This window comes from Eublepharis macularius, chromosome 13 (genome assembly GCF_028583425.1).
Source record: "Eublepharis macularius isolate TG4126 chromosome 13, MPM_Emac_v1.0, whole genome shotgun sequence".
Lineage (NCBI taxonomy): Eukaryota > Metazoa > Chordata > Lepidosauria > Squamata > Eublepharidae > Eublepharis > Eublepharis macularius.
The window spans coordinates 41419355-41491180 of record NC_072802.1 but is presented as its reverse complement, the minus strand read 5'-3'; the positions used below and the strand labels follow the sequence as shown (position 1 = coordinate 41491180).

The 71826-nt window shown below is 41.6% G+C and overlaps 2 protein-coding genes and 2 non-coding genes across 7 annotated transcripts; all 4 read right to left on the bottom strand.

The window, feature by feature from the left end:
• Positions 1-14491: 14491 nt before the first annotated feature.
• PABIR2 (PABIR family member 2) lies at positions 14492-27624 on the bottom strand. Of its 2 annotated transcripts, none has more exons than XM_054996870.1 (10): positions 27201-27624; positions 25937-26015; positions 23978-24034; positions 23288-23331; positions 23154-23208; positions 22855-22956; positions 21775-21863; positions 20301-20365; positions 18915-19011; positions 14492-17117 (listed from the first exon to the last, which is right to left on the bottom strand). In XM_054996870.1, the coding sequence occupies exons 1-10, from the start codon at positions 27305-27307 to the stop codon at positions 16967-16969; spliced, it is 846 nt and encodes a 281-aa protein (XP_054852845.1). In that variant the 5' UTR covers positions 27308-27624; the 3' UTR covers positions 14492-16966. The 2 variants fall into 2 exon arrangements, with proteins under 2 accessions (XP_054852845.1, XP_054852846.1); XM_054996871.1 differs by having other exon boundaries at positions 20301-20362.
• LOC129341795 (small nucleolar RNA U109) lies at positions 19255-19388 on the bottom strand. Its single transcript, XR_008598170.1, has one exon. It is a non-coding gene; the product is annotated as a small nucleolar RNA U109 (small nucleolar RNA).
• On the bottom strand, positions 24330-24463 carry LOC129341796 (small nucleolar RNA U109). The gene has a single exon (XR_008598171.1). It is a non-coding gene; the product is annotated as a small nucleolar RNA U109 (small nucleolar RNA).
• Positions 27625-51692: 24068 nt separating the features above from the next.
• On the bottom strand, positions 51693-64912 carry MOSPD1 (motile sperm domain containing 1). 3 transcript variants are annotated; one of them, XM_054996476.1, is made up of 6 exons: positions 64853-64912; positions 56567-56825; positions 56330-56405; positions 54651-54871; positions 52997-53158; positions 51693-52744 (listed from the first exon to the last, which is right to left on the bottom strand). In XM_054996476.1, the coding sequence occupies exons 2-6, from the start codon at positions 56718-56720 to the stop codon at positions 52713-52715; spliced, it is 645 nt and encodes a 214-aa protein (XP_054852451.1). In that variant the 5' UTR covers positions 56721-56825; positions 64853-64912; the 3' UTR covers positions 51693-52712. The 3 variants fall into 3 exon arrangements, with proteins under 3 accessions (XP_054852451.1, XP_054852450.1, XP_054852452.1); XM_054996475.1 differs by lacking the exon at positions 64853-64912 and adding an exon at positions 64741-64839; XM_054996477.1 differs by lacking the exon at positions 64853-64912 and adding an exon at positions 61434-61456.
• Positions 64913-71826: the final 6914 nt, after the last annotated feature.

Below are 71826 nucleotides of genomic sequence, written 5' to 3'. Positions count from 1 at the left end.
ACTTTCCCACCTGAGAGGAATGAACAGATCAGTATCTGCAGGGCTTTTTTTCTGGGAAAAGAGGTGGTGGAACTCAGTGGGTTGCCCTCAGATAAAATGGTCACATGGCCCGTGGCCCCACCCTATGATCTCCAGACAGAGGGGAGTTTAGATTGTCCTCTGCGCCACCAAGCGCCGCAGAGGGCAATCTAAACTCCCCTCTGTCTGGAGATCAGGGGGCGGGGCCACGGCCATGTGACGATTTTCAAGAGGTTCCGGAACTCCATTCCACCGCATTCCTGCTGAAAAAAAGCCCTGGGTATCTGTGTTTAGATGTGTAGAAACAAAAATTCTGAGTTTAGGAGAGAGGCAGCACCTATTAGCAATTTTGCCAAAGGTAGAACTTTCTTTGGTGCAAGAGGCTCTTCTCCTTTATCAGGGAAAGCCTCCATGCGCTAGGAGAAACAGCCATTAGTGGAACAAATCCACAGAATCCAACAAAGCAACAGCACAATCTGTGAGCTGGATGAAAGTACCTTGGGGGGACAGGTTCTCTTATTGGGGAATTTAATTTAAAGGCAAAAGTTCTGCTGCCTCATACAAGTTTCTCGGACCTCACGTACATTCAACATAAGTGTATTTGACAATAAACCAGGTATTAGACAGCCGCCTTTTCTTTCTCCAGCGCACTGTAATCCAAAGGGAACTAAGCCCAGTGGCTGCTGGCCCATGGATCTTAATTATCTATTTATTTACATTATTTATTGCCCACTTTTCTCATTGAGACACAAGGCAGATTTCAGAGTGTGTCAATACAGTCGATAGGATGAGACCTCAAATAAGCAATGTGATAGGACTAGGATTATAGCAATCTGAAATAAAGCCTAAGTATTAGACATAATCTGATACACAACACAGAAAATGGGAAGCATGGAGCCGATAACAATGCCCTTTTTACTCAGCTCCATCTGTAAATTATTTTTCTTGGTTAAACAAGAGAGAGATTATTTTTCGTTCAACCAGCTGCATCTGGCATGAGTTGCTATAGCTTTCTTCCTTGGTTTTAAATTTTAGGATGTTGTAACACAGCAACAGATTTTCAACTTATTATCCCCCAAGAGGTAACCTATTCAGTGGCTCAGTTAGAATGCTATGATCTTACTGCAACTTTGTCGAGCAGTTTCTGGCTGTGGCCTGCCCAGTCCACTAAGGTGTAGTCAAGCCGTGCACCCATTTGCAGGTTTTCTTGGTGGCTGTCCCAGTTTTAAGGACTAGCTTCCCCTGAAGAGCAGATGAAGGCTGCTCTTCAGCTACTTCGGTAGCACTCCAAAGGAGTTGTAAACCTGAACTTGGAAACATGACATTACATGATGATTAAATAATGTGCGTTTGAATTGATATTGAGCGTTTTAACTGTGCTGTCCACCTTGGCTCTCTATTGTTGGGAGAAAGGCAGTTCTATAGATAACTTTAAATAATAAAATAAATACTTCCCCTAGAGACGGCATGGCAAAGGAGGCAAAATTGTTTGAAACCTTGGTGCTAAAAAGGCATTATGAGTGGAATATGAGGTATATTGAAAGTATGGAGCAATAATCAAATCTGCATCAATCTAAAATCAGCCAGGTTGTTCTTCGTGTGTCTTCCCTTGTCCAAACGCCAAAGGATCTAAATCATGACCGAATTTTACTTGTATACGGGCCATTCTGGTTTTTTATTCCTACTTTGCTTGAGAAAGCAGTTGGTTGTCAGACGTTGTCTTATGAGGATTTTTTTTAAAAAAGATTTTTATGCTGCTCTTTTTTGAGGTAGAATAGCTGGTTGCTCCCCCACTCCCAGTTTACCCTAACAACCCACCTGTGAGGTAGGTTAAGCTACAAGACAGCAATCGGACCAAAATCAGCTGTTCAGCTTTGCAGCACACCAGGAATTGGCACCCAGGCCTCCCCTGTCCTAGTCTGACACTAACCGCTGCACCACACTGGCGTTCTCTCTCTGGCACTTCAGAGGGTGTTGTCTGAATTTCCCATAATTTTAACCGAGCTGGTTGTTTTGTTTTGTAAATAAGTGAGATGAGGGCAGCCTCAAACGAGCACTTGCATAATAGGAGACTCAATTCAGTTTTGGCTATCTTTAGTTTGTGGTTAGCGGCTGGCTGTTCAGCCTGGGTTACCAAGGCCTGAAAGAAACATGGAAACCCGTCTTATTTGTTCAGGCCCCTTTGCCATGCTGAGATGTATGTCTCTCTGGAGAAAATTAAAACAAGTTTAAAACAGAAAGGAGAAAGCTGAAGAAATCATGGAGTGTCAGTACAAATCTTGTGTTAAGCACCTACCTGAATCTCAAACCAATTTACCTATGGATTTCTGCCTGCAATAATACTGCAAAAATCAGGAAACCTGCTGTTTTTTTAAAAAAGCAAGCCTCCTATACATGCTTATTGCATTCTCTAATTGTGAAACCCAGTTTATTGGAGGCATTGCACTGTTTTTATTTCACTGTCCTCTAATTGTGTAATCCAGTTTTATTACATTGTTATATGTATTATATACATATTTATGAGATTGTTTTCTAATTCTGTAATCCACCCTGAGTCTCAACTAAAAAGAAGGATGATAAATGATGTAAATACTGCAGTTGCACAAATTTATGATCAAGATATTGGCACTATTGCCTGCACAACGCTGCCTCGCCCATGGTGCTCCCAGCCCATGGCTCCTTGCCTGGCACGTAGCCTTCTTTTTTTCAGTGCAAGTTTAAACTTTGTTTGCTCAGGCTTTTGCTTAAGTTGCTGATTATTAATTTGTCATATATGCTGCTAGGTACTGCAAGAAGTTTCAAATGAGAGCTTATGTCATTTTAATATACTTTGATTATTTCTGTGATTTTGGCTAAGCTGCTGTAACCATTTTGGTGGGGGGGGGGAGATATAAACCTTTTAAATAAAATAAATACCTAAATGCACAATTTGTCACAATATTTTCACTACAGATGAATGATACTCTAACCCTCTAAAAGTGGGAGGCAGGGAAAGAAATTAAGCTTGTCCGTCCTTTTAAATAGAAATTTGAAACATTTGGCTAATTTGTCAGCCCACTTCAAAGCTGTGATTCTATACCATTGCTTAGGTATGCCGAAGGCCATGTTTCATCCTCATCAAACACCTGCAATGGATTCAATATCTAGTATAAGCTTCTCGTATTATAAAGCACTCTAGAAGATGGTCCCTCTCTTTCTGGCCTTATTTGCCTCCTCCCTTGAAAGGCTGCTTTCTTCTTAAATGCACCTGTCCTGTCTTCCTGGCTGCCCTTCTGCCCCCACCCCAGATTCCATTGCCACTTCTTTCTTCCTTTTCAATTCCTCCTCAAAACCCTTTCCCATTCATTTCTTGGTTTAAGACTTCAGCCCCTTTCTGAAACAACCTTAATTTTCATTTACTGCTGTAAGTATTGTTATGATCAACGTTTATATTTTAACTACTGATGACAGAGCATATTTTTTGCTTGCTCCATCATGATTTCTTCCCCTTTGCTTTTGTTTTTCCTGCCCCTCCCTCCAGATTATCTATTCTGTTTAGAAATTACATCACACACATTACAAATCCTTTTCAGAATTAGGCATACAGTAGAAAGAAACCACTAGAGGGAGATGGAGGGCAGACAAATTACCCTGTCCAATTCAGTCCTGCTGCCAGCGAGCACGTAACTCCAATCTTACTGTCCCACACATAACATTATGAACTTCCCCTGAAGGGGAGAATCCTGAACAAACAGACCTGTGTCTCCAGCAAGGGAGAGAGGGAAGGCATGGCTGGAAAATGCATGAATCATATTTGGGTTTGACATCCAAGATAAAACTGCTGACACAGGAAAGCTGTACGCCTTAGTTCCTGTGCTGCGGTAGCTCCCTATTTAGAAACATGCCTGCTGTGGGTAACTCTGTATGGGGACAATTTCTGGACAGAGCGACCTGGAGAATATGGCTCATTTCCTGTGCTATACAGACAACAGACTTTACCTGGTTGTAACACCCTGAGCAAAAAGTGCTCAATTAGAGGTGTGTTTATAATGCTCTAAGAAATACCCAGCTTTATGAGAGAGAGAATATTGAAGGAATACTGCACACTGCAGGGATCCATGGAATGAACCAATCCTAGCAGGCCCACTGGGCGGTAGTGTGCATTCTTCTTCTGCTCAAGGGACCCTGCTATGTAGCATTCCCTCCTCGCCCTGTGCCACACATTTTATAGCGTTTCTTCTGTTATGGAATGCAAGGTAACGGGCAGGAGTTTGCCAGGAGGTCTCCCATACCTGCTTAGCATCTTTAAGGTTGGTATAACACATATCCCTCAGTCTGGGGCCTATAGCAACCACAACAATGATGGAATACACTAGTTGAGTGTGATGGGTGATCAGAACCAGCTCCAGCCATGAGGCACTTCAGGCCTCAGTGAACAGGGCAAACCCTCCAAAGGGAACACAATCCTCCCACTTCCTTGTACTGATTGCATGTATTCACCATCACTACCACCCTGTAAACAAACCGGATCAGGTTTGTTTTTTTTTTTTAAAAAAATCCAGATGTCACCTTTGCCAAAAACCAAAACAGTACATGCATGGCCTCAGACTTCTCAGGAAGAATCGACTGAGCTGCATTTTGGGGTTGGACAGTGAACTGTGTTCATCAAAAGAAATAAATCAAGTGAAGATAAAGAGTGCTCTTGTCTCCCTTCAGCAAATAGAGGCACTTGGATGTGAAAGACTCCAGCCTGCCTAGGCGGTGAGTAGGAGAGCCCGGCTTCATATAGGAATCACAAGCCACAGGAAGAGGAGTTGCAGGCCTTTATCTGGCATCCCTTGAGAGACGTGTCTGCTCTGCAGTTCCCAGAGCCAGGATCAAAGTCAGAGCCGTAGCCTTTGCTTCCACAAAGAGGGAATGGCGCCGCTGCTAACCAGGCCCCGAGGAAAGGCCAAGGAGTAATTTCTCGAGTGAGAAACAGAGGCACAGCTGTGCAGGGATCAGCTCTGTGGAATTGTTCATTAGCATAGCTTGCATAGCATAGGAACTGCTACAGAACAGGAAGTTCTTAGTTCTGATCTCACTTCTGCCATAAACTTACTAGGTGGCTTAAAGTAAAACAAGCCATTCACTCTCAGCCTCTTCTTCTCTCACCAGCACACACGAGGATAATTGTAGCAGTGACTGAGCTTACAGAACAGTTATAAAGATTACAAGATTCTCAAAAGCCCTCTTTTCAAACATTTATACTCTACCCACATTATGCTTTTGAGGATATATGTAATTTTTTAATCTAGATGTCTTTCCTCTCCACAGGGCTGAGGGTTGCCACATGGTTTACTGGCTGTGCTCCTGTACCTTCAACATCAGATTGAGATTTAGCCTTTCCAGAGCCAATCAATCAAAAAGTTTCACATTTCTGTTTAAATATGACTTTTTAAAAAATGAACAGATAACAAGGTGCACATTTTATAAAAAGCAGGAGCTGGTTTGAATGGAGAAAGAGAGCAGTAAGAGGAGGGACCCTAGTGCTGCTGGTCTGTGCACCCCACCCATCCCACCCCCTGCAGTGAAAGTGTTAAGAGTGTGAAGCTTACTTGGAAGTCAACTTCCACCCCAGGGGATACTCCTCCAATGAACGATAGTTGGTTGAGACTACTCGCTGTTGATAAAAAGGCACTTTCGCATAAGTTTCAGCATCATTCATCTTATTACTCTACCTGCTTCCTCCATTCATCAGCAATGCAAAGGATTCTGGAGTTTTACATCCCTGATTACAATCACAAATAAAAGAAAAAGATCTAGGCAACGGTAGTGTAATTCTGTACTAAGGAAAGCTGAACTGAGTGAGAAGGGACACACAGGTTTTGAAGCTCACCCAAACTGGGTCAAACCATTGGTTTTTCCAGCCTAGTGCTGACCACAGTCTCTTGTGGAAGTCCTGCTATGTAACTAGCCTATAAAGAGAAATGTCAGGGACTAAGCCTGAAACCTGCTTTATGCAAAGCATACACTGTACCATTGAATGGTTCCCTACTTCTCCTACAAAAGCCAACATAGCAGTTCTGCTGGACAAAAGGAGGGCCTAATACTAAAAAATTTGCTTACCCATTTGTTTTTGTGATGTTGCACAACCTTCCCTAACCTGAAGTTCAAAGATGGGGGAAGTATTTTAAGGCACCTCTTAAGCTTTCAGGCCAGGACCAGGGGCTAGTGGCATTCCAGAGCTCAAATTCTGGTTGTCATGATGCAGCCAAGGAGATAAACTAGGCAGGATTAGCTTTAGGATCATAACAAAGATCTATCACCATATGCCAAAACAACCAAGCAAGAATAACAGGGCACAGGCTCTTGTTTTTCTCTTGTTTTCTACAGTAAGACCCCCTCTCCATACTTAGGGCCAAACTAGAATGTGAATGGAGGGGTTCTAGATATCTATATACATGCTCACCAGCTTGTGTTCTAAGCAGAGTGTGTAAGACCTATAACATAGATGCAGAGGAGTTAGCCGTGTTAGTTCCTTCTTCAGTAGTAGCAAAATCAAACAGTCCAGTAGCACCTTTAAAACTAACCAACTTTATTGTAGCATAAGCTTTCGAGAATCAGAGTTCTCTTCGTCAGATGCATGGAGGGCAAGAAGAAACTGGTCAGATATATAGGTGGAGAGGGGAGGGAGGAGTAGATGCAAACAGTAGCTTCTGATATAGAGATCAGTTTGTTTCTGTTAAGGAAGTCAGTTACTTCTGATAATGAGATAACCATTCATAGTCTCTATTCAATCCCAGCCTGACTGAGTCAAATTTACATACGAATTCCAATTCAGCAGCTTCCCGTTGGATTTTGTTTTTGTAAGGTTTCTGTTGAACTACAGTGACCTTTAAGTCCTTGATGGAATGTCATGGTAGTTTGAAGTGTCCAATGTACATTGGACAAACCAGCCAACCTCTGCGCAAAAGAATAAATGGACACAAATCTGACATTAAAAATGGCAACATCCAGAAACCAGTGGGAGAACACTTCAGTTCAACAGAAACCTTTCAAAAACAAAATTCAACTGGAAGCTGCTGAATTGGAATTCATATGTAAATTTGACTCAGTCAAGCTGGGATTGAATAGAGACTATGAATGGTTATCTCATTATCAGAAGTAACTGACATCCTTAACAGAAGCAAACTGATCTCCACCTACTGTTTTGCATCTACTCCTCCCTCCCCTCTCCACCTATATATCTGACCAGTTTCTTCTTGCCCTCCATGCATCTGACGAAGAGAACTGTGATTCTCGAAAGCTTATGCTACAATAAAGTTGGTTAGTCTTAAAGGTGCTACTGGACTCTTTTTGATAAGCCCTATAAGGCACAGAGGTAAGGAGAGCAAAACACCACCCAGCTCCCATCCTGCTGCAGTCTTATTGTTTTCATTCCTTTTCATCTGGCAGTTTACTTCTGTATTGGAGCTAGGCTGGGGGAAAATGCTTAAAGCAACAGGATGTAGCAGCACATTCCTTTAAATGATCAACTGTGTAGCATCTAATTTTCATTTCCTTCTTCATCAGGCTAATTACGTTTCTTATTGTACCTCCACATCCTCTCTTATTTTTTTGCAACACCCCTCCTGCTTTCTAACTGGGACAAAAAGTCGCAGAGATCCCCATTCCTTCTCATATCTGACAAAGGGAGCTTGTCTCTCAAAAGCTTATTCGCTGGAAACACTTGTTGGTCTTTAAAGGAGCTACTGGATTCAAACTTTAACAGAAGGCACTCTCATTCCCCTGCTTTGCATGCAAACATATGGAGACCCGTAAAAATCTAAGTGAATGCAAACCTCTCCCCATCATATCTTGGTTGACATTTATAGAGACTGGTTAGTTCAACATTTCTCTATAAGGCACACATTGTTTTTCAAATATTTATGTTAGTCTGCCTTTCCCACTCAGACTCAAGACAGATTACACAGCACAAGTCAACACCATCAACAGCTGGGACATTCAATAAAGAAAGCCACGGAGTATGCAAATACAAATTTGCAGATTTGAAAACTAACAGAAATATGACATAGATCCAGAAATTAGCCATGTTAGTCTGTAGTAGCAAAATCGAAGAGTCCAGTGGCACCTTTAAGACTAACCAACTTTACTGTAGCATAAGCTTTCGAGAATCAGTTCTCTTCATCAGATGCGTGGAGGGTAAGAAGAAATACAATACACACCTGAAAGTGCTGCAGAAATTATCTAGTAAGAACACACTCTAACAGTCAGTGCACAGTAGTATAAGCTACAGTCCCTATCTCTTTACCAAGGCATCACTTTGAACCACTTCCTTATAGTGCAGCCCTCCTAATGTAAAAGCCTTCCTGTTTTCAGCAGTTTGCAGAAAGCCAGGAGGGCAAAAGCCCTTCTTAATAGGCCATTTCATAAGGGCCACAACAGAGAATGTGTATGGACAACTGTTGATTTTGTTCATTTACAGAGTGGCACCTGCAGAGGTCCTGTTCAGATGAGTGAAGTTGACATGGTGGAGCATAGGGAGCAGGGCATCCCACAGATACAAGGGACCAAGGCCACAAAGAACTTTGTATGCAATAGCCAAGATCTTGAATTGAGCCTGATAACTGACAGGTAGCCAATGGAGTGGTGCAGAATGGGAGTAATATGCATACTCTACCTAGTTCCTAATAACCAAGCTGCAGCATTCTGTACCAGTTGGAGCCCCCAAGGTGACTTCCAGGGAGACCTATGTGGGGTGCATTGTAGTAGTCTGGCCTTGATGCTACTGTGTCATGTATCCACATGACCAAATTGGCCAAGTCAAGGTAGGGGTCATTTTCTGGGCTAGACTGAATTGGTAGGCCTTTTTTGTAGCGTCATTAACTTGCTTCTCTAGCTACAATGATGGAACCAGTATAACTTCTAGGCTCTTAACCAAGTTCGCAAGGGTCAAGTGAACCTCACTGAAACTGGGCTGCACGATATCCTTCAAGATCTCCACCTTCCCAACATGTCTTGTCTGGGTTCAATTTCAATTTGTTTGGTTTCAGCCATTTGAACACAGCTGTCAAGCAGTGAGTGACTCTACAGGATCTCTACTGTATCACTGTGGATAGCAAGATGTCGAACTAGGAGTCATTTGTATATTGATGATATTCATTCTAGTTTCCCCAGTGAATAATTTCTATAAAGGTAAGAACAATTAATTTCAGGGGGAAACTCTCAAAATAAAGTACTAGCTTTCAAAAGTTATAGCTTACCCAGCCCTAAGTTTTGTGTTGTGTAATGCAGAACAAAGGAACAAATTAAAATTTGGGGCATAACTCCACACAAAGCTAACTGATGGTAAACAAAAATGGAACCTCTGCAACTTGCTGGAGGGATTGAGAGTGACAGCATATTCCCTCTCCCGTGATGGCTTTACTCAAGAGTGGGACAGGTTGCATTCCCCTTGACTGAACAGGTATGTAGTTGGAGGTACTCTTTGGCCTGGGCTTACTGCTGCATAAGTAGGTGGCTGCCCTGGCCACGAGTGCCTTTTACCAGCTTCCAGTAGTTAGCCAGCTGTGGCCTTTCTTGGGCTGAAAAGCTCTAGATGCTCTGATGCATGTGTACATTGGTTATACCTAGATTGTTTACTGAAATGCACTTTACATGGGGCTGCCCTTAGAAAGTGTTTGGAAACTACAATGGATGCAGCATGCTGCAGGCAATTTGCGTGGGTTGTAAGGACAGTATCACTCCTGATCTATTTACAGGCACAATTCAAAGTGGTGCTGTTGACCTTTAAAGCCCTATATGACAACACCCCCTTCATTCCCCCCACTCTGAGGCAGATTTTCCTGCTAAAATCTAAGTTTGCTCGCTGTAATTGAGCAGGCTCAAGTAACATGTCTCTGTTTATAGCTTAAAGTTCTTTTTGTCCCATCCTGTGAAAGTAGTATTTTTGGCTTTTTAGCCCAGCCCAGAAACTTGATAAGGAAGAAGTAGGAACCCTCTTCTTTATATGAAATAGCTCTAGAAGCTGAGTAACTCTCAAAAGAAACAGCAACTTTATTGAACAGGCAGGGATGGAATATGGTCAGTCAGAATGAAATTGCTCAGGTAAAATTTGTTGGTAGAACAGAACACTTCAAAAATAATAGGCAAAATAGTCTTCTTGCAGCTTAGTTTCAATGTTTATAATCCTGTTGAGAGAGAGATGTTTTGTTTAATACTTTGGTTAAAGCAACAATATTTCTTCACAGATTTCCTTTTACAACTCAGGTGTCCTGACGTTAGTTCAACATTGTTTTCTGTTTACAACAGATCTGGGGCACTCCTTAGAGCCCAAACCCCCTTTCTAGACATTGGGCAGGAATTCTTCATAAGACATAATCCTGTTCACTTTGCTGAATGGGAATCTCCACTTACTACCCACTCACTCTGCCCCCTCCCCCCCATTCTATCTTGGCTGAGTAAACGGGTCCAATTTGTGCTGGCTTTTATACTTGGATTTATCAACTGAAAGTCCTCCTTAAGAAAATGTTGTCACAGTTAGGGCAAACATTTTTTTCCTCACTTCAGAAGACTACCAGTCTGACTCTCCTTGTCAGACTTCACACACTCAATTGAACTCAAAATCCTAACTGAACTGAAAAATCCTGTCAGCACCATCATTCTGAGAGAGGGGGGAAGCAGCCTGTCAATCTCTCCTTCCAGGCAGTTATTAACTTCTTCCCGTTCACTTTCTGGGTGCTGCACTATGGAAACTTTTCATAAAGTGAATTCCACCACACCCTACTAAGCTTGGGACCAGCATACCTGAAGGACCACTTACTCCCTTACAAACTTATCTATGGTTATCTTCAAAGCACTGCTTCAGATACCCCTACCTTGTGAGATTACATGGGTAGCAACATGGGAGAGGGCCCCTCTTGGTCGGAGTACCAAAACTCCAGAACTCTCTTCCCAGGGAGACTCATCTGCCCCCTTCTGTTGTTGTCATCAGTCAGCAGGTGAAGATTTTTTTTTCCATCTGGCATTCCTTCAGTGTTCCCCCCTTCCTGCCCTGTTTTTATTTGTATGTGCATTTTAGCCTTGGCTTCAGTTGTTTTATTTATAATGGTGTGTCTTTGATTTTAAGACATGTTTTTATTATGTTTTGAATCAGCGAGTCACCTTGTTGGCCCTGATGAAGGCAAACGTTCTGGGGAAGAAATTGAAAAGGATTATCAGATATTTATGTAAGAGACGTATATTACCATCCAAAATGTAACCATTAAAGTGAGTAAAGAATAGATGTAAAATCCACCAATATTTTAAACAACTGTTAAAACAAGCAGCATAAAATAGACATAAAAGTGGGGAGAAAATAGGGCTAAGGAGGTAAAATTCAATTAAAAGCCTGGATGAACGACTGCTTTGGCTTGGTGCCTAAAAGCTAAAAATGAAGGTGCCAGATGAGCTGCAAGAGAGAGGGTGTTCCACGGGTAGGCACCATCATTGAGAAGTCTCCATCTTTAGCTGCCAATCACCTCATTTTTATAGAAAGGGGGATCCAGGAGTAGCGCTTGAGACATAATTGGCAATCCAGTACAGTCTCTAGGAGTCTGGGTTATGTCTATTTCATGTTCTAGATGCAACAACATAAAATACTATTCATAGAGAACCAACAGCATCCAAATCAATGATAACTAAGCCCTGGAAAACCATTTTTTTTAAAAAAAATTGGCCAACTCATCCCCACCCCCAAATATAGTTCTGGAATGTTTGTAATCCATTCCATATGGTAAAGGAAGTGTTGGAACATACTAAATTATAGCTTTTTTCTCCATCCCCTCCCTCTTTAACTATTATACTGCTATATACGTATGAAGAGAATTTTCTTCAAATTTACAAAAGGGGAAATAATTTTAATTATAATTGACAGACATACACTGGCTTGGATCCTATGACTCCTTCCCATTAAGACTTCCTTTGATGGAAAAAGCCTCTTCCTCGTTGGGAAGGTTTTGATGTATAAGGGAGCAGGCTTTGCGGCTGCTGATGGGATCTGAAATAGGAGTAGCCAGGTAGCAGTTGGGCTATGTAGGTCCACAGAAAGTTGGCAATAACCGAGCCAATTCCACTGGCTGACTGATTTGGCCACTTTCCTGAGGCAAGCTGAAGCTCTTGATAAATCCTGTCCTAGGCATTAATGAATAATTCTTATGTAGGGTAAAAGCTTTGTAATCTAGCAGATCATCCAGAATACACAGTAAACTGGCATCACTCAGAGCAAGCTCCTTACAATCAGCCACCACACCATGCATCTTTGGGCACATGTACATGCCCCTCTCACCTCTCCTCTTGGTCAACTTGATGGCTCTGGCCATGGGTGGGCTTGTGACAGTGCTGCCAGCTGGCATCATCCCCAGGTTCTGTCTGCATCAAGCTGTCAAGAGGCAGCTCTACTTCTTGTCTGCCTGTTGCCTATGGCAGCTTCATGGCTCAGGGGGAAGGGTCCCCCAGGAGTACAGTCATGACATCTCCAACGGGATGGGATTTAGTCCTTTATATGAAGTGTATTTTGCACTTACCTGGAACAATATGGTCTCTGGGTTCTCAAGTCAATGTTATTTCTCCAGACACCCCCATTTACTACTTCTGTATTTAAAAAACAAGAAAATATACTTAAAAGCTAAATTCTACCAAGACCAGAGTAAACAAATTAAGTGTGCACATTTCCCATTATTTATTCTGTCATGAAAAAGGTGCTATTAGAGATGTAAAATTTCAGGAAATTATAAAGCCATGGTAAAACCCTGATTTTCCTTTGGGGGTGCAGGGGCTGGAAAAAATAGGGAAACTGAAATAAATGTATTGAATAAATGTTGAATGTATTTCCCCACCATACCTAAGTGTATTTTTCTGCCTTGACATAAAAGGTATCATTTATAACTAACATAAAATTGTACTATTTTTAGAATTTATTTTATATATTTTATATATTTTAATATATTTTAATATATTTTTAGAATTTAAAAGCACAAAAGCCCTAATTTTCAGAATGCAAAATTGCAATGTACCCAATATTTGAGACAGCTGAGAACAGCTGAAACCTACGCTACCTTAGCACATGTATCTTAATTTTTACCACCTGAGAAATAAAAAAATAGAAGGGTAAGTTAGAAAACAAATTTTGTAGTTAAAAAAATAAAGTATATTGTTTAGACAAAGTCTCAGTCAGTACAGCATATTTGGATATCAACTTAGCTCACTGAAAACATAACAAATATTGCTGCTATTATTCATGTTTAACCGTTGTATATGTCTAGAGTATATATAGGAATCATCTAATGCTAAATTGCCTTGCGTAAAAATTTCATGATATACCTTTTGAGTAAAATCTTGTCTTAAAAAGCATTTCACTTATTCCAAAAGACAGATTTTCATTGATTTTTTTTCAGTGCTGCAACAAGTTTTCCAATTTTCCCATTACAAAAATTGAAAAAAAAAGTCTTGGTATAACAAGTTTTCCAATTTTTTCTAGGCTTTCACAGGTTATGCAGTGCCTGGAAGCCACAACTGCGTTATTGACCACTGCCTGCACAGGTCTGCCTTGTTTAGAAACCACATCCAGAAAACCTTGGCTGAGGTGATGTTTGTACTCTACTATTGCAAGTCCTGGCCTGGATAGCCCAGGAAAGCCTGATCTCATCAGATCTCAGAATCTAAGCAGGGTCAGCCTTGGTTAGTAATGAGATAGGAGACCTCCTACAAAGACCAGATCTGTAGAGGCAGGCAATAGCAAACCACCTGTTAGTCTCTTGACATGAAAACCCCACTAGGGGTTGCCATAAGTCAACTTTGACTTGAGGGCAGGATTTAATTTCAGTTTTGGATTAGAATGCAGAAGCTGCTTGAAAAGAGGGAATACTTTACCAAGCCACTACCTTTCTTGCTCTCCACAGCTTAATTTTTGCCTGATTTTGATGGACCAAAGGACTGATTCAGTATAAGATAGCTTCATGTGTTCCAAATAGAAAGTTAGTGCTGAAAGTCGGCATTCTACTTAATAGTAAGCTTGGGTTTAGCTTCCCACATCTAAACACTATACTCAAACCACCACACAGCATGGATGCAGTTAATAAGTTTTTCCTACAAGACAATCCCCTACAGTCATGGTTTTTCACTCCATTGTCCTCCTGGTCTTAAAAAAAATCAACATTACACCTGCAGAAAATTTACTTTGATAGTGAGCAAATTGGAGACCAAAGACATTGTTCAGTTGGATGAAGAGGTTGCTCTATGCATTATATGCCTTCCTGCAACCACAGAAGTGAAGTTAATGGAGGAGGCATGCAACAGAGCCAACTTGAGTCTGCTCTGCCACCACTTTAGCCAGTGGTGACTCTTTGATCAGCATGCTGTATGATACATGCAACCCCCACCCCACGGTACACATTCGTGACATATTCTGGGACCAGAATAACCAAATTCAAATTCCTGGCTAGAGACAGATTACAGATCTTCAAAGACTGGAAAAGGCAAAAGAGTTTGAGACACAAATAACACTGTAATAAAAAACAAGTGAACAAAACTAGGTTGCTGTGTGTTTTGCTTTATGAATCTTGCACATTTTAAAGTGTACAAAGGCCAAAGTTTTACACAAGACTCCACACTTCTAAAAAACAGACAGTGGTTTTGAATAGGTCACTCAAACAGGTCAATGGGAAAAATAAAAGCAAAAGCTTTCCCACTACAAGGAAGCATGCAAAAAGTTTTATTCTACTGCCACCTGTCAAGTGGATTTCGGTGTCACAGTTCTTAAGTGCATGGAGAAGGGTTTACAAATTGAACTTCATCACAGAGTTATTTTGCAAACATAACATAAAAACAGACTTTACGTAGCTAAAGAAAGCAAAGAAAAACAAGGCAAAGACAAAAAAAATCCCTCTTAAGTTAAAGCAGTCTAAGCAGCAGCCATTATGCAAGAAACAGCACTGAGCATATCCAAATACAATTCACACGCTGATCAACCACCTTTTTTTTAAAAAATGGCACCACTGGGTGATAATTTACAATATGCACATTTATTGGAGATAGGGGGAGCTCTCCACAGGTGAGTATAGAAATACAGATAACAGAAGTACCACTGGCCAAAGTATGGTACTTATTACAACTGCAAAAAAACAAAAACAACCTACACTTAAAAGCAAATGCTATGTATGAAAAACAAAGCTTCCCCCTGCCTCTGTTTTTTTCCACCAGAATACACTAGATCTCTCCCCCGTCCCCTACTTAGCCAGGCAAGTATTGCCACACATGGTGTGCTTTACAGCTTAGCACACCCTTACTTCAATTTCAGTGCTAGAATCTTTAAAACAAAGAAAATCCTAAATTGTACTTTGACAACAAGAGCATGTGAATTACTTACAAACATTCAGAACTGGAAGAGTACATTTCTGGCAGACAGTGTCGCCTATTAAATACAGACCAGCCAGCACTCACAGAACATAAAAAAGGTTTTCAATCATAAAAAAATACTATAATTCATCACCAGACTTTTTTACAGTTATAAATAATAAATAGCATAACACAGTAGATTACAAATGGAGCTCTCTTTGTTTAAGCCCAGTTTGCTCTTTCAATAAGAAGTCATTTGCTGCACCCCCACACTAAAGCAGGGTATTGCAGGTTTACTTCTCATAGCTTACATACAAGTTCTTTAAAAGTCCAACTATATGCCGAGCCAGCATCCAAACAAAAGCATAAAAAAGCCTTTCCCCTAAAATTAATACTTGCTTATGGGCCTGCCATTCCCAAAACAGACCCAAAGGTCGCTCCAATGATACAGAAGGCAATACAGTCACAGAACTCCTAGAACTGCTCACAGAACTCCCTATCCCATTGGATCAAGCATCTCAAGAAGCAACTGAGGAAAAACAGCAGTGGGCTATAGCACCTGATACAAGTACTCTTTTCAAGACAAAAAACTCAAACGAAAAGTTCTTCCCCCCACCCAACCTCTCTGGTTTACATTCCTCCATTTTGTAACCACATCCCCCTAAGGCACGAACATGTCTCAACACCACAGGAGACACCTAGGGCCCAGCCAATTCACAACAGCAACCTTAAGCCCTTGTGGCAGCTCCCACTGTTCTGTCATGCATCCTCAAGGCCAAAAAGGCTTCCTCAACTACTGGCTGTAATTCACATAACCTTTAAGTAGTCTGGGTCAGAGAATTCTGCAGGAGAGTTAACTAGCTGTGTACAGGCAGTTTATTTCTCTTCTTCCCATTGTGAGTATCAAGAAGCTATAACAACATTTTGCAATTAAAAAATAAAGCATTACTGGCTCCTAGCACCGTAAGAGCAACTGAACCAAAGCCTAAAGGACAGTCTGAAACCCCTTTCCTTTCTTTGGGAAAGATGACAAGGGAGGTTGCAACAAGAAAAGGAGGGACAATTTTATATTTTGATTTGATTATTTTTAGGGTGGGGGAAAGCATAGTCCAAAATATGCCCAATCAGGAGAAGTACTCTATTCTTCCTAAACAAATATCAAGAGCAATCTAGTTTATTTAAAAAAATTAAAAAGTATCTCAAACAAAGATTACATAACAACTCTGTAACCACTATTCTTACCTCCAGAACAAGTAATCATGATAGCAACAGTGGATAGTTTTTCCCTCTACAGTTATAATGCTAATACAACAAAGGTGTTTGCTTGGGATTTTTTTTAAAGTGTATGCAGTTTCCTTGAAAGCAAGTTAGTACAATCTGGGAAATATCTGTAAAAATAAAATTTTAAAAAATCAGCAAACCCAGTCATCAGTAGCATATGTCCATTGAGAAGGATAATCAAAATCACTTCAAGAAGATACCGTGGAATAAGGTTATGTTAATATTCCCACTATTTAAATCCTCTGGTCCTCAAGGATTTAACTGCATGGGTTTTTCTGTACGTACGTACAGTATGGTAACAGCACAGGCAGATATTGACTGATGACTGGATAAGTCACTTGGGTGAAAGGTCATCCATTAAGATGAATGAAGAACATGAGTTTGAACATGCGACTGGAGATTCTGTAGTAGTGCTGCCTTTGGCCAGAGAATCGGATGATGAGCTGACGCTGCTTGTGCTCCCATCCAGAATATCTGAAGACAAGCTGGGGATAAATAAGGAAAGCCACGTGCTTCATCAGCATTCAAAGAAACTTAATGCATGCAACATTTTTTAAAAAATCACTAGAAATTTGCAGTCAAATTTGATTCACATTTGTACTGTCTTAGGAGTTGCCAAATAGTTCTGCCATGTTTAAGTATTTGAATGGTCCAATTTTTTTTTTTTTTTTTTACAAACCCAGTTAACTGACTGTTTATCTAGTATGACACAGCAGACAGAGTGTTGGACTCTGCCATGGAAGCTTGCTGAGTGACTTTGGGCCTGTCATACCCTCTCAGCTTAACCTACCTCAAAGGATTGTTATGAGGATCATATGGAGGAGAACAATGTGAGCCACTTTGGGTCCCCATTGGGGAGAAAGGCAGGGTATAAATAAAATAAACAACTACATAATGGCCAAGATTTAAATGCTTTTAAGATGATTTAAAAATCAACAACAGGCGTGCTAATCACAAAAACCAATGCTAACTTGTTGTTAAAGTTACAATGAGTTAAAGTTTAGTACTCCCATACGTTAAGCTGGTTCCCACAATTCTCTTTTGCCAAGTCTTTCTTCTATAGAGATAAAGTTCCTCCAACCTTCTGTTGCAAAGACTTTCATTGGACCCCTCCCCCATACTGGAGAAAAACATGAAACCGTATCCACGGGGGCGGCGAGTCATAGGACCTAAAGCAAAGTTAACAGCAACCATTTAAAAAAGTGCATTTGGAGATGCCTGCAATTATAGCAGGTGGCCAACAGGAGAAGTTCTGCGGTGCTATTAAGTTTGCCCCTGACTAACGCCGGACTCAGTTGCAAGCAGCAGCCCCCACTCCTCTCCTTGCTAACAAAGGACACCATAATAAAATTAAAAAGTGTTGCTCCTGCAAAGAAAACTGGATAATTTTTGATCATGGTCAAATCACAGGCAGCCAAGTGACTTGCTAGCTACAGATCACATGACTGCTCTAGGGTCTCCCTGTACATCCTTATTCCCTGCTCCAAAGATTTTCCCACCCACAACTGTTACACAACCCCTCCAGTTTTCAGTGTAGATGTGAGGATTTTTCCAATCAAACTAACTTTTCTTTTTTACAGAACTACAGCTCTAAAGATTCTTAGTGTCAACAGTTTATAGTGTTTACTATCACTCCATAGCATCTCAGCAAATTATTGCCAAAGGTTTCAACACAAAACCCTTGACTGAATGAGAATAAAGCCATTGTTTTACACAACAATTTCAACTTCTCAATGGGTACTTTGAAACTGGAATAAACATAGTTGAGGTCTTGTGCTGGGCAACAGAAAAGAAGCTCAGTATGACCTGTGTAAATTAGGGTTGTCAGCTCCAGGACGGGAAATTCCTGGAGATTTGGGACATCAGCAGGACAGAGTGCCATAGACTCCACCCTCCAAAGCAGCCATTTTCTCCAAGGGAACTGATCTCTGTGACTGGAGATGAGTTGTAATTCCTAGAAATCTCCAGGCACCATCTTGAGGTTGGCGATCCTATACATTAAGTGGAGCACACTGTTGTTTAAGCTCAGATTCAGGCTCCTCCTCTTAAGGTCAAGCAGAAAGATCCCTAGTGTCATAACGAGACACAGGAGAACCATAAAACACAAAAACAGAGTACTGACGGGGCACATGATAATCAAAAGACCTTAGCCTTGAACACAGCAACAAACAAATTGTAGTATTCAACATTCTATAATATTGCAAGTCATTTCTAGGACAGAGTGAAGAAACAGCAACATCTGTTTTGGTAGTTCATGATGGCCTTATTTATATTACTTTTACCAGGAACTGAGGTCTGTCAAATGTGTCACGTCAGGAGAAAGCATGTTGGTGGTTCCTTGGAAGAGTCTCTTTGGCTGGCTTTCAGTTTCCATCTCACCTACAGAAATTAAATCAATCCTGTTAGATGTGAGAAAGAGCCTTCTTGTGTCTTGGGAGATGTAACATATTAGTACAACACAATCTACATATCCAGTAGGTTTTTTTTTTTATAACCCTACCAATGTATTGCAACTTCAAAAACAAATCAATTTTGAGGATGGGGTCATTCTATTTTATGGCCACACTGGGATCATCCAAGAACTATAGAATATAATATGTACTCATTTCAGTAGGTCCACTTTAATGTATGAGAAACATACTACCACTCAGCCTCTACTCCAAGGCTGGCGGCCCTGACAACTCATTATTTTTATAGCATTGAAGGAATGTTCATTCTCCATGGAAGAAAGAAGAACAACAGCTTCCATCATGCAGAGGTCCCAAGGGATGCATTATTCGTTGTATCAAGTATGGGAAGCACGTAAATATCAGCCTTTGCTTAAAAATTCCACAATAAAGCTCTCTTTTGCCACCTGTAAACTGGGATTACTCAAGGAACAAGCGAGAAAACATGCCAGAGATGGCATAAATGACTCTTCCACTTCAATTTTATCCTCACAGCAAACTTGTTAGGCTGGGAAAGAGGGGCTGCCCCAAGGTCATTCATGTCTAATCTCAAATTGATTTTGATTAATCATTTAAAAATATTTATATCCTGCTGTGCCTCTTCTAAATCAAAGTAGCTAACAAACCAATTACAGCTGCAAGGCAACAGGACTAAAACAATACAGAAATACAAACGCAACCAAAACTGGCAGAACAGCATACCTTCCTTAGTGTATCAGCAAACTACTAATTCGGATGTATTTAAAAAGGGCTGGACAAAAATCACAAAATCAAGATAGCCACAGATAATAAACATGATGGCTAAGTAAAAACCCTCATGCTTCAAGGCAGCTTGCCTTTCAACATCAACTGTGGAGGGCGACAGAACGCTGTTGGGTTCAGGCCCTGCTTATGGGTTTCCAAGACATGTTTGGTTGACCACTGTGGAAACCAGGATGCTGGTATAGATGGATCCTCAGTCTGATCCAGAAGGTCTGATCCTCAGTCTGATCCAGAAGATCCAAGTTGTAACAGTCCTGCCATCACTGCTGTGCAACAACCGTTAGAAGGGGTCTAAAAAAACCCTATAGCAAAAAGGAGCAGATATATCTGCCAAAAAGATTAAGAAAACTGACACCAACTGGATCCAGCCAGATGTATCTCACAATCAGCAAATGCTACCGCAAAGGGGATGTTGCCAAGCATCAGCTCTACAATCTGGAAAGCATCTCTGACACATACCTTTCCTTTTAATGGGACCAAGAACACTGGGCCGGATGCAGTTGATTGGACTCTGGCTTCTCCTGCTAAAATAAACTGAATTAGTATATTCTGGGGATGCAAAGTCTCCAAGGTCAAAAGGAAGAATGTGCTTGAATACTGTATAGGATTTTAAAGCAAATTAGGTTTTTTAAAAGTCCCAAAGGAATTTCAATGAAAAGTCTGGTAGAATGCATTCCATTGTGAAAAGTGGTTTTGGTAGCAATTCAAAGTGTGCCAGTATTATGGTCTTAAACTTTATAGTAATACCATTATCTTTTTAAAAACACCTTTGATAATAATGCCCCTGAAGGGAAGCTTCAGGTCTCTATTTGAATTGGTTGTTGCAAAGTTTGGAACTCAGACATGCAATAGGTACTTGAATACAGTTATCCTGTGAATTAACAGTCCATTTCAAAGAAACAAAGCCATAATAAGAGCCTTTTCTTTCCTGACCCTATACTTCCCCATCACAGGGGGACATTGTAGGCAGTTTTTACCTGTGCATTTTTACCTTTGCCAATTTTCATCATACTTTCTTCTAGCTTAACAAGCCAACAGCATTTATTAGCTGCAAGAGACCACTACAGCACCTGCCAGTCTAACAGCAAAGGTGTCACAGCTTATCATATTTGCAAGGTTTTCGGTAGAAAATCGCTTTATAAATACTGGAAATTTTTAGAATCTGCTGTCCTCACTGAGATACAAGAACAAAATGAAGTTCCAGCCAAACCAATTAATGGTTGTTGGGGGTTTTCCGGGCTGTATTGCCGTGGTCTTGGCATTGTAGTTCCTGACGTTTCGCCAGCAGCTGTGGCTGGCATCTTCAGAGGTGTAGCACCAAAAGACCCCCAACAACCATCGTTCTCCGGCCGTGAAAGCCTTCGACAATACATCAAACCAATTAACTTCAGAAGCTTGTTAAAGACACATTACTAGGCCCTCACATCCTTAAAAGGCAACGGTTATTTCCTCTCCCTGTCACTGAAGTTATCATCATTCAGAAGCACCCTTGAACTCCGCAGACTCAATGTGCAATTCTTGAGAAACAACCGCTGTGCATAAAAGACTTGCATTCTCCATAGTGCACTGCTTCATTATACTGTTAATGGAAAGCCTGATGTTATTCATTTTAGAGAATTTTATCCAAGGACCATCCTCTATTCCTCGGCTTTGGAGCTATGCCTGAACCAATTCAGACTGTCTGTAAAACTCTCCTGAAGCTACCAGGACTTGCACATCATGCCCATGTGTTTAAGACTGGCAACTGTGAGCACATGCCAGGAATATCTGCACGAGCTTCACTGAGATACATCTGCAACCAAAAGGAAATAGAAATAGCTTTTACATATGAAGCCTTTGATGCTGAACAAACTTTGTTCTCCTGTCCAGGCCACATAGCGCACATTACAGCAGTCAAACTGCTTCTTATTAAGTTTAAGGCATATCAACTTACTTTGAAAATCTCCTTGTGGGACTGGGAATGGGGCTTGGAGGCAATCCATTACTACTCACGAACATTTGCAAGGACGGGGAAAAACATTGCTAGGAAAAACAATCACAATATTTAAAGGCATTAGGAACCCAACACTACAGTCCCTAAAAATCTGAAATTTTATATGAAGTAGTAAAATCTGATTTTTCTTCCATCCCACTTAGCAAAGCAATGTTATAGTCCAAGAGGGTTTAAAAATTGTGTCAAAGAGCTTGCCCATGCATTTCATTATCCTACTACTGCTTTTAAGAAAACTGCTATGGTGATGCTATTAGCACCACAACAAAGACAGAAAAAGATAAATAGAGCTCTTTGGGGCACTAGCCACTTATAAAGGCTAAAAATTTGCTCCCGGAAGCTTAGATTCTCAGCTAGCTAAGTTGGGAAAGATCTTCCTCTGTCTGAAGAGCCACTGCTAAGTACACAATACTTTCTAGGTGGATAACTGGTCTGACTGAATAAAAGATAAAGTCATATAAGCATATGCTCAAAAGACACTGTTCATAGTCCACATATGGACACCTGCAGGGCTGCCTCTGACAGAAAAGCTAATGGCTGCAGTCACAGTGTGTCCTCCAAAACCTCTACCTAGGGCATGCTCTACTAATTCATAGTTATCTTACTTATATCATTTAGCTCATGTGTGGGAAATTGTTCAGACATTGCCATTTCCCTTGTATACCATATGATATGCAAGGCACTTAATCTTTACAACTGCTTCCTTTGTCCAGTATGGATATTGTGATAACTACAAAGCTTTTTTTTTTTTTTGCTGTAATCCTATGCATACTTACTTGGGAAATGAGCTCCAGTGAACTGACAGAATTTCCTCCCAAGTAAACATCTCTCACATCTACAATGATTCCTCTGCTTCACGTTACTTTTCTCATGAGATATGACAGGAATGGCAAATGATTTATAACCTCTAATGCAACACCCAGCTCAGTCTCAGGCAGAGAATAGTTAAATTAAGATATGACAAGAAAGTTCTTCCAGAAAACATCCTTAAATCCTTTTGCAATTTCCAATCTGATGACATACCTTTCCTATTCCCCTTGTAGGCGATGGTGCTGGAGAAACGGGAATGAAGTCTATCCTCTTTGGAGATGAAGATTTTTCAGATTTGTCCAAATCATTGTCACTCTGAAAATACAACATGCCATGTTTATAGCCTCACGGTATACCTCAACTCTAAACATTAACCCCCAAAACTCTGATAAAAAACAGAATGGCTAATCAGTGGAGCCAGCAGTACTCTCCACTTTAGCGATTCCCCACTTACGTTTACTGGTTAAGTGAAAGGGTCAAATTAAAACATTAAACATCTTTAAAGAGATTACCAGGCTCAAGCTTTCCTCCCATGACTGGCTTATCTGCATTGCTGTTTGCACTTCCCTAAAACACAAAAAGGTTCATCAGTGGCTACAAGATGACAAGATGGCCACCTTTCTTAGGGCACAGTAGTTGCCCCTACCTTTCATGTGCTGTTTCTCTGTTCATCAAATCCACTCCTTCCTCCTGGAGAAATATAAGGATTCATCTCTTAGCTCTTGATGACTTTTGACCCAGCAAAATATTACTTCCTATTACAATCAATACTTTTAAAACTAGAGCCAAGATGCACAAATCAGCACAACCCACAATTCCAGCTGCACCGTGCCATTTCTTGCTGTAAAAGAGGTCTGCTGATCTGAATGCTCCCCACGTTAAGAACAGCTTACACACAAAGAAAAACCTGTCAGGAAGTAGTCACCTATTTTCTACATGGACATGGTTTGGTTACAGAGGAAGTATTCAAATGAGCAACCCCTCCATGTGCACTCTGAACTGCTTCAATCACAAACCATACAATTCTGCTGACCATATAGTTCAGCTTTATAATGTAACCAAGAACATTCCAGTTAGTAATACAGTTAAATGTATTACTGCCTCTCTCCTATCATGCAAACAGGAATCCTAGAATTTGCACTGATTTGCCTGTGTGCAATATTTTTACTTCTGAATTCTAGAACTACTGGGTGAGTGGGACTTGGAATTTGCATCACAGTGGCACCAAGATCATAATTATACCAAGAATATTTGAGGTAGTAACAAACAGCCATTTTATAGGAAAAATGAGAACTTATGAAAGATGGTATCCCCCAAGAAATGAGCCATTAGTTACCCTTCTGATTTGATGGAGCCGGCTGCTAGGAATACGAATTGGAGATGATGATACCAGCTGGAGGGGGGGAAAAAAGCATAATTTCAGAAATGACAACCCTACTTCCTTGGTTTTGTTCAAAGGTGACCTTCATCCAAGAATTAAGCACTCATTGAAATGAACTTTTGATAAAATGATTCATATTCACAATATCTTCTAAGCACTGCCTGCAGTAGTTACATACGCTTTCTGTTAATAACAGGGAACAACAGTTAAATAATGGGAAGAACTACAACCTCCACATGTCCTGCCTGTAAAGGACTGTAGACCATCTGTAGACCATTTGTGCATTCAAATTCCATCTTGTCCTTCTTATTGTAGGAGAAATATACTACCATTCAGCCTCTACTCCAAGGCTGGTGGCCCTGAAAACTCCTCGTCTGTATAGCACTGAAGGAATATTCATTCTCCTTGAAAGAAAGAAGTATGACAGCTTCCATCGTGCAGAAAAGACTACTGCCTAATTGTGTTGTAAACTATAATATACAACTGTAAATATAACAATCAATCTACCTTCATAGATACCCAAACTGGCTAAACAGCACTGAATAGGTAACTATTTCTTTGAAACTTCAGATGTGGAACTTCTTTTTCTAAATTATGTAATATACTGCCTTTTGCCCTCCTGAGAACTCAGCTCTTGGTGGCTGCTCTAATGTTTACGAAACAAAATGTTTCATCTATAAAGACGAAAAGAGGTCAAAGTTGTAGAAATATTTGTTTTATATCTTAATTGATGATACTGAAACAGCAGTTCATAGCATACAGAGAAATGTTTTGGCCTAGCTGTTCTACTACCATTAGGAATTGCTGCAAACTCAGTGTGTTTGCAAGGACAAAAATATTATGCTTCTCTGGAATATGTCATAATTTCAGAGGAGCACCTGAAATATCCGAAAGAACAAAGCACCATTCTTTGCTCCTTCAAGCTAACTTTATTCTAGTACCATCTAGTCTACCTCCTTTGCTCCATCTTCTACATTTACTTTAAGAAGGCACCAAGAAAACAAGAGGTACATCGTTTGATGCAACAGACTTTATAACAGGCTTTGATTTTCTTTTTGTGCTTCAAAAATCATTTTGTCAAAGTAATTATAAAGCTCAAACACACTAGACTGAGATTGAACTTTAGCTATTCTAGCCAAAGAATAGCCAAAACACACTGGATTGTGATTAAAGTTCACAAAATTTTGAATAACCATGACATACAGAACTCCTTTTTGTAAAAGCTCTACACATCTCTGCTACTTTGTTTTTGCTGAACCACTCACAAAACACACCTTATCCAATTTCCTTGTTTAGAGACTTCTAATAGCCGAGACACATTTTTTCTGATTTAGAATTGAAGGTTTAGTTTTAGAGCAATCATAAGAAGTATTAACTGAATAAATACCCACACTCAGTAGAGTTTACCTGGTATCTATGCATGAGTTACTGTCAATGGGAACATTCAGCTCAAAGGCATTTCTTAGTTTCTACATGACAGCATGACAGCACTCTAGCATATTCTAACAAAAAGTCTGCAGTAACTTGATAGAAGTTGAGGTATACAACAATCAGGGACTGATAATATTATCCTCACATCACCTTTCTACAAAGCACTGTAAACAATTAGCACTCTTTTGGGTAGCCCTTGACTGTAGCCACATCTAGTGTGGTACAATCACAAGGAGATGAGGATTATTCCCGTGCAGTCTAAGTCCTGCTCACTTTCCAGTGAGAGTTACAACTACCTTGATATAACTGCAATAAGGCTTTAGCCAAAAACCATTTCAAATGCCACCACCGCCTCCTCTAAACTCTCCTGAGTCTCTCCACCCTCATCCTAGCACAAGCATTCTGCATCCTTACGTGCAAAGCAGTAAAGCTCTTTGCTCTTCAGTACTACCGTATTTGGTTTCCATTCTGGAAGGCACGTACCATGCTGTGCCGGTTCATTACTGTTGTGCTGTTCCTGCGGGTCCGCAAGACGTAAGGCTGAAAAACCTGTGAATTATCACTGAAAGAAACAACAACTGTTACATCTCCACACACCAACTGTGTTCCTACTGCTACAATGTGGTATTGAACTAACATTTGCTACACCCCATCAAACCATTATGACTCCATATGGAAAAGTGACACAAAGCCATGAAGAAGCATCAATGGACTGTTAGAATGTACAAATCTCATCGCATATCAAGTGGCCTCCATTTATAGTATGTGAAATAGCATTTCTTCTTCCAATATTTGCAGTTGAAAAGGTGCTGGCTGGGATCCAGCCACAACCACCGCCACCCACACATAAATGGTACAAGTACAAAGCAATATTTTTCTTCAAGAGGGAGAATATTTTCTTCCCTTTTTGGTGGCTTTTCAGAAGGCCACCACTGGACAAGATAAACTGAAAACCCAAAATGCTGATTTGAATCCCAGCCATAGCTAATTAAGGTAACTAGCACAGCGACATAAAAAGATCAAAATGGTGAGTCTGAAAGCCCCCACTTCAAATCTTACTTCAGCCCTGAAACAAGGCTGTAATCTTAAAAACATTTACTTGGGAGTCAGTCCTATTGTTTTAGTTTTGGCATAACACTAATAACAGCAATGCTATTTATTAATAGCAACATTAGAAAATTACCCCTAATAACAGCACTATTAACAGCAACATTACATATCAGCACTCCATACAGAGGCACTGCTACTCATCAATGCTGCAGATGATGCTGATATTAGGAATGAATACATTTGGCAGTCATGTTAACCAAACAGTTAGGAGTATTAGGAGAGGCTATGGCCCACCAAAATAACTGGCAACAGTAATCTGACTTAAATACAGCCTGATATTATAATAATCAAGATCCAGGTCCAGTAGCACCTTAAAGACCAACTGGATCTCCAAGGTATGAGCTTTCGAGGGTCAAAAGATCAAACAGCCAGAGCTTTGACTGTCAAAAGCTCATACCGTAGGAATCTAGTTGGTTTCTAAGGTGCCACTAGACTCAATCCCTGCTGTTCTCCGGCAGACCAACACAGTTATTCATCTGAAACTCTAATAATAAACTACCCCTGCCCCAATAAGAGCAAGCAGCAACCAATCAACGCGATGGGCCCCAGCAGAACCAGCCACCCGTCTTTCCGATGTGGAAAGCGCCCCAAAGGCCAACCTGAGATACCCCCCCTTCCACCTTCACGCCCTCCTCACCTGAGCCCGTGGATGAGGGGGGCGCTATTGGAGCGCCTCAGGCCGCCCCCGTCACTCCCGGCCGGCGGCAGCTCCAGGTCCAGCTCCATTTTCTCGGCCTGAGCCATGGCGAGAGCGGCGGCGGCGATGGTCACTGAAGGCGGGAGTTTCTCCTCATAGCCGGAGGTGGCGAGAGGGGGCAGGCGGAGGATGGATGCAAGGGGGGGGGTCTCGCCGTCTTCCTCCGGCCTCTCCCCCTACAGGCCCTGCTGAGGCGAGCAGCTTTCGGGGGGAGCCCGGCCGGCGAGGAAGGGACAGCCGCCGCAGCGCCCCATGCCGGGGCGGGGGAGAAGGGGGCCCGATCGGAGCGGGGGAACCTCTGACGCGCGTGCGCCCCCTCCTCCTTTCTCGCGCTCACGGTCCCTTCACAGGTGGAGGCCAAGCAAGCCAGCCACACTGCGCACGCGCAGCCAAGGATGAACGGGAAGGCGGAGGGAGGCCCGGAGGGATAACAGCACGCATGCGCTGTTAGTCTTGCCCCGCAAATGAGGCCCGCGGGTACACCTCAGCTCTCAATATTGCGCATGCGCGCTAAAGCCCCAGCCTTTTGGTTTCGTCACCCTCGCTTCGTCTTCTCGTTAGCCCCGCCCCTCCCTCGCCCGAAAGCTGAATCGGGCAAGGCGATTGGCTGTTCTGCTCTCGGGTCCTTTTGGAAAGAGGGAGTCAATCGGTGTACTCTGCTGAAAGGGGGAAAAATGGCTTAATGGCTTGGTCGTCAGTTCGAATTTTGAGTTTCTGTTTGAACCTGTTTGTTTTTAATCTTTTTCTACTTACCATTTTGGCTTTATTTTCTGATTCTTTGTAAAAAAAATTTATAGCAGGAGTTGAGTCCAGTTAGAGACCAACAAGAATATAAGCTTCCGAGAATCAGAGCTATCTTCCTGCTGTTCTGTTGCAGACCAATACGGTTACCCACCGAAAAATTTTATAGGACAGGGAGGGAAGGTGGCCTGGTACTGTTGGATTTCGGAAGTCAAGTAGGGTAGCTGCTTGGATGGGGGACTATCCAGAAAGACTGCAAAGAAAGGCAACCCACCTCTGCTCATTTGCCTTCAAAGCCCCTTGCTGGGGTCACCATAAGTCGGTTGTGACTTGACCGTGTGTGTGTTGTCAGATTCCAAACTTATCTAAGTGAAATTTAACTCACCGTGTGTGTGCGCGCGCGTGCGCGCACACTCACTCAGCACTCCATATATATATACTCATTATATATATATACTCACCAAAGCTCTGTGAGATGAGCAGGGCTGAGAGAGTTCTGGAAGAGCTGTGACTGGACCAAGGTCACCCAGCTGACTTCAAGCAGAGGAGTGGGAAATCAAACTGGATTCTCTAGATTAGAGTCCCTCCGCTCTTAACCACTACACCACTTTGCCATGCCTTGCTAGAGACATAGGCCAATTATTGAATGATGTTACAAGCTGTTTTGGCTCCCCATGGGGGGCGGGAAAAGATATAAATACCTAAGTGAGTAAGAATGTATAACAACTTTATTTGTTTATTGTTAATTGTTTATGATATAATGTTTTTACTGTTTTAAACTGTTGTTAAACTGCCCTGAGCCTGTCTGACGAGGAGGGTGGTCTAGAAATGTGATAAAATAAAATAAATAACTCATTATATTAACAATAGAAACATTGGTGTTCAAGGCTTTCTGTTGACTGCTTTGTGGGCACCCAGTGAAGTTAATGGAGAGGCCCTGATTGGAGAGGTCAGGTCTATTTCTCATTTTCTCAGTGGGAGAAGAGTTTAGAGACAAGCAGGGGATGCAGATTGCAAGAAAGGTATACCCTGCTGGCTCTTCCAGGAACTCATCCCAGTGCATTCAGAGGCCCAGCTACAGAGTTCTCATTGCCGTGATTCTTTTTTTTCTTTTACACTTGCTTGGACAGACGGAGCTAATAGAATTGTGAGAATGTTGCACTTTGCTCTCTACAACCAAGTTGCAGTTTATGGTAGGGGGAGAAGGCAGGTTTGATTGGGACTAAGCTTACCAACTCAAGCTTGGGATGAGAGTGGAGTTTGGGGAGGGATGGAGCTCAGCAGAATATAATGTCATAGAATCTCATTTTGAAGCTACCATTTCCTCCAGGGAAATTGAACTCTATAATTAGATCAGTTGTAGTTCTGGGCGAACTTCAGGCCCCACCTTAAGGTTGTTAACCATAAGTGGAAGGGAAAATAGATTTATGTTGGGAAAGGGGAAAAGTGACTACAACTGACCTGTGAAGATGGAAGGACCATAAAAATCTACAGCATCTCTCATCAGACCCAAAATTGACATGCATAGGGAAACAGGTACTGTACCTGTTAAATGCACACCTAGAAGATAAACAGCTACCTCGGGGTGTCAGACTGGCCAATCTAGTTCAAAACTTTTTAAATATGTCATTATAATTCTGCCTTGTCCTGTTTTGATTGTGGTTTTATTCAAATATTTAATTATTGTTTATTTCTTTATTTTCAGTAGGATTTTTTGTCCATATATATTTAAATATATTATGATATCTATATATTGGTGCACAGCTAAGCAGGGTCAGCCTTGGTTAATAATTGTATGAGATGTAGACCTCTGGGGAGGATGAGGGTCACTATGCAGGTGCAGGCAATGGAAAACCACTTCTTTTAGTCTCTTGCCTTGAAAGCCCCAGCAAGGGGTCACCCTAAGTCACCTGCTATGACTCCATGGCATTTTCCACCACATCCTGGGGCTGCAGGAATTATCTGCAGGAATACTAAGGAGCTTTCATCTAATTTAAGTGGTTGGAGAAAGAGCCACTTCAATAGAAGAAAGGTTTCAAACTTTGCTCAGTGGAGTGGTAAGATACAGGCCTTGGTTTGCGTACCTTTTGAAATTACACTGGGGTTTGAAACTACTATGCCTCTTTTCAGATGGACCCTGGCAGTCTAAGCAAAGTTAATAATTCCATTCTGCCATGTTCGTCTGTTGCAGCAAAAATAAACAGGAGTCTTGAGACACCTTAAAACAAACATGTTTTTAGTCTTAGCATAAGCTTTCATGGACTAGAGCCCACTTATGTTAACACTTATGCTAACGTTGTTAGGCTTTAAAGTGGCAGAAAATCTCTGTTTATTAAAGCATGTATATTTTGGCACCCTTATTGTATTAGGCTCAGGTTGACCTCTGTTGTGTATCGGATCAGATTGTTGTGATCAGTCTTTTATTTTTTTTTCTCTTTTAAATCCAAAGGGAAACAACATTAATCTACTATTAAAGTGAGGACAGAACTTCTTTAAGGTGAAAACACTGGCTTTAGTTTGCAAAAGGTTCTATTGCAGTTGGCCTGGAAACAAAATAAAATCTCCATGGGATTCTTTCAAGGTGCATCAGGGACTACAAAGCTGCTTGAACAATGGGTGCTACAGGAAAGGAATGGTGCGTGTTTACAGTGAAGCACCATAGCCTCAGCAAGAGCAATATCCCAGAGAAGGAGGTGTCGGAGGATATTAGAGCCTTCCCAGGAATATATTTTGGAACAGTGATTACAAGGAATAGCTCCATAGGCTAAAGCCATCATGCCAATGACTGATGTAGATTTTCCAGCTTTTCCTTAACTGGCTGAGGGAACTGGAAATAATGGGTGAGAGGCTGCATATAAACTGTTTTCTTTCCCCTTTCATCTCCCTTCCTTCTTCTACAACAGATGTTAGGCGGCTTCTAGGAAGCTGGCAAAACAACAGGGTAGAAGCATAAGAGCCTACCTGCTGTAGCTTGTGTGGGACAGTAGAGAACAGGGTATTTGAACTGAGCCCCTGGCCCTTGGTCATACCTAGTGAATGACTCTTGCCCTAGATGATTGGATTTTGTGCTGTGTTTCAGGGATTCCTCAATGGCAACATTGACAATGGTTGGCTGATTTCCCTGAAAGACATGCATTTTGAACAGTCTTTCCTCATCACTCTCCCCGCAACTGCAGGGGATTGTTAGGTTAAGTTCTAGGTCACATTTTAAGGATGGAGATTGACCAACATTCTTAAATCGGAAAGAAGTGCTTTGGACAAAGGCTGTGCCCTAAAAACAAATACCTTCATTGTGAATTGAAACTGTTTCCATCATCTTTGAGAATATCTGGCTGTCTTCACCCTGAGTTCATGCAGGGCAGAATTAAGGCCAAACAAGTGAAGTTAGTGCCCATCATGAATCAAACATGATTCTATAACGTACTCTAGAATCCCTTCTAATGTATTGGTGTTCCGTGGAGGATGTGAAAGGACGTTCCTCAGAAGTCAGTCAATATTGAAAGAAATTTTCTGATGATAGATTTCAGAAAACCATTACTCTAGATCTGTGATTATGGGTTTGTGGTCCATCTCTGAACTTCTCCACAAGATGAGACAGTTTGAGACAGTGATATGCTGGCTGATCACATGCATGGATCTTGGTACAGCTTGACCCTTTGCAAGGTGCTGAGACTTTTGTTTTCCCCAAAGCAAGAAATGTGAGGAGTTGTGTGTGCGTGCTACCTGAGAGATGTCTGGAATTCTACACAGGTTGCTGCAAAAATGTTGGTTGCTGGGCATGGAGAGAGGGTTATGGGAGCGGTCTCTCACTTTTGTACTTAACACCACTAAAGATCTTTCTGGGAGCCATCAAACAGAAGTTTCTGAAGACAATCAATGCAAAGAATAACTAATGGGGAAAGAAGAGTCATAAAATGGAGCTGGAGGCCATCTACACAAATATTCGGAACCATCTGATAAGGATTACTGAGTTAATTAAATAAATGAACAGTTTGAGACAGGCTATTAATCCATGTCGTGCAGTGTGGACTACTCCAACTTCTTGCTCTGCAAAGACTTAAGTAGAAAACAGGTCTTTCTAATCTTAGCCCTGTTCCCTGAGATCCTTTATTGTTAGAAATGCCAGAATTTGAACTTGGGCCCTTGTGCACGTTGGACACATGCTTCTGCACTGAATTATGGCCCAAAGCAGTTTCACTGCTAATCTTCACCTCAGCAAAAAGGCTTAAGCGCTATACTTAAAACACACAGCCATATTTTCTTAGGCAAAGCTGATTATTACTACCTGAATTATGTTAATTTATTATTACTATTGCAGATTGTAATAGAAATCAAAAGACATGTGTGTTTACTAAGACTTAAAGTATACCTGACATAATTACACATGCAGTCCTCTGAGCTGTTTTTTTTTTTTAATTTTTATTGGTGAGTTTGAATTTTCAGATTTGATACATACGTTCCCTTCATATCTAATTAGTTCTATTCCCCACCCTTTTCCTCCCCCCTCCCTATTGACTTCCAACAGCTTTCCAACCCTTACCCCCTTTTATTGCTTAATTCTATTTCACTTATATTTTCCTGTAACATATAGATCATAATATCTCTTATTCTAAGCGTATTCTAATTCTTTTATGCATATACTCTATCAAATATACTATCAATATAGTATTTGTTATATACTATACCATCCAATATAGCATAGCATGCTTTGTAATATAACATAACATATATTTATCTGCAACACATAGATCATAATATCTCTTACTCTAAACATGTTCTAGTTCTTTTATGCATATTCTCTATCAAATATACTATCAATATAGTATTTGTTATATACTATTCCGTACAATATAGCATAGCATGCATTATAATATAACATATCATAACATCCCAATATAGTATGCAGTGTGATATACTAACACCATACATCATAATATATTATATATAGTATAAATTTTCTAATGTATCAATTATACTTTTCCTTTGTTAAACTATATATTCTAAATCAAATTTTCTTAATCATAAAATTAGCTTAGATTGTTATAATTAAATTTCCCCCTTAATGGTAAAGTCACTTCTCTCCTCCATTTACAACACCGCCCTTTAGAAATTCTCAAACTGCCACAGTTCTCCTTTCACACCCCATTTTTTCTCTAAATATTGTTTCAATTTCCCCCAATCAGCAATATATTGTCCCAGGTCAAGATCTTTAAGCTTCCTTGTCATTTTGTCCATTTCTGCCATGTACAGCAATTTGTAAATCCAGTCTTCTATGGTTGGTATTTCTTGTACTTTCCACTTCTGCGCGTACAAAAGTCTTGCCGCTGTAGTCATGTAAAATAGCAATGTTCTGTACTGCATTGGATCAACTTCCATCCCCAAGTTCAGTAGCAACAATTCTGGGTTCTTATTTATTTGAATTTGTAGAATCTCATTTATTACTTCAGTTATATCTCCCCAATATTGCTTAGCTACTTCACAAGTCCACCACATATGGTATAATGATCCTTCATGCTTTTTGCATTTTCAGCATTTGTCTGACATATTCGTATTCCCTAGCGCAATTTTCTTTGGTGTTAAGTACCATCTGTAGATCATTTTGTATACAGTCTCTTTAATATTCGTACAAGTTGAAATCTTCAGTGTATTTTTCCACAGGTGTTCCCATGCCTCCATTTTTATTTCTTTATGAAAGTTTATTGCCCACTTCACCATCTGGATTTTAACTGTTTCATCCTCCGTATGCCATTTCAGAAGTAGTTTATAAATCTTAGATATTTCTTTCTTGCCTTCTTGTAGCATCACTTCTTCTAGTTCAGAATTTTCCATTCTTATACCTCCTTTTAAGCAGTCCGAGTTATAAAGATCTCTGATCTGTCTATATTGAAACCATCCATAACAAGGAGACAACTCTTCTTCTGTTTTTATTCTTAACGTTGAGTGTTGTACTTGTGTTATCTCCTTGTAAGTTAGACGTTGCTGCTCATTGTCGACAGTTCTCGGATCTATTACTTCATACGGAACCACCCATGAAGGAATTCCATCTTCCATGTAAACCTTATATTTTTTCCAGACTGTGAAGAGGCTTCTCCGAATATAATGGTGCAAAAACATCGAGTCCGCTTTTACTTTATCATACCACATGTATGCATGCCATCCAAATATTTTTTATATCCCTCCAAGGCCAGCAATTTACGATTTTTTAGCGTTATCCAATCTTTTAACCATACCAGGCATATTGCTTCATAATATAGTCTTATATTGGGCAGTTGCAAGCCACCTCTTTCCTTCGCATCCTGTAATACTTTCATTTTCACGCGTGGTTTCTTGCCTGCCCACACAAAGTCTGAAATTTTCCTTTGCCATTTATCAAACTGTTTTGAGTCTCGAATAATTGGAATTGTTTGCAGCAAGAACATCACTCGTGGTAAAACATTCATCTTTACTGCTGCTATTCTTCCCAACCATGATAAATTCAATTTATTCCATTTTATCAAGTCTCTCTCTATTTGTATCCACAGCTTATCATAGTTGTTTTTGAATAAATCTATATTTTTCGCAGTCAGTTCAATACCCAGGTATTTTACTTTGTTAGTTACCTCACAGTCCGTTATCACTGTTAGTTCTTGTTGCTTCTGTTTAGTCATATTCTTGCATAATATTTTTGACTTCTTTTTATTCACATACTGAGCTGGTATTTTATTTACAATATGATAAACATTTTGCTGCTGCTTTTGTGCATTGTGGAAATTCCTTATTTTCTGTCTCTTTGAGAATGAAATAATCTGCGAGGCAGAGCACAAGTAAACCCGTTTCAGAAGGAACATTCAGGGCTTCAGCATGCCTTGTTTTATTTTCCAGTTAATACCCCCTCCATTGCTGTCCCTATTACCAGCAGCTGCCTTAATCAAATCAAGCAAGAGATTGTTAGCTTTAACAACCTTTGTTTAATCCCTTGCTGTTATCTAAATAATGATTTAATTTGGAGCTCAGCATTGTATTTTTCCCCTCCAAGGACCCTTCACACACCAGAAACATTGAAGGTAAAATCCTCATTATTTGGGAAACCAAGGGTTCCTTTCAAGTGTTAATGGCCATTCTGAACAGAGAAATCAGATCACTTCAACTGAGTGAAAAGATGGATTTTTTAAAATGTTGTTTTCTCTCTTCATTCCCAAGCAATTACATATGTACAGAAGAGCCTTCCCACAGTCAATTCTCCTCAAATATGGAAGTACTGAAAAACTAGTGTGTATTTGTGGGAAACTATTTATTTATGCATATACCAGAAAATAAATTTACATATTTTGCATTTAATTCTTAATTTTAAATAATAACTTCTCAGTGAGTTCTCACCCTATACTGCCCATACTTTTTAGCCCTTTCAACCTGCTCTTTACAATCTTTTTCTTTTTAACTTTGTATATGTTTGCCTAGTGGAAACCCAGCACATGCAGCTGATGAAATGGGCTCTAGTCCATGAAAGCTTATAGGAGAATGAAAATTTGCTCTTCTTTAAAGTACCACAAGACTGTTTATTTTCTGTAAAGGAGGAATGTAGAGGGAGCTGAAAGTAGCAGGGATGGATGCAAATATATTTTTCTACTTAGTTCATTTATACTTCTGCCTTTCTCACTGAAACTCAAGGTGGACATTTTAAAAAAAGCCAATCACAGCATAAACAATGCAACTAGACTAGTATTGCAGAATTAGAAAACAGTGCGAACAAGAAACTAAGTCATGAATAGGGGTGCCAGTCTCAGGGTTAGGTAATCCCTGGAGATTTCGGTGTGTAGCCAGGGGGAAGGTGGGGCTTGGTGGCATAATGGAGGGAGTCCACCCTCCAAAGTAGCCATTTTCTCCAGGGGAACTGATCTCTGTAGTCTACAGATCGGCTGCAATTCTAGGAGATCTCCAGGCTCCACCTAGAGGTTTGCAACCTTAGATACTGTAATGTAGAAAGTGGGTTAGAAGACAATGTAATAATAGCAGGGTGTTACATGCACAAACCCTACAATAAACTACAATCCTATTCCCTTGTATAAGTGACCTCTTGAGCTGTTCCATCCTACTATAGTTCTAATCCCTTTATAAAAATGCCCTCCTGATCATTTGTTCATTCTGTGAAATGATCAATTTGTAGGGCTCTTCCTGATCTCCTCCATAAGATGAAAGCCACAACAGAAAATGCATATGTAGAGGCCGTTGCCATCTCCAAGACTGAATCAGCATTACACCCCTAATCTCACAAATGGAGAGCACATGAGTATGTTTCGTAGCATCGTCCAGTTTGAATGTCTGATATTAAATTGACAGCTGCCATTGGTGAGGATTCTCTGTGAATGAATACAGGGGAGTTGCTGTGTGGTGAAATCCTTATATACGTTAACGCTGTCCATTCAAGTGGCAATCAGCCGAATTTTATCCTGTAAGTGCCAAGAGGAATTGCAGTGGGACTGTTGTCCCTGGAGCGGCCATCCCTCTCATTACCTTCCAGTACTGGGAACAGATCTTCCTGAGAGCCTTTTTCTAGCACTGACTGATGCATCACATGTACACCCTTTTCCTGGGAAATGCTGTGACCATTTTGCCAAGCCGTGTTGCCAAGCCTTTCAATGTAGCGTCTTGCTTAATTAATTTTAATGGTTCCCATTACCCAGCAACACCTCCCCCAGAACACAGCACACTGTCACAAAGGGAACGGTGGTGCTCCTGATCAGCAACAGAATAACAAGTGTGCAATTACTGTGCTTAAATATTAATCATCGTAATCTGGAAGCCCTGTCCCTGCTCATCTGCTCACATATTCCAGGAAGAAGAAATTGGTCTGGTGAACAGGGAAGCCATGCACGAGAGCACAAACTCTCCGTCACTGGTGAACTGAAGGGAGCATTTTCAGACATGAGGTTTCAGTGCCCTTATTTTCCCTTACAAAAGAGTGCAAACAGCCATGCACATGAGCCAGAAAAGGGGGGGGGGCGACCGTTTTAGCCTGGTAATACATTCACACTTTACTAAACTTGCATTCTACAGATGTAAATACATTCCTGGCTGCTACGACTGTTCAGTCCCACTCTGAAGGTTAAAGTTTTGATGGGGGAACTTGCCCATACCTCCATCTAAGCAAACATGGGGCCTACCTGAAGCTGGGCAGGCAGAGGTGTACTGGGAGGGCAAGCGCTGCAGCTGGGCCTTCAGGAAACAGACCCCTGCAAAAGCTGAAGTGATGCAATGACATTGCTTTTGGAAGTGACATCATAGCATTGGGGCTAGGAGCATGTGCAAGCTTTCAGTGACCATACACTGAACAGGAGTCAGCAGTGTGATATGGAGCTAAAAAGGCAAATGAGGTTTTGACCTGTATCAACAGAAACCTAGTATCCTGATCATGAGAAGCGATGGTATCACTCTACTCTGCTTTGGTTAGACCCTCAGCTAGAGTTTTCTGTTTTGGGCACCACAATTCAAGAAGGATATAGACAAGATGGAATGTGTCCAGATGAAGGCAAGGATGGTGAGGGGTCTGGAGACCAAGTCCTACGAGGAAAGATTGAAGGAGCTCAGACTGTTTAGCCTGGAGAGGAGACGACTGAGAGGTGATATGATAACCATCTTCAAGTACTTGCAAGGCTGTCATATAGAGGATGGTGCGGAGTTGTTTTCCGCTGCGCCAGAAGGTTGGAGCAGAACCAACAGCTTGAAATTAAAAGATTTTTTGGCTAAACATTAGGAAGAACTTCCTGACAGAGCGGTCCCTCAGTGGAGCAAGCTTCCTTGGGAGGTGGTGGGCTATCCTTCTTTGGAGGTTTTTAAACAGAGGCTAGATGGCCATCTGACAGCAATGCTGATTCTGTGAACCTAAGCAGATCATGAGAGGGAGGGCAGAATGGGCTACATCAGTGCTTGGTTCTCATGGCTTTCTTACATGCCCAGGGTAATCCCGATTGCCACCTTGGGGTCAGGTAGCAATTTTCCACAGGCCAGTTTGGCTAGGAATCCTGGAGGTGTTTGCCATCTTCTGGGCATGGAGCAGGTGTTCACTGGGGCAGTCTGGGGGGGGGGTAGTTGTGAATGTCCTGCATTGTGCAGGGGGTTGGACTAGATGACCTTAGATGTTCCTTTCAACCCTGTGATTCTATGATTGTATTCTATGATGAAGTATTTTAAGAACTTGTATCAAATGTGATTACTTCTCTCTCCTTTCAACTTCTACCCAATATTTCTATCAGAAAAATCCAAAATCCAACCAACACTCTTCAGCCAAGTGTTCTTGGGACATTGAAAAGAAAAAGGTACGGTCTCTGTGTAGGAATTGCCTTCATTGTATTGCATTTCCTGTCCCAGGTAACTTACGGTCAGGATGTAAGACAGCAGATAAGACAGGAAGGAGGGGTACAAAAAGTACAAGGAAACTGTGTCAGAACCAACTCATGCAAACAAATGGTGCTCATATTCTCTCTGCAGTGCAGAACTCTGAGCAATACTTGAGAGACCACAAACAAGTATTAAGTCTTCATTGTGATGAACCAAACATGGGAACAGCTAATGCTCTTCTTGTGCTTGTACTGTCTTTGCAAAGGGCAAAGACCAAGGGGATGTTGTCTGTGAGCTTCAGTTCAGTGCCATCTTGGGAGGAAACTGATTAGAGGCAAGAGCAGAGGTAGAGGAAGCTGACTGGGCATGGTGGGGTGTGATTGCACTTCTTTGCTAGGTGCTACAAAGACAAACTAGCTGCGTTAGACAGTAGAATGGAACTATTGTAACTATCTCTGCTGCTTGGATCTTGGTGTTTGCAAGCAGGCAGGCAGAAGATGGATCATGGTATAAAGTAGGGTTGCCAGCCTCCAGGTGGTGGCTGGAGATCTCCCAGAATTACAACTGATCTCCAGGTGACAGACATTAGTTCACCTGGAGAAAATGGCTGCTTTGGAGGGTGGACTGTATGGCATTATACCATTCTGAGGTGCCTCCCCTCCCCAAACCTCACTCTCTCCGCCCCCCCCCCCCAAATCTCCAGAAATTTCCCAGCCTGGACCTGGCAACCCTAGTATGAAGGGTTAGGTGGGAACCTTAGCTCACCCTTTGCACACATATACTTTAATAATACTCTGGATGGGGTGTTCATTTCAATTTTATGTTCTTATCTTTGTACAGAAGTTGTATTGGGTGTGGAAGGTGAGTCAAAGAGATTTTCCCAAGGATCTCCAAGCAATCTGCCACCTGAAGTTCTGGTTTGGACAGACGTGAGTGCCTGGTAAGTACATTTGTTCTCCAGGTTTCAAGTTAGGAGTGGAAATACCTAGGGATGCTCCAGTGAACCTCATTTCATGCGTCTCCCCTCCAACTTTCCATGCACTCGCTCACAGTCACAGTTCAATTTGCTCTGCGTGAATACATTCACACATTCAATATCAGTTCCTCCACAACTGCTAAAAGTATCCCAGTTTCCCCCACCTCCCACATCCATTCAGGACAGTTTCTCACACCTTAAAGAAATGTAAATCGGCAAGTCAAGGAGCCTACAGTACTTGTTCTCCCAGCAAAAACAGCCGAATTGGTGGTCTGCCATCTGGACACCCTTGCAGGTGCAATCGCACAAAGGGAGCTCCTGTGAAAGCAGTCCTGAGCAAGAACAGCCTGCACATGAATTGAGGACCACACATAAAATCCTACACTTGAGCATCCCCAGGTAATCTGCAACGTGTATCTCCACTCCTAATCACATATATCCTCTTTGATTTCTGGACAAAGAAAGAACCATAATCAGAGGGGAAAATCTCAAGGGAGAGTTCCTCAGATTATAGGTCGAACTACAGGAGGGACTGCATACGTGAACATTCAACTACATAAAAAGGCTTCCTGCATATCCAAACTGGATTGTGTCTAGAACTTTTTCTCTCTAGCAGACTAGCTTTCCATGGGGAAGGTGTTTATGGTGTGATGGGACATTCAAACATGCTTTCCTCAGTTGCTGTGGTACGAGCTAGAAAGCATGCTCCTGGATGATTTTTATGAACGGGTAGTTCAATCTCATGAAGCAGAGCCTGTTATGAGAATTAAAGTGTCATTTCAGAGAACAGTTACTGGATTAAGCTATTTAATATAAATGCAAATTGAAATGTTCATTGACTAATGCACAATGTTTGCATTTTAATATCAGCTTGGTTCATTTTTATTTTCCCAGCTTGTCAACAGTGGCATTCTGTCAATGAAAGCAACAGGGGATCTTCCCACAATTCAGTAGCTGTCACTCTCACCAGGGATGTGTCGCGCTTGGATTCTAGTTCTCTTGCAACGCCGGAAGACCTTACAGGAAAGTGACCTTAGTAATACTGGAAAAACCAACAGTCAATGAAGTCACAAGCTGTAAGTTAATACATATGCAGTTGCTTCTGTGACAAGCATCTTATGGCAGGTACTTCACCAAATTAATGTTCATTCAAATGAAATAATCCAAATTTTCTTACAGAAAGCGAGTCTTAAAAACAGGATGTATTGAAGTTATGGAGTGTATACATTTTGCAAGAATGGCACAACATATTAAAACTTAGCCCACTGGACCCACTTCCTTCCTCCTTAAAGTGTCTAATTCCCAAAGTAAAGAGCCAATCCCACCTTTCTACAACCTCCTTGGAGCAAGATGTGGTTCAGAAGAGCCCAGACAGGAACACTGATTCAGAAACAGCTATCTCTGTCATAAGAGGATGCTTGGAATTTCGCAACATTTTTGTAATTGACCCCATCCACCATAGCAGCCATTTTTGTAATGGGCTGCAATCTTCCCCTGCAATTTTGTGACGATAAACTCTACCTGTTCTCAAAATTCCAGTTACACTGATTGGCTCAGCCAGGGCTTTTTTTTCTGGGAAAAGAGGTGATGGAACTCAGGACTGCACAATGACGTCACTTTGGGTCAGCTGAAACAAGGGGGTAGGGTTGCCAGGCCCCCTCAATCTCCCAGTGGGAGATTGGGGCCTGGCTCTTACCTGGGGGGGGGGGTGCGCTTGCGCTCCTCCAAGCGTGATGACGTCACTTTGAAGTGACGTCATCCCGCAGCCCCCTGGCTTGCGCCATTGGGGGCTGCTGCGGAGCGCAGGAACGCTCCTGCACTTTGCAACAGCCCAAAACGGGCCCGATCCGCCCCAAAATGGGTGCAGATTGAGCCCGTTTTGGCATGGATTGGGCCCGTTGTGGGCCCCTGTGGAGCGCAGGAATGCTCCCGCGTTCTGCAGGGGCCCACAACGGACCCGATCTGTGCCAAAACGGGCCCAATCCGCGCCCATTTTGGCACGGATCGGGCCCGTTGTGGGTCCCTGCAGAGCGCGGGAACACTCCCGCACTCCACAGTGGCCCCGATCCAGGCCAAAACAGGCATCCTGGCAGCAGCTGTGCGCGGGGGTGCGCATGGAAAGTGCGCGCCCCTCCGCTGGCCAGGTAAGTAGGGGCGGGGGTGGGAGGGTGGGGGCAGGGGATCCCCCGCCCCCACCGGGGGTCTGGCAGCTCTACAAGGGGGGAGTTTTTTAAAGTTTAGATCGCCCTTGGCGAAAATGGTCACATGGCCGGTGGCCCTGCCCCCTGATCTCCAGACAGAAGGGAGTTTAGATTGTCTTCCGTGCCGCTGGTGTGGAGGGCAATCTAAACTCCCCTCTGTCTGGAGATCAGGGGGCGGGGCCACCGGCCATGTGACCATTTTCAAGAGGTTCCGGAACTCCGTTCCACCGTGTTCCCATTGGAAAAAAAGCCCTGGGCTCAGCAATGATGGGGACCCCAGCCATTTGTTTGCTTGGAAGAGATAGCTTTTATCAAGTGATGTTACTTCACAAACACGATTCAAAAGCTTTGCCATTGCTACTGACCTGTGATTGCCATTTAATGCACAACCAGTTACATTAATGAAGTGGTTACATTTATCAGACTTCTACTTGGTTCTGTTTCAATTTACCCATGATTCCCAGGCAGACAGTCCCCAATCCAATAAACTAGTTACAGGACAAAACTATCTAGCTTTAGTAAGAATCATAATATTATTATGTCTAGTCTGCTTTTTAAAAAAAATCCTACTGGGAGCTCATCCATCAGAATTGTCAGGTTTTTAACACACTCTCCATACACCTCTGCCATTTGCTAATTTGTAAGTACTTGTAAGGAAATAATGAACTTATTTCAAATATTTATATCCCACCTTCCTCCAGGAAGTGCAGGAAGGCATACAAGGAGAGAGTGATCCCATTTGATTTCCTCCCTTCAATCCTAGCATCTCTTCTTTGGGAAATTAAAGGCTATGCAAAACAGATATGCACAAAAGGCACAACTTATTACTTGGGGTAGTAATGTATTTGTTCATGGTACGAATAAATTGCATCACCTACTCAGAGCGGTTTACAAAGTGTGTTACTATTATCCTCATGACAATCACCCTGTGAGGTGCGTGGGGCTGAGAGAGCTCTGAAAGAACTGTGACTGACCCAGTCACTTTCAGAGCTCTCTCAGCCCCTCCCAGCTCACAGGGTGATTGTCATGAGGATAATAGTAACACACTTGGTAAACCGCTCTGAGTAGGTGTTAAGTTGTCCTGAAGGGCGGTATATAAATCGGATGTTGTTGTTATTGTTATTATGATACCTTCTGCTATATCCATTTCAGTGTAAATTTAAGCCATGGGCTTAGTGAAGTGCAGGAAACGTGAAATGCAGTTACAGAAAAGCCTTTTTAAGTAGCCATCAGTTTGGTTTATGACTCTAGTATAACAGCATAGAAAACTACCTGTTTTCCATACTATGGTAATATAGCCTCCACAAACTTCTTTTCACATGGATGAGGTATTTTTGCCTTACCTGGTTAAGGCATCAAGGTATCAAATCTAAGTGAGATTTCCCTCTCAATTTCTTTACCTAATTGCTTTCCCCACTGGCACCACAAGAGGCCAGCAGGGAGCTGCTGATTAACACTTGAATGGACTCTCCCTCATTGTATCAAATAAGCTCCTGCTTCGTACTTCAGTCACCTCTCCTCAGAGTGTAAGGGTCAAAACACACAATACTCATAGGCAAGTGTTGGATCCTGCAATGATCCCTGGGAATTGTAGTTTTAAAAACCATCTGCTCAATGTGATTCTCAGCTGGGGAGGGAGGGGGAAGTTTCACACACACTCTCTTTCAAAAATCCTCTGAGAACTTGTGGTGGGGGTGGGGTGGAGGAACAACGTAACAAGAGACAGGAAAAAAGCTGAAATGTTTTGCAAGTGAGAGAGAAATCCCTCCCTCCCATTCTCCTTTCCCAACAGGGAATTGCAGCGCAGATTCCCCCCACCCCACCACCGTCTCTGAGCTGAAGCAAAGCCAGCTGATTGGATTTTAAGAGAATCAGTCTCTTTTTGCGAGAATCTCTTTGACAATCGCTTCAGTTGAGCGGCTGTTCTTTTGCAAGAAAATCCACTTCGCTCAGAGAGGGAGTGGGGAGGGTGTTAGAGATTGCTGGACCAGTCAAGCGCTCTTCACGTGAACTTTGTCTTGTGTTTTGACCCTAAGGTGCTCCTAGGCTTGGACAGAATATAGGGTCCAGTTTTCCTTGTGGCTAGAAGACAGACAAGTCCCTGTGCCTATGTTCCTTGCTCCAAGCCTCCTCCATTTTCTTTTCCAGCTCTGGTCCAGATGAGAAGACTCTTTGAACCCCACCAATAATGAATTCTCCAAGTCTACTACCTAATTTACTTTCCCCACCTCCCTAGCTTTGAACCAAAGAGCGTTTTGGGACCCTGGGAAAAAGCTGTGCTATCATGACAGGATAGTCTTTAAAAAGGTAAAGGTGCAAGCACCAAGTCATTACTGACCCATGGGGGGATGTCACGTCACGACGTTTTCTTGGCAGCCTTTTTACGGGGTGGTTTGCCATTGCCTTCCCCAGTCATCTACACTTCACCCCCAGGAAACTGGGTACTCATTTTACCGACCTCGGAAGGATGGAAGGCTGAGTCAACCTTGAGCCGGCTACCTGAACCTGGCTTCCGTTGGGATCGAACTCAGGTCGTGAGCAGAGCTTGGACTGCAGGACTACTTTCCCCACCTCCCTAGCTTTGAACCAAAGAGTGTTTTGGGACCTTGGGAAAAAGCTGTGCTTCCTCACTCATGACAGGATAGTCTTACTGGGGTTGAATTTATTACTGTCTCTGTTCTGGAGAAACTGAAAGATCAGGCTATCATATTACATGCAACTGAACATGCTTGCCTCAGTTGCTGGATATAGAAGACATGGTTTTGAAATGGAGAAATTATGCAAAGGGCTTTTTTCTGAGTCATCCTTGATCCCTTGCTTGTGTATATTCTATCTGCAGATTGCCTTCCATGGTTGCTGAAGTAGGTAAGAGTTTCAATGGTTTCAGCAGGAGAGGGAAGAACTGACACAGAATAACCTGGATTTCATGCAATTGTTGGCTTTATGTATATATAGGCCTGGGCCAAAAGTAGTTCTCAGCATCATGAAGGCTCTTGCTCATCAGCTCTGATATTAGCCCCCACTTCAAATGTCACCTTGGTCATATGTAGATCGGGTGGCCATAAGCAAGCCACTCTCTTTGAGCCTTAATATTTCCCTAGCAACAGGGGAATACTGGCCTACCTTCCAGGGTTATATTACAATGAGATGAAGTGCATTAAGCACTCTTGTGAAGACTGGAAGAAGTGTAGAGTGGTACTTGCTCCATGGCTCACAGAAAGCCACATTCGCAATTACTAGCCATCAGGAGTCATGTTTACTTTCACCACTGGCATGAGGCTGCACCTCAGGAGGACTAGCAGCTTACCCATTCCTCTAGCAGCTGTTTCAAGGTAAGAACAACCTGCCAACCACCAGCCCTACTAGGCTTGCTCACTCTCCTGAAAAATGGTGCTGGTGCCACATTAGGCAACAGTGCTCAGAAGAGCCTTAGGTGGTTCCTGAGCCACTGAGTATCACTAGTATAAATGCTATTATTTATAAATGTTGATCAACAACTTTGCTCAATCAATTTCAGTATTAACTTATACCTTGATAGTGCTCATGCAAATCTTAGCAGCTCTGTTCCTTTATAAGAAAATTAAATGTGAGATTGGCAGACAAGATATGTACATGAGCTCAGCATCTTATTTAAACTGTTAGGAGTTTCACATACAATTTTGCCTGGTCAGAGAGCCACAGCAAGGGCAGGCATTGTACTGACATGTTAACACTGCATGTGCTGCTGAAGCATTGTGCCCACCACAGCCGCTGTGGCGTAGCAGATAGTGTACTGGAGTCGGACTAGGATCCTGGGTTTGAATTCTCACTCCTACCATGGAAGCTTGCTGGGTGATCTTGGGCCTACTGCATGTTCTCAGCCTAACCTACTTCATAGGAGAGGGTGTGGGTGTGTGAGAAAATGGAAGAGAGGAAATGTTATTCTAAGCCACTTCGGGAGAAAAGAGGGATATAAATAAATTCAAATGCATGCACTTAAATGAGAAGCTGGACATGTGAAAGATGTCACTGGTAAGTTCTTTTTGCCCACCAAGATCATGTTTAAATCAGGCCTAAAACTTAATCTACACAGGTCATGTACTGAAGTGGTTGAATGGATTGTGCCTCTACAGATTGCAGATGTGGGTTCAACATTTTTAATGCTCACCTATGTAAAATACAACATATACCTCCTTGCAAGTAAAAAGAGAAAAACCCTCTTCCCTAGCATATCAGGGATATTTTATCTTCACCATCTCCTTGCTGCGTTAGTTTTCTGCTTGCAGAGATAATGTGAAGTGCATTAAAAATGCAATTGCCCACCTGAAGGCTGACATAGTACAGACCGTTCTACTACCTAACAGCTTATTCTGTTTCATGTGTGGACTAAACTGAAAACTAGGCCAACTGTACCATTAGTCACTCCGGTTTAGAGCCTTAGTGTCACCCAGATTACATTTCTTGTGTACTAGTTCCTGAGAAGCATTTGGTCTTGTTTGGCCCTGGCTATCCTTCTCCTCCATTTTAGATATTACACTTAAATACAGTGCCATTCATTTCCACACTGGAGGCCTATGCCTATAATCACACCAGTGATTTCTTCTTTGCAATAATTGTATCTTAACCCTTTTATCTTCCTTTGCAACTCTTTCAGCCTCCATGTCAGAGATGCCCTGATTGGTGCATGCACTCCTTGTCCTGGCATTCAAGAGTATATTTATGACTCTGGTCTTGTGGAATGTAACTCATCAATATGAAATTTTGCTTGCCCTGGGAGCCTTTAATTAAACTCAGATCTCAATCTCCTTGAAGCAGTGTCCAGGGGCTCTGCTTCAAGGTGTCTAGATGAGTAAAGGTGGATTGTTATGCATGTTCAATCACACAAAGACGTTTCTAAGCAATTAAATGCCATTAATGTCAATGGGAGATATTTAAACCTGCAGAAGTCAATTGGACTTAAAAGCACTTGCAACTTCTTTCTACTGTCAGACATACCTAACAATCTTTCTACCTAACCTAGCTTTCTTTAATCTGGACACAATGTCTGTAGAGACCACAGTAGCTCTTTCAAGGCAGTTAGAATTTTGTTTTAAAAAATTAATAATGAAAGTTTAAATACAAACAAAATCAAAACAAATATGAATCCTGCCCAAAACAATTCTAGGTAATTTCTATTTTAGAATCATCACTGTATAAAGAAACAAATTAAATTAAGCCAAGCCTCAACCTAATAAAGAAGTTTCCATATGCTATAACACAATGCTGAACGAAGTCGTCGTACAGTATCAATAGCCCTTGGCAAACCTGTAAGTTTAATTTAAAAAGATTTTTTTCTGCTTCTGCAAATTCATTCCTGCTTGCTGGGTATATCTCCCCTTCACTTTTTTGTGTGTAAATGTTAATCTTCTAACTGTGATTAGATTAAGTGTAATTACCGGTGATTTTTTTTAGAACTCAGAGGTAAGTAATTCAGCATTGTTTCTGGGGTGCAAGGCAATCAATCAGTTGACATTTGACTGGATAGTGAAGTATCTACACAACTTTGTCTGTGGCTGGATCCACAAGCTTTGGCAAATTTAAGATGTTTTATGTGAGATTGCACCAGGATACCTGCCTTGCTTTGATACTGGAAATTTACAGGTTTCAAGAGCTTAAGTTAGGGTATCAGTAACTTTTTAATCTGCAAAGGGTGTTTAAAAGCATTAAAATCCAAACTTTTCAAAGCCACTTTTGAAATGGCTTTTCACAACTAAATCCCACTTCTAAATGTTTGCTTTGCCACGTATGCCATATCTCAGTTCCTCCAGCTTTTCTATCTACTTGCACTTTTTTCTTCCATCTTTCTGCTTTTTGTAATGATGATGCCACCATAACCCAATTGAGCATCAGCTCAATCCACTAGTATCTTTTACAGCTGGTTTTTAGTCAAAAGGGTGGGGGCCCTCAGATGGGTCACAGAACCTCACCTGCTGGTTGTGAGCCCGTTTTTGTTCTGGCAGTAGCTGCTACTAGTGCAGAGGAACAGAGAGTAAGGGCAAACTCTCTGCACGCCCACAGAGGACCAGCAGGAGGGCAAGGCAAGATCATTCAGCAGCAATTACTTTTTAGAGCAGGCAGGTTCATCTTCCCGTTACATGACAGATGTCATGTTATTTCCTGCCATGTGCTTGCAGCTACCTCGGATTAAAGGTGAGCCCTAGGTCTAGAAAGAACAAAGTTCACTGTTTAGAGGCAGCACAAATGCCCAATGAGACCCAATGTGATGTAGCATTTATAAAGTTAAACAAGGACTTGTGACATCTAGATTCAAATCCCTACTTGGAAGCCAAGGTTTTTGGGTGACTTTGGGCCTGTTATGTGTGTATGTTCTCATCTGGCCTACTTTACAAGTTGTTGTAATGATAAAATAAGGATTTATGCAAGTCACCTTGAACTTCACAGAGAAAGAGCAACTGAAACCATAAAGTGTTCTTCCTGCAGCCAGTCACTCACTCCTGATAATTCTACTTTCTAAAAATGCCCAATTTCATCAAGAACATACTAGAATTGAGGGATACTATCTTGCTGTAGGGCAGTTGAGTAGCCTATGAGAACAGCAATTTGGACTTGTCCTTCATGTACACAGAGTAGAACAGTTGGCTGGTGACAAAGTAGTTGCATATGAGCATGCCTACCTAGTTAACCTCTGGAGTTTCTGAAATGTGCTTTTGCAGGGGTGAGGATGCTTTGTCTAGGCAACCTATAAACAGTAGACAAAGTGTGACAGAAGGCCCACGCAAGCAACTCTGTAAACTATTTAGAACAAATGAATTCAGAACAGTGTGCATTACTGGTTTCTGCACTGGAGAAGGCAAAATGGCTACTCATCAAAGTTCATTTTGAAACACAGATGGTGAATTAGCAATCTTAAATTCTGGCACACAGTCAATAACTTTTGTACAATGGGCTCTTTATAACCTACGTTACCTACAACACAATTTCCATCATTGGCACTTCACTGGCGAAAATAGTCAAGACAATGGAGGAGATCTACAAGTATTTAGACACATTCACCTTCTCACATGTTAAGCGAGGTCTACAAAGGGAACTAAAACCTTTTAAAAATATTGTTCTATTTCTTCCAGCCCAGCTCATATTTTGGAAATGAGCCATACTGAAAAAGTGCTGAAAGCAGCAAAGCACAGCAAGATAAGATGGGGCAAGGGGCACTCTTTATGTCTTCTTGAGCATATACTATTTGTTTTTAAAAACAACATGGCCCAACCAAGTAAATGTGTACAAGTGAACTCCCTCACAGCCACCACTAGACATGTCTCCTTTGGCCAGTGAAGTGTAGTGGTTACAGGAGGAGGTCCCTAACCTTGCTGAACCTGTATGCATATCTGGAATTTTGAGATCAGCTAATAGAACTTAAGGGTATCCACTGAAGTTGATTGGCAGTACATTCAGGACAGACAAAAGGAAATGTTCTTTATATTATGAGCGATTAAATGGAGAATTCGCTGCCCGAGGCTATGGTGATAGCCACAGGGACAGACAGTTTTAAAAGGGGATTAGGTAGCTTCACAGAGGACAGGTCTGTCAGTGGCTACTAGCCATAGTGACCAATGGAAACCTCCACATACAGAGGCAATAAGCCTCTGAATATCAGTGCCAGGAGGCAATATCAGGGGAAGACTTCTGCCTCTACATCCTGTTGTTAGCCCTCCACAGTAACTGTGTGAAACAGGATGCTGGACTAGATGGACCACTTGGTCTGATCCAGTAGGGTTTTTTAATGTTCTTAATGGATGCTGCAACAAAATTGCTGCCACAGGGGGAATGAATCGCATAATGGCTGCCATGGGGGGGGGTGCTGTTGCAGCGTTCCACAAAATGTTAAGAAGTTCCAACCTAAGTATCCTCTTATCATGCAGGCAGCTGTTTGCAAATGGGTACTCCCTGCAGACACAGACATGATGCTTCCTGGGCTCTTTCAAAGCACCTCTGACTCCAGATCGACTTTTTGCTTTGATAAGAAAATCCTCTGGGTACGAAGCAAGTGGGAACCAAGAAACACGTTAGCAGGCATAATGGCGCACATGGGAACCACACTGGGGATCAATGAGTTAGAAAGCTGGGCCAGGATGTAGGAGACTCAGGTTCAAATCACTGCTCAGCCATGAAACTCACTGTATGATCTTGGGCCACTGTCTGTCAGCCACATCTATCAAACAGGGTTGTAAGGATAAACGGAGGGAGAAGAGAACACAGCATGTATTCCTGAACTCCTTAGAGAAAGGGTAGAAAAGAGTTAGGATGGAAGCATCCATCACCAAGCATTTCATAACCTATCTCTTTGTATCTGAAAGGAGACAATGTGGAACACGTTTTGCCTACAAAAAGCACCAAATTTCAGTCCTTAGCAGCTTTAGTTAAAAGTATTTGGTCTGGGAAAGTCTTTGGAGCAAACAATACTGAATTACATGAACCAACAGTCTGATTCAGTATAAGGAAGCTTTGTATAACCTGCCCTTTTCTCCAATAACCTCCTCATTTCATCAGCAAAGCATTTCCAGAATCACTTTCAAATTGCACAGATTTCAGACTTCAGACAGCCTACACTGACTGGTCCAAGAAGAATCTGGGAAGCATTTTAAAAGGGAGTGCTCTGGGTTCAAACACAATGCTGGCCAGGCCTGCTGGGCATAATTTTTACTCCCACATGAACCAAGACATAATCCAATGCTTCCCTGTGGCTGCACATTGAAGATCAGCAACATCTCACAAACCATATTGCCTTGGAGTACCATTACAGATCTCACTGAGGATTCTCTGGTAAGATTTTTCTGAAACATATGAAAAAACCCACAGCATTGGGATAATGAAAGGCAGCACTCATGTTCTTGAAATGACAAATTTAAACTACCTAAAGAGGATTCACTTTTACATTAATTCTGTAGGGGTGGCAATCACGCTCAACTCCAGCCTTCTGTTCCATCTTGTCTGTGTTAATGCAGCTTAAAAGCAGAAACCAGGAGAGCACACAATTATTTACCAAATGGTAGCTTATAAATCAATCTGTGATATTCTGCCAAGGACTGAGAATTTAACTACAGCAAGCCCATCTTATCCCAGAACCTTGCCTTTCATCTCTAACCACACCACATAGTTATGGTTACAGAATGCCCAGGGTCAAGTGCAATCCAATCCACTTTTCCCCACTAGGGCTCTGACTACTGTAAACAATGCTACAAAATGAAACAGTTGCATGCACTATGTGTTATTTTGTCATTTGTAAACAGGAATCTTTGAGCAACCTGCAAGCAAACACCATAAGGCACTTCTATCTGCTCCGTTGCACATGGTTCAAGTTCCCACTACCCTCTTCTTGCTAATAAAAGTAAAGTAGCATGCTTATGGCTGGTCAAACATTACAGCTCCCTGTCAAGATCACGAGAGGCCTATCCAGCTATTAAAAAGCCAAGGCCCGAGTCTCTGCACTAGCAGTCAGGTGTAGTGGTTAAGAGCGCAGGACTCTAATCTGGAGAGCTGGGTTTGATTCCCCACTCCTCCACTTGAAGCCAGCTGGGTGTCCTTGGGCTAGTCACAGTTCTCTGGAGCTCTCTCAGCCCCACCCACCTCATAGGGTGTTTGTTGTGGGGATAATAACAACATACTTTGTAAACTACTCTGAGTGGGCATTAAGTTGTCCTGAAGGGCAGTATATAAATCAAATGTTGTTATTATTATTGCTTTTAAACATCACAAAAATATTCACACTTCAGATGATATCTGCAAACAATGGTTTACAAATCAGTAAAATATCATGAAGTACATGGGTCTATTTGTCCGAGTGATTCTGCCACATGGTGAGCAGCGTTTTACTATATTTTGGTACCTGACTTGCAATTAGGGGAAGCAGGGTCGTAAAGAGTTCACCTTACCACTTCACAGGCAACCAACTTACCAAATGATGCCATGTACATGCTGGTACATTACCACTTGGCAAAAGTCTTGTCTTTATTCTCCAATAATGCACAAGCTCCGTTGTCCATTTTTCCAATCTTCCTTCTCACTTCTATGCATGAACATCACGACACCACTATTGTGAAACCTTTCAGTACCAAATCAGTCTAGCTGCAGCAAGATTTTTTGCTCCACATGCATATCTAGAGGGTAGCCATGATACTCAGAAGTGTGTGTGGGGGGGTTAATTTTTCAAAACATTTTTTACACATCTCAAAGTGCATTAAACTTTTAATAAAACAGCTTTGGATGAGAATGAAATAACTCCAACATGGTAGTAACTAAGGAAGGTAACAGGAGGAATTTGTTTTGAACTAGTCAAAGGAGATAAAACAGAAGATGCCAAATGGATAACAACTTGTTTCCGATGAGGAACGCAAGAGAGGAAAAAGTATACAAATTGTAGAAATAAATCTTCAACATCAGTTTCTTGCAAAAGAAGGAAACCAAACATATTTAATTACATACATGAAGATAGAGGCTTTGTCTTTGTTTCTATACATAATCAAGTAGATAATACCAAGTTAAGGGAATGTTAGTCTCTATCCCCCTGGTGGAGTGGATTTGTACCAAGTGGATCCTTGCTGAGTTATTAAGGTAAGCATCAATGCATAAGAATCAAGGCAATATGTTTTAACAGAAACTGATACCATTGCTGAGAGTAAAAGCCCTGTGTCCCACATTTGTCAAAGATGTATGAAGGAACTATATTCCTATGTAAACACGATATTGTCTTGTTTTTAGTGCTTTCACTGTCGGATGATCAACTTTTTATAAAGTATGACCATTCCAGGATTTATTCTGTACATAAAAGTCATTTAGCACTAACTGCAATACTTACAGGCATGGAGCAGACAAGTTAATGCTGCAGGGAGAATTGCTGGCTTTTATGGTGATCAAACACTGATGTGAACATGGATTTAAAAAAAACAACAAAATGTTATTTTAATAAGATTTTGTACAGTAGGCGTAGATATAAAAGTTCTTCGTATTCATTCACTAAACAATTTATAGCAGTCTGTAACAGAAGCACCTTAGAGTGCTTGAGTCTTTTGCAGTTAAACATAGTTAAAATATTACTCAAAAGAAGTACTCTAAAATCACTGAATCGTCTTTCTTTAGCATCTTAATGCGCCAAATGGGAGTCAAAAGACAGTCCACATTCATGATGTGAATTTATAACACAGTAAAAAATAACAAAAGAAGAATCTTGACATCCAACTAAATTATCACTCATGTTCTCAAGATAACCATGGTGATGAGACCTGAAAGAAAAGAATTAAAGAACATGTCAAACTCTTGTTTTAGTTAAGCTTGACAAATTATTCACGTTAAGAGGCTGGGGGCAGAGGAAGAATTTCAAAATCTATTGTTCATAACCAGATTTATTCTGTGTTTAGTGAGGTTTTATGTTAACACTGTTTACTAAGATTTTATTGATGCACTAACACCGAACTGCCTGATAGCCAAGCTTTGCTTTCAGATGTTTAATATTTAATGTGAAAATGGGTATTTACCTAATACATAAGCAGCAACTAATTTCTGATTCACACTTAAATGGAGGTAGAGAGGCACCAGGGAATCCACTTCTCCTAACGTAGGAAGCATGAGAGCTGCAATGCACACTATTCCCAGGAAGACTGTGAGTAAACTAGGCCCCGAAGAGGCAATTCTGTGCTCTGGAGAGGAAACAAGAAAAGACATTCAGCATCACATAAGGGCATAGCATTTCCCTTTCAGTTAAGCTTTCCCCTTTTTGGTGTGCTCTGTCCTCATGCCCACTATTGCTGTAAAAGTCTAAGAGAACTGCAGATCACTCAGTAATTACAATATCCTTTTTTTTTTTTTACAAGAAATGAACAGCAACCAACCCTCCCTCAAAACTTTTTTTTCTCCTACAGTGTTTGCATAGAGGAAAGCCAGGAGTCTTCATTATTATGAGATTTGACCAGTATCTCGTAATACTGTTGTATCCCACTCAACAGCTGGAAAATTTCTAAGGTTAAGGAGTGATTTTTTAAAAAAAGATTCAATACATTTTCACGTCCCTATGGCAAAGAACATTGCTGAGAGACCCCACTTCATTTCTTTGAAAAACAAAGCATGTGTCTTATACAATCCAGCAGTGTCTAAGCAATCCCTCCAGAACTGACAAAAAAGCTAACACCTCCACCTCCTTCAATCCCCTCCCATCCATTCAGTTCCATGAAATTTGTTTCTAAAATGTCATAAATAGACTGTATCTCAGCAATGAACTCGGAACCTGGGCTAGATCCCCTGAACACCCAGTGAAACGCGCCTGTTTCCTCACACCAGTGCTCACGTCCCTGTTTGGGCCCTGCCTGGGGACAAAGTTTGAAAAAGCATTCCATTGTCAGGACTTCAACTGATTAAGACTTTTCTGTGTTTTGAGGAGCTTCCAGTCTTTCTCAACGGCTCCTAGAATCCTGTTGCTATCTCTCTACTGCCATCCCCACCATGACAGCTCGTCAATGAGACAAGGTGAGATGGTACCCTCAGATAGTGAATTCGGGGGGTTTCCATGGCAGAGTGGGGATTTGAACCTGGGTCTCCCAGATCCTCATCTGACATTCTAACCACTTGTGGAGGAGAAAACAAATCAACTGCTTTGGAACATGTTCAGTGACAGGATTCTGTGAAGGGGGAGCCTCTCTCATCGGAACCACTCTACCCATCACAGTGGCTGGCAATTTAATCATTGGTCTGTGTATAAGTAGACCCCAATATTCTGCTACACTCTTGCACAATGAGGACACATAACCCTGGACAGGGCTATTATTCAGAGAGTGACACGTTTCTTAATGGCTGGCAACACCACAAGCAGGGAGCAACTGTACTCCTTGTCCCACAAACTTTTTGTGTGTGTAAAATGCTGCACTTGGAGACAACACTGTAGTAGAGGTAAAGCTTGTTCACCACTGCCACCATAATGCTGGGCGTTTTGTTTGTCATCATTAATAAGCACTTCTAGCAGGATATTTATCTTTGATGTCAGCCACTAGGACATTATGGAAATCATATGTTTTAGAATGAACATAAATAAAGGGATTGAGAAGAGCACTCCTTTCCATAAGAGTAACATAATTATTCTTAAAGAGGCAGCTATATAGTCATCAACAAAAATAAAAGAAATCCCAATTATCTAGCTACCTGGTTGACATAAAGTCTGCTCAAAGAAGACACTTTCAGTCAGGTGTTCCTTTATCCTTTTTTCCTCTTCTTCCTTCTGCTGCTCCTTTGCAGTGGGAAGCAACATTGCAATGACTTCTTTCCGTCCTAAAGCTTTTCTCTGGCTTTGCTCAGAGACCTGGAGCCGAAATTTGTCTATCACACCATAGTGACAAGGTCGAATATCTCGGTGACGAATCACACTGTAAGGGAAGCAAGCCTCATAGTTGTTATGCATGATCTTGGGAGGGAAAGAAAAGCATTATGTGATTACTGCCATTTAAATGTATAGCAGTGTTGTTACTCTTGATGAAAGCATGAACAGGTACTTAAAAATGATGTAGTGTTTTGCTGTTACAGCTAATTCCTCAAGACCTGGCTTACGTGTCCTTCCACTCTTCAATTTTACAATCTGATCTACAATCTGATCTACAAATACAACACAGCCAAACTCTATTCTATTAAACTGACATGTCAGAACTTAGGAACTTTTTATTCTGATATTTATTCCATCCTTCCTCCAATGAGCTCAGGGTGTAGCACATAGCTCTTCCATTTTACACTCACAACCTTGTGAGGTAGATTAAACCTCAAAAGAACAATTAGTACAAGGTCTCCTAGTGAGCTTAAAAGCAGAATGGGAATCTGAACCTGAGTCTCCCCAGTTCAACACACTAAGCACTATACATTTCTTCAACCTGTTCCAAGAACTCATACCATGAGGCGTAAAGTTCTCTTTACGAGCTGTCCTGGAATAACCATGGAAGCAAAGGCCCATAATGGGGTTGAGAAGGAACTGGAGAGGATCACACTGGGGTTGAGAAAGCCATCTTGCAGATGTCTTTGTTAATACTTCAACTGTAACATGCTGGCAGGGTTCCTTCAGAAGGGATTCTTCTCCCCCCACAACGACGGTGGGTGTTTTCCTTCTCATACTGTTGGACCATCATGAAGCATCTGCCACCAATGAGCTACAAGACTGAGTAGTAAGAAGATACCCCCCAAAAAGTGTCCCTTGAGTGGGATTTTTGATGTTCAAGTGTCTGAAGCTTAATACTGTAGGGCTGAGCCACGTTCCCCCTCCACTTCTTACAAAATAGCTAAGCCCCTGCAAAAACGGACTGTGAAGAGGACAGAAATTTTAGTCTCCTTGAAAGTGGCAACTGCCAGTATGAGAACTGCCACTTTCAAGGAGGGCACTGCAATTCTATATGCACCATGAGCATTCCTTATGTTTACAATGGAATTATCATCTCTTGGCGAGAATCTGCACCAAGGACAACCAAATTCAAAAGGCATATGAGTGGGTTAGAAGACTAAAGGAGAAAGAATAGAGGACACTAGGCCCTGAACCATTCCAAAAATTTAAACCTATAATTCCTTGCAACAAATGCAGACTATGCTATTTCGTCCCACTCATTGCAATTAAGCCTACTATTTGCTTGCAACTATTTCAACATCTAGTTAAAAAAAAAAACGAAGCCATTACAGATCCTCTGAAACCCTTTTAACTTTTTCCAGGAATTCAAAACTTCAAATCCTTTCAAAGCACAAGTTAGTGTGCCCTTTAGTTCAGAAAAATATGAAAATACTTTCATAGTTTCAGTTATTCACTCCAAATCTGTTTCAATATAATCCAAGCAAAAAGTTATTTTACTTACATATCAACACAACACTGAGGCTTCACTGCACCTGCAGCATCCACCACAACATATTTATTTGGAGTTGTACAAAGAACTGAAATAAAAAGAAAACCAGACGCAGTAAGGCACAAGTACATTACAAGACTGATGAACACACCCAGCAGTCAACATCTATTCTGCCTATAATTTCTCTGAATTAAAATAATAAATACAAATTGGTACTGAAGCAGCATGTAAAATGAAGTGGAGACTCACCTTTAAATTTTAAGGCAAATTCATAGGGATTATAGAGAGTCAACACCTGTTTGTGCGTTGACTGGTCATCAGCATAAAATAAAAGTTCAGTGGGGAACACAAAGACTGGAAGATTCCCTTCCACTAACTCTGGCTGTCTTTTTTGTTGCTGCATTGGCACAGAATCCTTCGTGCTGCCTCTTCAGCTCTTAGGATTGCTTTGTCACCACCGGCTTCTGGTCCAGGTTACTTTTAAGAAAGTGAAAGCATTTTGGCGTATCTGTAGGAGGAAAGAAAACAGCAATGATAATAACTATTTTGTTTTCATAAGTTTCTAGCTGCTTGGATTATTAATGTAATATACAGAAACAAGATTAATCATTCAGCTGACAGTCTATCCAAATGCTTTTCAAAGTTTTCAAACCAACATAACTCCACTTTGATATTTTTTTAAATGGGAGACTTTGAAAAATGGTTTCCACATGTGTGCACTCCCAATGACTGCTATCTGTAGGTGTTTTAAGATATAAAGGACCAAATCCATGGTGTATGAGCCTCTTTAAATTAAGGAGTATTGTAATAAAAGTTTATCCCAACTGCCTGAAAGTTTATCCCTTCAAGCCTGAATGTATCAGGGTTTTAGTGTATAGGATGATACTTAACATTAAGTAAGTAGGATGAATAAAACACATTGCTTACTACTGTGAAGTTCAGGGGATAGGGACAACATTTTTGGAACATTTGTCTGAATTAAATTAAAGATATAATTTAAGTTGATATCAAATCAATGGTTGTCCCAAGGGAGGCTTCTTTAAGCTCTTTTAAAGTACAATCCTAAAACAGATCTCTGAAGAGCTTAAGTTGGTGATTAAGCCCTACACAGGTGTACCTCGAAACATGACAGCATATATAGAAGATATGCTGGTGTTGTGCCAATATTACTCTGGCACCAGCACAGAATTGGTTGGTATAAGGGGTGTATCATAGGTGCTGCGGGGCTTTGCAGCACCCTAGCACTCCCAGGCCCAAGATACACTCCAAATGCAAGCATAATGTTCTCCCAGTAGTATTCCTTGGGTATGTTTAAAAATCCCCACAGAACACATGGAGATTGAAAATACAAGATCCCTCCCCCTTGCCTTCCACCTTGCCCCTAAGCCCTGGCACATCTTAAGATATCAAGTCTGCAGCCAATCATAGCCCTCCTAAGCATTAGATAAACCCCAGTCAGTACACATACAGCTCATATGGGCATGCAACATAGGCAGCACTTAGCACAAATAAGCATATGTCTAAAAAGCACTGCTTAGAATCCTTACAGGTACTCCGTCTCAGGATACCAAATGGGTGACTTCACTCCTCCAAATGGGGATGCAAGGGCAACGCATTCAACACAGGTATGCAAGGGAGGGCCTCCCCAGCCAATCTAAGATGGCTTTTATCCTTCCCTCTTGCAACAACCCTGCATGTTGTCTCAACTACACTTCCTCTTTCAACAGCTGTTAGCGGTGTGTAGAGTGCAGACAGAGTGTAGGAACTTACAGATCCGCTTATACAACATCATCACACTTTCAGTATAACTGTTTCTCCTGCAACGGGAGGACACAGAAAGCACTACAACTCAGGGTGACTACCAACCATCCCACCCTCCTACTGCTGGTCTGTTATGATGCCTTGATTGCACTGTCTGTTGCTCTACAGTTCTAATGCAACTATCTACAAGTAATAAGTATGCATTCACTGAACGATCATACTATATCCCCCAATAGGTTTATTCAACCATGTGGGAACTCCTAAGCTAGAAGAGTGTGTTTGTATATACTTTTGGAGCCTACATACTTAGTGCCCCTACTGCAGAGCATTGCACATTAAAAGCTATATGCTGAGCCTGTACCATGACCTACCACTGAAGTGACCAATGCTCACTAACATCCTCTGCTATGGGCCTGCCAACTCTGTTACTCCAGCTTGGCTCCTGTACCATGGCCACACAGTGATAGGCACAGCTCCATCTGTGATTTTGCAGTTTGTCAAAGCAACTTTCAAAGGCAAAGGAGACTTGTTGGTCATCTGACTTGCCTTTATTATGCCTGACACTATTCAATAAAGGTGTGGATTGTTATATAGCAGCAGTATCTCTGTCTGACAGAGTTTTGCAAGATAAGATTGGCTCCCTCTTCTGCTTCTGCCTGACCCAGCTGCCTTCAACATGGGACTTTCACTGGGAGGGAGCTGAGGAGGTCACTCAATGGTTGCATAAGCATGCTTTTGCAAGGGGGAGGGAAAGACATTTTAGGTGGCATACACCTTTAGATTGTTGCTGGCATCTAACAAGCCATGAAGGCTTCATAACTGGAAGTGGGGTAACAAAGTGCAAGTGTTGCTGGAATGAATGGGAGGGGGCGGAGTGCCCACAAGTGCAGCAGGGACTGGGTACATGGGGAATTGTTGGCCAAAATAACTTGCGTATGAGGCAGCTAATCTGATGCCTGTCTGGTGCTGCAAAGCTTCAACAATGCCTAGAACCTCCAGGGCTAACCAGCAGCTATCTCCATATGGTACTTGAACTTGGGACCCGTGAATAAATACTTGAGCCTTCCCACAACGCTATGCCTTTCTTTATAGTCCTCAGTTTGGTATATATTTGTGGTGTTGAGTCCACATGTGCTGAGAGATACCTAATGGTACATTGTACCTTCCTTCTTTATGCCCATTTGGATGTATGGTTAGGAGAGTGTTCCTGAGTGTATTAGGTATGGATTGTAATCTGGCCTCTTCCTTCCATTTTGCTTCTGATCAGCCTGCCACTGGGCAAAAAGTAGGTTTTGTCTCCTTGCCAGTGTTCCCCTTTGAAGGATCCTGTTTGTCACATGGGTGCCCATTCTCAGCAATCTACTGGGCAGCTGACTAGAAAGGTTTCTGTGAATGGACAGTTGTGTATTCTCTTGCAGCTGTCCTGGGGTCTGCCTCCCCAACCCTTCCATTGGAAGAGTGTTAATGTTCTATCAGGGCTACCTGTGCTGAGTGAGCGTGAGAAGGATATGAGTGCTGTGGCTAGGGTTGCTAGTCCCCTGCTGGAGGCGGGGACCCCCCACTCCCACCTCCACCCTCATCCCCATTTACCTGGCTGGTGGGGGGGGGGGATGCGCCTCCAGGGGCGCGCTCCTGGGCAGCGCAGCATGCTCCTGTGCGCTATAGCAGCCTGAATTGGGCCAGATTTGGACCAAATCACATTCCACAGGCCTGATTTGGCCCCACTCGGAAGTGTAGGAGCACTCCCAGGGTGGCACATGGCTTGTGCGATGACTTCCTGGAAGTGATGTCATCGTTCAGACCAGGAGCACAGGATGTCACTTCCCAGGAGTGGTGTCATTGCCACTTCCCAGAAGTGATGTCATCATGCAGGCCAGGAGCGCAACAAAGGTAGGTGCCAGGCCTCCCACCTCCAACCTGGGGGGTTGGGGAATCTGGCAACCCTAGCAGTGGCTGGAGTGGCCACACTTCCTTTATTGTATGCGTGTCTGCCCAAAGGATATATGGTTGCGGGAGGGAAGTTGAGCTTGTCTTGAGCTCTATGATGTGTGTTCATTCCAGGACACCTTCCAGTCCTCCTCACAGTGAATGGTGCTGTGTTCCCTTTGTTGCCTCCCTCACCGAGTTCTTCAAGAGAAGAGAGTGGGATGATGTTAGAGGAAGGGGCATGGCTGTGTAAAATTGCTTCTTCCATGCCAAACTATATCATGACTTATAGGTTACAAGAGGGTTCCTTCCTATGAACTCCAATGCAATTTTTTGGCATAAGATCTTTTATATATTTTCTTTCCTCTACTAAGTAAGCACAGGATACTGACTAGTGGTGCCGTAGATGCAGGACTGAGTGTTGATTCTGAGAGCCAATTTGATGTAGTGGTTAAGAGTGGCTGGACTTTAATCTGGAGAACTGGGTTTGATTCCCCTCTCCTCCACTTGATGCCAGCTGGCTGACCATGGGTCAGTAACAGCTCTCTCAGAACTCTCTCAGCCCCACCTACCTCACAGGGTGTCTGATGTGGGGATAATGATAACACTGATTTGTTAACCACTCTGAGTGTGGCACTAATCTGTCCTGAAGAACAGTATATAAGCACAAGGCTGTTGTTGTTGTTGTTGTTGTTGTTATTATTATATCTCAATCCAACTAAAAGCAAATGTTTCCAGAAAATACACAAACATAAACTAAATACTTAGCTGCCAATCCAGCTATTTTTTTATTGAATACAACTTCATCTGTTTCATATAGATCAGAGATCCCCATTGCACTCGCCCATACCTCTCCTGGTGGCACCAAGTGTTTTTAGAAAGTAGGTGAGGACAGGTGGTGCTTTTGCTAATCATGGCTTCTGATGGACCATTGGAGATTTGATTGGCTGTGCAGTATTTTAAACAACATTGCTTTGGCAAAAGCTGCTTCTATAGCACAAAGATCTTCACTGTGTGACTGAAGGTAAGCTGTAGCACATCCTGCAGCAGCCATTTTGTGGCAGCCATTTTGTGGCCATGCCCACCACACTGTGTCAGAATTCCTATAGATCAATGTTGAGACATTGTGTTCAACACATAATAAGCAATAATTAAAAGGGTCTGAAATGTTAAAACCCCTCAAAACTTCATACAAAACAACCCATCCCCAAATGGAAATGCAGGGTTTATAAACAAATTCACAAGAACTCATCTGCCATTACGTAAATGAGCTTTAGAAATTATCTCTGAATTTTATGCTGCTCACAATGCTAGTTTCAGAGATGAAATCAAATGCTTAGAGCCTTTGCTTCATACAAAATAAGTAACAAGCAAATCCACATGCAAACTGTCACACATAGTGATTACACCCAAGGCCTTTTCTACTCACACATGCACTGAGGAGACATCCAGCCATGGCTTCCTAATGCATGTAGATGTGGCAAACAAAAGAAAAGGAACACTCATGTTTGCTACTGAACTATTCACTGGGCTGCAACTTAAGTTCTATATGGAATTGTTTCAGTAGCAATGACTGAACGTGGCTAAAACTTTCATTGATAATAGGGTTTGTGTATTCTATGGATTAGTTATTTCAGAACCATTATTCTTGGGCAAGTCAGAATTCTGGAGATGGTATAATTTTAAAACTTACATACTTCTCTGAATTTTGGTCAGAATAGCTGAATGAGATCTACAATTACTTTGCACTGTGTGTCTAATTATTAGGACTCAACTCTCCATGTATTGTAATTAGTGTTCATTGCCTCATTTAAACGTACAAGGACTCCAACCTGGCATTGTGTCTGCGCATAGGAACAAGCAAGATCATTTTAAAAAAAAGTTCTGGCTCCATTTAAGTAAAAATTCTAGGAAAAGCTAGTAACTAGAGTGCAACACCCAGTTTATAGAAACAACACTGTCTGGCATATCAGTAATTTGTGTTTTTCTCTCTCATTAAAAATAGTTCAGGGGAGCCAGAATAGCTAATTCAATAAACATCTAACTTGCCATATGGCTGAGAAAGCCGTAAGATCTATTTCAAATAAATTTTTCTAATAGACCACATTCTTATATTATTTGGTGATGCTTTTAACATTCAGTGCCAAATACTTTATGGGCCATTCAGCAGTCTATTAATCCTTTAAGTGATGTGCCCTGTTTCCAGCACTACTACCATACACCTAAAATATCATGGGTTAATTATACCTATATTTCTGTTGACATAAGAGGGAGGAAGATCCCTTACACATTTGAAAAAGTTGGGAGGAGGGAATGTGGGTACTTCTGGACAAAAAATCCAAGCAGGAGAGAGCCTGCAGTAAGGACAGGAGTCAGACAAGACCATCTCTTCTTGCTTCAGCACAAGAGGCAAAAAGTGTTAGGATTCAATCCCACCATCTTAAAATATTTTATCTGACATTGACATCAGAATTTAATAGTTTCAAGAAAGCAATTAAAGAATGTAAAGTTATAACAGCAAAAACACCAAGTTGAACAATATTTATGTTGATTCACTCGTGAAGCCTTTGGTTTCCATTTGCAGAGTATCCCTAAAGTATTAGAAGCTAGAGCAATACATAGTAGTTGCTGCATGTAGATCAGTACAGTTCCTAATATAGACTAGCTATCCATTAACATACTTCAAACAGTTAGGTTAGGAGAAGACTGCTAAGATGTCCGATTTCTCTCCCCCACTCATTCAGTGCATACTTACTGGTCGAGAAAAGTTCCTAATTTGCATTATTGTTTGAAAGTTCTGAAACGAGAAGCTGGCAGTCTATCAAAAATATAAGGGTATGAGTTTATATACAGACTGAGTATATCTGGAAATCAGAACCAATGGGTTCAACAATTACTGGCTCTGACACCAACTTGACATGCAGTGTTTAGCAAAGAGAAGCTATCATTATTTATGACCCAGTTCAGGGATACATGCAAGTCTGCCTTCCACCCTTCATAGAATCATTCAGCTCTCCAAATGGGAAATGTTCCAAGGCTACTTTTAACTTTACCATAAATGATAAAAGATACTGAGGTGGTGCTGGTTTGTCTACTGGGAATGATTGGAAGCATTCTTACTGTGTCTGTCTCCCTAATCAAAAAGAGTCCAGTAGCACCTTTAAGACTAACCAATTTTATTTTAGCATAAGCTTTCGAGAATCAAGTTCTCTTCGTCAGATGCCTGGTACAGAGACTGTATCAGGCATCTGACGAAGAGAACTTGATTCTCGAAAGCTTATGCTAAAATAAAATTGGTTAGTCTTAAAGGTGCTACTGGACTCTTTTTGATTTTGCTACCACAGACTAACACGGCTAACTTCTCTGCATCTGTCTCCCTAATGATTCTATATTCTTTCTTTTATAGAGGGAATTTTAAATCCTAACAATTAAATTAAAAAAATACCAGGACACATGGGATAACATGTAATCAATGTTTGGAGTCACCACTATGAGAACTCACAGCACTTACTCACAAGGCATATTCATGCTAATTAATCCTTAAAACTGCACGTGTATAAAATTACGTCAGAGGCCAACAAAAATCAGGAAGCTGAATGGGAATGATGCTGATGCTATATTTCTGAATCACTCTATTGTTCTTGGAAATAAAGTTTACAGAAACAGGCTTCTATTCCCCCTCCCATTACCTCATTTAAAATTCCCATGGCTCCAATCAAGCATATCCCTTCCCCAGTATTTCAAGCACATCTAGAAAGGCACAAGGGATACAAGAACTGAGTGGCAGATCAAAGTGAATTGCATGTTGTAGGCAAAGAGAGGCAGTATTAATCTGGTACTCTCCAGGCCAGCACCCCGACAAAAATGCAGCCAGGCCACGTGATGATGTTTACAGCAGGGGATGTTGTCCAGGCCTGTCAGGGCAGCAGCCAATGGGAAAGGTGGGACGGGCAAGGAAGACAATCTACAGCACAAGGTGTATAGACCAGACTTTATTGACTTCTGTTGCTGGCCACTAGCTCCTCTCAGTGATGTTTTGGAGCTGTTGCTGCAGCCGGTGCTGGACTTTATTTTTAATAGGAGTGCCAGACATCTTGCACTTGTTAAGGGTCATCCCTTATGCAACTCTGCAAACTCCACAGTTCAAACCTTGCCACTCAGGCAATTCCATATAAATTCTTGTCAAATACCGTTCTCCTACAATCTCTAAATAACTCTCAGAGAAAACATACTCACTCCACCTAGAAGTACCATTGCTGGAGACCAACAATACAGCAACAGTTTCATACAGAAGCTATGAATGATACTTCTCCACCAGTAGCTGTAGAGGGAGGTGGGACAGCTCCGCACTGACAATCAACTCTTTTCTATTCTGTCGCCGATTTAGTGTGGGGGGCTAAGTCTGACCTCCTAGGAAAGTCACAGCCTTCCCTAAACAGCCAGGGGGATACTAAGCACACCAAATGCAGAATCCCTGCACCCTCCTCCCTAGTGCCCCTCCATGACAACCACCCTCGTTCACCAAAAGAAATATCTGGTGCCACCAGACTCGCCTCAAACAGCCTTTCTTTCCAAATTGTTTCAAAAACGGGGGGATGGGGTGGATCTGACGCTGCTTTTACCTCATGGATAACATGGGGGAAGGGAGATTGTTCTTCTTCCCCCCACTGAAGGTCTGAGACTCTCATGTTTATTTTACCCCCCTCAAGGCAACGCCCACATGTCGCCCCACTCACCCGACCAGCCAGGCCCACCGACTCCGGGCGCTTTTGTCAACAGCGAGAATAAAAAGCTGCCGCAGAAGCACCGCCTCTCGGGGGCTCCACTGGCTCCTATCCCCGCCCCTACCTCAGCCTGTCGGCCGGCTCCTCACTCTCTGATTTTCACCGCCCATCTCGTCACTGGTCCCTAGGGCTGCCGGGATCGTGGCGGACTCTTGCGTCACTGAAGCAACCGAGCGAGAGAGCGCGCGTGCCAGAGTGTCGCTTATGCTTAATGTAATCTCTTTTGGTGCTGGCAGGCATATCTGATTGCGCCTGCGCAGTATTGGGATGAGTGCGGGGAGGGGGGACAGCATTTCGAAGCGGCTAAGAACAGCGCGGGCGCTGGCGGACGATCGCTGGCGCTGCTTGGGGTGGCAGTTGTACCCGTTGGCGCACGCGCGTTTTCCTCATTAGGCCGAGCTGTTGGAAGAGCTGGTTGCCTGCAGCGGGCTCTTGAGGTCCTGAAGCAGGAACAAAAACACGCAATAAAGTCAATCAGGAAAAGCGTACTTTGTGCGTATATAAATATATACATTGGCAGTTATCCTCCTTTTTACTGCTTCCTAGAGTAGTCGTTGATAAAATTTGCGCCTCAAATCCGTTGCGGCTTGAGGTGCTCTCTTTGCCCTGTTCCTCCTGGCACCCTGGCTGCCAGCACCAGTAATAGTTTCTCTCCCTCAATGCCACTGAGGTAGAGGGAAAGACAGCGTTTTGCCCTGAGGTTGCTGGCCTCCAGGTTGTGGCGAGTTCGCCCATAATTACAACTGATCCCCAGACTACAGATACTAGTTTCTCTGAAGGAAATGACAGCTTCAAGGGTGGACTATGCTATACCATAGATACTAGGTGAAATCCCTCCCCAAATTTCCCCCTCCACAGGCTTTGCCTCGAGATCTCCAAGAATTTCCCCGCCCAGAGTTGACTATTTTGCCTTCTTGAACAAGATATTGTCAGGCAGCCACAATCCTATACAAACATGACTGGGAACATTTCTCTTTTAGATTTGATAGTGTGTGAGGAAAGCTGACTTGAGCATTCACCATAGCTAGCTTCATAGTTCAAGTCGACCCTCAGCAGCCAGGCACTTGTCCAGTCCTGTGGGAACAGCAGCCTAAGAGTCTGTTTATGAGGAATGCTGCTGCATGGGCTTTTCTCTTATGCCCAGTTATCACATACATGAATCAGGGTACACTTGGGTTGCCAACTTTCCAGTGGGGCCTGGAGTTCTTCTGAGATGATAATTTATCTCCAAACTGCAGAGATCACTTAGCCTGAAGGAAACAGCAGTTTTGGAGGATAAACACTATGGTATGGCATTCTTTCTGACCTCCTTCTCCCCGCATCCAAACTCTTCTCAGTAATTGCCCCCAAATCTCCAGGAATTTTCCAAGATGTGATGTAATTTATTTAAGAATAAACATGCACAGTGTTGGGCTATTATAACGATATCTGCCTGTCAGAATCTGTTTTGACCGGTATCATCAACTTGTTTCAAGGGTCAGGAAATCTAGACAATGAGCCTCGTAGCATCTCTATAAAGTTGTTCCAACTATTGTGCAAAATTTGTGCTTCACTGTGCTTGGCATATTATAACCATGATCTAGCCGACCATATGTGACTCTTGCCTCTGAAAGAAAAACTGTGTTTCCATGACTGCTGCCAGGTCCCTAATAAGAATCTCCATTGTCCTATTTTCAAACCACTGAGGTAGGTTGAAATGTGGGCATGACGACCTCTAAAGCTGCACACATGCACAACAGCCTTAATAAGAAGGCTGCCCCATTAGACTTAATGACATCTCTTTAATTTTGCTTCCCAACATGTTCACTTCCATTCTGATATAGTGTTTATAGTATCATCTTTCATACATGTTGCTATTCCGTTGAATTTATAGTGGATACAAAATATTGTGCTATCTGCATAAGGATGAGTACAAGCAGCCATACCGATATTTACTATAAGCAGATGAAAGGATCAAACATTTAGCTTTGGGAAACACCTGAATAGACTGAATAAATGCCACAGCTCCTCCAGAGCACTGTCTTCTGCTTCTGGAATTGAAAGGGAAGGGTAAGTGAGCAAGTAAAAGCAGCTATAGGAGAGGATCAAGTTTTTGAAGCTGAAATTAGCCCCTCCCATAGTTTTGAAGCCTTTACATGGTGCTGTCAAAGTTGTACACCCATCACCCTGAGTTAAAGAATTGCCTGCAGATTATAGTCTCTCCTTAAACAAATTGTACTATTTATTGTGGGGTTTTTTCATACTTTCACTTTATAGAGAATTATTTTATACATTTTTCTAATTTTTTAACTTATATCCTTCTGGATTTTTATTTGCCAAGAATTAAATGTTCTAAGTGTTCTCTTCCATCAGGTATGTAGGCTGTTGTTATCATAATACAGCCCAAGTTCTCTCGACACAATCACGTTATTGCTTCTTAGAAATAATGCTGTAATTATTGCTTAGAGAGTTGAATTCCTAATTTCTGTTCAGCTAATGAGATCTGTAGATCTTCACTCATAATGGACCAGTTCTTTTGGCAAGGATTTGTCTTTTTTAATGCTAAGAGAGCACACACCTTGGATATGAGGTAATTTGGACAGAAAGAGTTCATAGTTTAAGTGCTAGCCAGTGTGGTGTAGTGGCTAGAGTGATGGATTAGGACCTGGGAGATCCAAGTTTGATTCCCCACTCTGCCATGGAAGCTTGCTGGGTGACTTTAGGCCAATCACATACTCTCAGCCTAACATACCTCATAGGGCTGTTGTGAAGATAAAATGGAGGCGGGGCAAATTATATAAACTGCTTTGGATCCCCATCAGGGAAAAAGATGGCATATATGAGAAGTAAAATAAAATAAATATATTTTAAAATAGGAGACTGTGATTTTTATTAGGTTAATTTTCATTTGTTAAAATCTTTGTGGATTGTTTACAGATGACAGAGATGGAGCAAACAGGAAGACTTCAGGAATATCTTCAGGAGTCCTTGGACAGAGAAAGACAGTCTGGACTTGAGATCAGCAGAAGCAATATATTGCGGTGGCCAAGATTCAGTATAGATTTACATACAATGTCCATAAAAAACATGCATCAGGGTCTCACGTCAAAATCATTTGTCATCTCCAACATTCACAGAGTCACACTGGAATGTGTAAACTGATATAACTGAAAGGTGTGGGATGATGTGAAGTGATATAGAAGCTCTGTGGAGTAGTCTGATTTATAATAATAATTTTACATATTAAGCAAAGTGGGTTCTCTGGTCAAGCTACCCAAGCAACTGGGTTGGCACAGTGAGGAGGGTACTTCTGTATTGAGCTTAGCTCACTTTTGGACATTAGTGGTATGTGGGTTACCAACAAGCTGGAGAAAAATGTCTTGCCCAGAGACTTAACTAGGTATTATTTGCCAAGTGGTGTTATTTACCTCTGTGCTATAAAAAGTTTCAACACATTAAGCCCCTGTTAAACACACAAGATATTTTTCCTCCAGGTTGTGGCAACCCTAGTGATAGGAGTGGTGATGGACATTGTCTGCTGAACTTTTGCTGCCATTGACTAAGTCCACGCCAAGTGTAGGGGTCTGGCTTGAACCCAAGTGGCAGTGATAAGAGGAAATGGCTGCACTTTGCTTGGGGTGCCAAAATGCCTGAAATGACTTGGTATTAGGATCAGGAGATGCTTACCATTAAACATGCACTCCAGTATTATTCCAGCCTTTAAGCTAGGTACTTTAAGCTGTTCGGGGCATAAGCTGATGCACAATTGCACTCAACATTCCGTACCTTTTGGAGAGCAAAATGCATGCAATGCATTGTTTTTTAATTCACAAAACAGTATTTTTTCTGCGTATCTAGTGAATCCCCAGACTGCGTGGAACCTTGTCTTTTCTGTTGGTGACCCTGTTTTACTACCCTACTGATAGACATTGGACTATCACATTTGCTATTGGCAGGAATGATTGTTCTCAGCAAGATGCCCTCAAAAGTGGGAATATTTGTTTATTAAAATCTATATATCCTTCCTTTTCCTCTAGATTGCAGAGAGAACAGAGAACAACAATATCAAAACGAGATCAAGATAATTGATCAAGAAACTACAAAACTAATAGTAAGTTTATGGGGCCACATTTTTATCTCCTTGAGGTGGAACTGACCCCTCATCTCCTGTTTTCTATTGGAGGACTCTTTCCTATAGAGCTACTAGACATCTTGTATAGAATTGCCTCCTATGAGCTTGTTGTTACACCTTCAGTTCTTCCTGATCTCTCTTAAGAAAAAAATCTTGTTCCCCTTATCCAAGCAAACACAAGGTATGTAATATTATTAGTGTTACTGAATGGAATGACTGGCATTCCCAAAAAGATTCAAACCCCTCCTCTGCTAAGCCTCTCAGTTCTACATGCATGCTTCCTGACAGAACTGGATGGCACGCCTAATTGTGTGAGACAGGTGTATGTATACTGAGTTATGTGATGGAATGATGGCTTTCCCACTGTCACCATGTATTGATTGGTGTTTTCTATCCATAGCTAACATGTCATTGGCAAGTACCATTGTGATTGGCAAATATCAGTGGAGTTTCCTCAATTACTATCAGAGAGGATATTGCTGTTCCTATGCTAACATTTGCTTTTAAGTGTGGTGTGCTGCTCATTTTGTGGCTGGGTGTGCATAAGATCCTGGCTATATTATGTTGCTGGTTTAGTGGGCAACCACTGGAGCATGACCATAGGATTGGACTTCCCAATTTCCTTTGTGTCAGTAGTTTTTATTTTTCTCTTTGTTTTGGATGAGGAGAACATACTTTTTAACATCTTATCTGGTATCCTTAACTGGATTTTATCTCTAACCTTTTCATTTTAACACTTTTGTGATGTTTGGCTTTGTGTTGTGTTGCTTTATTCTTCCCTTGTTACCATCTGACAGAGACCAGATCAGAAGATCTGAAGAGTACCAGTGGTGCTCCCTTGAGCACTAAAGGAGGTGGGTTGACACCTGATTAGAGATTAATATTGAAAAGCCCTTGTTGGCTAATCAGAAAGAAATAACCCACTTAAATCTAATCTTTTGGTGCCAGCTGATGAATTGCTTCACCTCAGTAATTGCCTGCCACCGCCAATCTTGCATTACAGCCAGTTTTACCCACATACCAGATTACAATAACCATAACCAATTCACATGTAGATCACTTATGTCTATATATTCATAGCAACCATAAAACTGTATGTGGATGGTGGAAGGGGGCTACTTGTGCAGCTGGCCATGGTCAGAGATCTAATAGACCTGCCAAGAATAATAATTTGTGAAGCTGTTGACTGCAATTCCCTCACCCCCTGCAATTAGGGAGCATATTCATGTTAGCCTGGCTACCTGGCTTCTTATGGCAAGCTAGTGTTTTTGTGAAAGAAATAGGCTAGCTAGAAGAGAGGATCATACTTAAGATGGAATGATAACAGCTCCTCTGAACTGCTTGGAGTAGGGATCAGTATGATTCATCTAGCATATGAAGAAATCATCAGTATTCCTAATGCTATCATAGGTCAGAAGAATACATGTAGCAAAAATATCTCCAAAATAATTTTATTTCTTTTAAGGAAATGATAAATAATGTAAATAAATAAAACTGTCCTATTTTTGCTTGTTTCTTATTACAGGTGCATTGCAGGAGGATGCTTCTTATGTTGAGTATTGGAAACTGCTTAATGTGAATATTGTTAGCTTTTATCACTCTTTAACCTACTTTTAATATTGTGTTTATAATAAGGTGGTTAGAGGGTTGCTTTTTTCCTTCTAATGAGTATTGTCAGAGAAGTTACAGAGTGATTGTTACTCCAGAAGGGTGTGATCCTGATATGTTGGCAGAAAGAGCTTCAGTCCTTCATTTTTAGTCACAGAGACTGATGATGAGAGCACTGGAATGGAATATGTAACTAAATAGAAGCATCTTGTAAGTAATGGAAAAACCAAACCGGGTGGTTATACTTATTTGGAAACAAATCCCAAAATATTTCCACCACCCAGTGGTGTCATTTCAGACTGCAGGAGGGATAAAATTATTTTACTCGGAAGAGGCTAGGCGATCGTTAATGGCAAGTTTCAGAGGCCCATTCTTGCATATGTTGAGAATATATATATATTGTATGTACCTTACAATAATCATAGCAATAGTGTGAATACAGAACAAAGTGTAATTCTTTTATTTTAAGCAAGGAGGTTTGTGCTTTTGTGATGCATCACTATGACATTGATAGGTAATTGTTTATAACAGTATTCACTCATTGTTTAGAACCTATGAGTTGGCAAAGCATGTAGGTGTTGGAACTCACCTGAAAAATGGGGCCTGAAACATCACCATAAAATTATGTGAAATTCAAATGCAAGTGAACAGAAGTAGTAATAATTGGCAATGTTAATTTTGCTAAGTTAGTTAACAACTGTAATGGCCTAAGGAGTTCTACATCTTTGGAAAGTGGTATCAAACTTCTTGATGAAGTCTAGTTCAGCAGTTTCACAGTGCTTTGAAGGCAGAGACATGACATAAGCATAGGGTTTAAGAGAATGAGTTAAAAATCAGAAAGTCCCTGCTTCAAATGTAACTTCTGCTATGAGTCTAACTAATGGCTTTAGACAAGTCACTTTTTCTCAGCCTCAGATCCCAGTTGACAATATCACAATTTTAACAGCAAATGTGATTGGGCCTGCCTTTCTTAGTAGGGAAGTAGGAAGATCCTACAATGTAAAGGGTTTGGTATTCTTGGAGAATTCTTCATGTAAGCAGGAAAAAAAACCTTTCCTAGACAAGCAGTTGTAGAATATGTAGAACTGTGCATCAATTAAGAGAGGAGGGATTAAAGAAACTGGAAATTAGCTTGCTGAAGCCCTTAACTGTTTACAGGATTCTGGAGGGTGTGAGGATTAAGGTTATTACATTTCTACCTCCACACTTTCCCTATACATTCTAGGGAATGGGAAATAAAAAGGCCCTCCTCTCTGCACTGTGTTGCATGGGCTTGGGTGAGGCTAGAAAAGCAACTGCAACTTCCTGTTGACCTAGCC

Excerpts from the sequence above, each read along its gene's own strand:
- MOSPD1 (XM_054996476.1), bottom strand. The coding sequence starts at position 56,720 with ATGCAGCAACAAAAAAGACAGCCAGAGTTAGTGGAAGGGAATCTTCCA. Across the intron at positions 56,406-56,566 it reads ATTTGCCTTAAAATTTAAAG|TTCTTTGTACAACTCCAAAT; the intron begins GTGAGTCTCCAC and ends TTTTTATTTCAG. Across the intron at positions 54,872-56,329 it reads CCTCAGTGTTGTGTTGATAT|TGTGATTCGTCACCGAGATA; the intron begins GTAAGTAAAATA and ends CTTCCCTTACAG.
- PABIR2 (XM_054996870.1), bottom strand. The coding sequence starts at position 27,307 with ATGGCTCAGGCCGAGAAAATGGAGCTGGACCTGGAGCTGCCGCCGGCC. Across the intron at positions 23,332-23,977 it reads GGCTCCATCAAATCAGAAGG|GAGGAAGGAGTGGATTTGAT; the intron begins GTAACTAATGGC and ends ATATTTCTCCAG. Across the intron at positions 21,864-22,854 it reads CTACAAGGGGAATAGGAAAG|CAATGTTTTTCCCCGTCCTT; the intron begins GTATGTCATCAG and ends TGTTTTTCCTAG.